General features: G+C 36.8%; 6 protein-coding genes and 1 long non-coding RNA gene across 8 annotated transcripts in view; 6 read left to right on the forward strand and 1 right to left on the reverse strand.

Annotated features, from left to right (window-relative positions):
• Positions 1-4988, forward strand: part of LOC110805956 (uncharacterized) — a 6396-nt gene extending 1408 nt beyond the window's left edge. The window contains exons 6-10 of one of the 2 annotated variants that reach the window (XM_022011588.2): positions 2198-2234; positions 2326-2382; positions 3722-3798; positions 3917-3990; positions 4611-4988. In XM_022011588.2, coding sequence (XP_021867280.1) covers positions 2198-2234; positions 2326-2382; positions 3722-3798; positions 3917-3990; positions 4611-4630 — 265 coding nt within the window. In that variant the 3' untranslated portion in view covers positions 4631-4988. The remainder of the gene's footprint in view (positions 1-2197; positions 2235-2325; positions 2383-3721; positions 3799-3916; positions 3991-4610) is intronic. The other variant, XM_056843065.1, reaches the window with a different exon arrangement.
• A 5937-nt stretch (positions 4989-10925) lies between these two features.
• Positions 10926-11507, forward strand: LOC130472211 (glycine-rich cell wall structural protein 2-like). The gene is made up of 2 exons (XM_056842712.1): positions 10926-11394; positions 11455-11507. The coding sequence occupies exons 1-2, from the start codon at positions 10926-10928 to the stop codon at positions 11505-11507; spliced, it is 522 nt and encodes a 173-aa protein (XP_056698690.1).
• A 5459-nt stretch (positions 11508-16966) lies between these two features.
• On the forward strand, positions 16967-25546 carry LOC110805945 (ubiquitin domain-containing protein DSK2b). Its single transcript, XM_022011577.2, has 8 exons — positions 16967-17365; positions 19373-20125; positions 21909-22117; positions 22197-22310; positions 23785-23843; positions 24566-24594; positions 24697-24786; positions 24897-25546. Exons 1-8 carry the CDS (start codon positions 17137-17139, stop codon positions 25043-25045), a joined length of 1632 nt encoding a protein of 543 aa, XP_021867269.1. The 5' UTR covers positions 16967-17136; the 3' UTR covers positions 25046-25546.
• Positions 25547-30489: 4943 nt separating this feature from the next.
• Positions 30490-32047, reverse strand: LOC110787891 (uncharacterized). Its single transcript, XM_021992530.2, has 2 exons — positions 31486-32047; positions 30490-30804 (listed from the first exon to the last, which is right to left on the reverse strand). The coding sequence occupies exons 1-2, from the start codon at positions 31571-31573 to the stop codon at positions 30494-30496; spliced, it is 399 nt and encodes a 132-aa protein (XP_021848222.2). The 5' UTR covers positions 31574-32047; the 3' UTR covers positions 30490-30493.
• Positions 32048-38815: 6768 nt separating this feature from the next.
• LOC110805951 (uncharacterized) lies at positions 38816-43861 on the forward strand. Its single transcript, XM_022011583.2, has 4 exons — positions 38816-38945; positions 40923-41732; positions 42070-42153; positions 43498-43861. Exons 2-4 carry the CDS (start codon positions 40985-40987, stop codon positions 43551-43553), a joined length of 888 nt encoding a protein of 295 aa, XP_021867275.1. The 5' UTR covers positions 38816-38945; positions 40923-40984; the 3' UTR covers positions 43554-43861.
• Positions 43862-44037: 176 nt separating this feature from the next.
• LOC110805964 (zinc finger protein ZAT3-like) lies at positions 44038-45697 on the forward strand. Its single transcript, XM_022011596.2, has one exon. It carries the CDS (start codon positions 44478-44480, stop codon positions 45486-45488), a length of 1011 nt encoding a protein of 336 aa, XP_021867288.1. The 5' UTR covers positions 44038-44477; the 3' UTR covers positions 45489-45697.
• Positions 45698-69815: 24118 nt separating this feature from the next.
• Positions 69816-71687, forward strand: part of LOC130472365 (uncharacterized) — a 1906-nt gene continuing 34 nt past the window's right edge. The window contains exons 1-4 of the long non-coding RNA XR_008932480.1: positions 69816-69845; positions 70168-70227; positions 71236-71413; positions 71637-71687. The exon at positions 71637-71687 is cut by the window's right edge and continues 34 nt beyond it. This is a non-coding gene — a long non-coding RNA (uncharacterized lncRNA). The remainder of the gene's footprint in view (positions 69846-70167; positions 70228-71235; positions 71414-71636) is intronic.

Consider the following 71687-nt stretch of genomic DNA (forward strand, 5'->3'; position numbering starts at 1 on the left):
AGATTTAAGGTGGTTCACTCTTCTGAGCTATATATTTGGAGATTGTATTACTTTTCAATGGAGAAAAAAATACAAGAGGAATTCTCAAAGTTGAGAAGATGAGTGTTTGGTGTGCTTTAGATCTAGGTTTTATCTCACATGTGGTTCTCTCTAGTGCAATAAAAAAGAACATGCTACAAGTGGTTATTTATAGTGCTAGATTCAAATAAGAATCAATGGATGAGATCAATCCATGTTAAAAGAGAAAAACGGAAGAAAATGACAAGTGTTCGGGAGAGCACACGCTGGCAGAACTTTTTCCCTTGAGTGTGCTTGGGAAAGCACAACTCCACTTGGGCAAGCAAGTTCTTATATTTACTGTTATGTGTGCCTCGAATTCTCCTTGAAGGATGTTTGGGTTATTAATTTATTATAGTGGAAGGAGTCGAAAGAATGACTTCAAATGGACATATCTCATGATCTACTCATTAAATTGATTGATTCAAGTTGGAGGTGAAAACTTGGTTCAATGGCTTTCCAACTCATGGTCCTAAGCTCATTTTGGATGAGAAACGAGGGAGTTATGACTATTTTACGAGAAGTTGTCCCGAAGCAGGAGAGGTTCGGCCGAACCTATTTGAAGTTCGACCAAACCTGCTGGAAGTTCGCCCAAACCCTTTAACGGTTCGACCGAACAAGAAAAGAGTCAGTAGCTAGGAGATTTTGGAGGTTCGTCCAAACCTGTTATAGGTTCGACCGAACCCTGTTGGTGGGCTGTTTTTCTTCTCCGCAGCTTCAATCGACGTGGCATTTTCTTGTCCCTTAGATTGTTTTGTCCCTTAAATACCAAATGTAATGAATTTTTCAGAATTAAGAGAGAGAAGTGTGAGTGAAACACAAGAGTGTTTAAACCCTAAATCTAAGAAAAACACTCTCTTCGACGTGGCCTTCTTGTCCCTCAGATTGTTTTGATGAATAACACTATAAATACCAAATGTAATGAGTTTTTCAGAATTAAGAGAGAGAAGTGTGAGTGAAACACAAGAGTGTTGAAACCCTAGATCTAAGCACACCAAAAATACTCTCTTCTTCACCTTTGAGAATTCCTCTTTATAATCCTTTCTCCGTTAACGAGTAATCCAAACCCTCCCCCATGGTGGTTGTAACTCATTTAAGAGTGAACCACCTTAAATCTTTGTGTATGTTTTAATTTCTTCATTTATTTTCTTCTCATTATTTCAACATCAAATTGTCATACAAATCAATATTCAAGCCCAAAAGGATCTTTCATTCATAACATTTACTTTAACTTCATTTCTTCCCGTATTGACCTTTTCTAACTTCTCTAACACTCCCTCATGGCTCCCTTTGATCACCAGTCTTCACACTACATTCCCAAAACATCCTTCAAGAAGATTCGAGACATACATATAACAGGCAAGTGTTTTGGAGTGTTTGTTGGTAGCATAAAGGAACAGGCAAGGGTTTTTTTCATTATAAGTATTTTTTTTTCAAATGGCTCGCTATAGAATGGCTAGCTTGGTCTTTGCGCTCACTAATACCCTGTTCTCCTTTTGTCACTAAAGAAACTAGGATTAGAATGAGAGAGATAAGTTAGCATTCCCTTGTTTTAATTTGACTGGATGTTTGACTTTTATGTGACTTGAATCCTTCCACGGCGTTTTTGGCTTTCCAATTTAACTGATATTTTATAACCATTGCAAGCTTCATAATTTTTTTTCTCATGCTTTGTCAGGCCTTCCTACGTCATCATTTTTTCTCAACATTAAATATGGGTCCTACAAGGACTTGTAGCTCTTGTTAACTGGTGTCCTGTCTTGTCGTTGATTTCAACTATTCACCTAAGAAGTGTCTGTTTTCATTTAGGCTAGAACCTCTTTGTGATTTCAGCATGAGACTGTAGCTTGGATATTACTGCTCTTGTTAACTTTTTGTAGAATTTTGTTCCCATTTTGTTCCTTTGTCATGTCTGTTGGGATAATTAGTGAACCAGTTGTGTGAAGAACTAGATTAATATGTGGAAAAACTTGGATGTTATGCTGCTATGTTCATTGCTTCCTGTAGTAATTTTTTTTTTTTTTTTGGGTATCATACTGCAGTCGTCTATTCTCTCCTTACCTTAATACGCGTATAAATAAGATCTCAAGACCTTGTGTAACATTTTTCTGAGCAACCTTCTGATGAAAATTTATTACAGGGACCGTGGATTTCTTCTCCATGATCAGGTTAATGAGGTAGCCTTCCTATCATTTCAAATGTTTTTCGGTCCTAAACAGAGGAATAAGTTTGGTAACTTTGTACAGTTAATGCTTGAATTCTTTTCAGGCACTAATGAAGCTTGGATTCTCACTTGATTCACCTGCCTTTTACACAGCATGTGAGGTAATGTTTCTATTTCATCTAGTTGTTGATATGGGAGACAAGGATCTATATCATGTTTCCTTCTACTTTTCCTTTTTTTTTTTTTGGGCAAACGTATTCACTTCATTAATGTTCAGAGTTGTTTCAGACTAATTTCTAAATATGAATGGAAAATATTTGTGTATGCAGCTCAAAAAGTAAGCTAACTTATAATCTCTTTACAAGCTAGCTTGAAAGCTTGCATAGCTTCCTCATAAAAGCTAGTTTATCCTTTTAGTCAAACCATGCCTTTAAGATGACTGATTTCTCAGTAGATTCAAATACAAATGATGTGTACTTCACTAGGTTCCCTTAGGCTTCCTTAACTAGCACTCCTCAAAATTCACTGGCCTATAGACTCTAAGGTACTGTAGATTTTCATGCAAAAGTAGTACCTTCCCTGGATGGCTGGAACTAGAAGTAGCGCCAGTGGCGGATCCAGGAATTTAGTAATGGGGGTACAGAATTAATTTTTTTTTCTGAACAAGAAAAAACCTAAGAAACTTTTGGGGGGAAAGTATATGAATCGTAATTCTCTCCATCAGTTTTTATCATTGATGTACTTACTTTTCAACATTGATTTATATATTTTGACTAGATGTTTAGAGTTGTAAAAATGAATTGTTAATCTACAACCGTTTATTGTGTTACTGATCCAATTTTTGGATAAATTTCCCAAATTGTTAGGTTAAACGCTTTTTGAATTAACGATTATACCTTTTATAAACAACTTTTTCATTTAGTTATTAAACATTTTCTACTATAGGTTACGAAATAAATATATACTTCGTACAATGTACTAGAATATTATATTCCATACACATAAGTAGGAATTTTTTTCATAAAAGTGAAACTTGTCTCAAAAAAAAAATATATATATACACAGGGAAGTAGGGAACGCGAGCCTTGGAGCAAGAATAGAGAAACCGCAAATAGAAAAAAATAATGCCGATAGTGGGAATCGAACCTTGAACCACCTTCACAACAAATAAGCCTGTTTCATAGCTTCCGCTACCACTGAGTCAACTGTCAATACATGGTTCTATTTTGCAACTATATATATAGCTTATGTTGTTTATTGTCAGATTTTTATTTTTTCTTCTTCTATTTTCTGTTGTGGATTCTAGGGAATGGGGGTACATCTGTACTCCTTGTACCCCCTAGATCCGCCACTGAGTAGCACCAAAGAAAACAAAAAAAAAACTCATTTTTAATCCCAGGTTCATAGAGATTTGCATAGTCGCCCGAGCAGTGTCTCATTCAGATTTCATGTAAACTTAATTTATTTCTTGACATTATGTTTTTCTTCCAACTTTCTCAGAGCTTTGATCAAAAGAAGAATGGGAAGTTCCGGTTAGATGCTTTTATATCTTTGTGTGTATTTCTACAATCTGCTCGGTAAGTGATTCTGCATGCAAGTCCTTCTGATTCAGCTGGGTTGACCACCTTGGCTTTTAACTTGTAGCTGTCTTTGTATTGACATTTGGCTTTGACTGCTTTTTCATTTTCGAAATAGGAATCTTTTCAACTCCTTTGATACAAATAAGCAAGGCAGAGTGACTCTTGATGTGAACCAATTTATTTACTGCAGTGAGTATTCTGTTTTTTTTATATCCTTGTGCCTTCTATATTGTTTGTTTCAAAAAAGAATATCAGAGGTTGTCTATGTTGTTCCATTTTCTTTGTATCAACCTGGTGCTGTGAGATGAAGCATAAAACTGAGAATAAAAGCCACTGGGAATATTGGACTGTGAGCTGTACATTTGTGGTTCTGAATTCTAAACTGCATGTTCTCTTGATCTCCTCCGATAAATATGCTGGTAGCTTCTTCTAGGTTGTGTTTGATTTCCAAGATATGACTTTTGTTAGGCTGAATATGGTTTTCCCAATGGAGGGAAGTATTTTCCTTTAATTTGAAGAAGGAATGTCGTATTTTCAGTACATGCTTTAATATCTTCCCTAGGTCCCTAACCCTCTCCCCTTCCTCTAGTATTCCTAACAGGGAACCAAACATACGGATTACTTCACAATAAATACAGAGTAATGAAGAGTGTAACAGTTTGAACATATATTTTCCCTTTATAGAAAATAAAAATATGTTCAAAAATATTTTCTTCCAAACAGAAAATTTCCATGGTTTTTTTCGTAGTTTTATTTTTCTCAACTAATCCAAATTTTTAAATCATCCCATTTCTCCTCCTTTATGACAGCTGCGAATTGTAGGTTATGAGATTTCAGTTTGATATCTAGCTCATTCTTTACCCCGGAAGATCATGGCGAAGCTGTAAAGTTCTACTGCTAATTTACTTCAAACAAGCAGCAGTTGCATGTAATGTAATACCAAATCGGGACAGAAGATTTAGGTTCTTGTATCAATAGTGTTATATCTTCTCCTTCTGGTTATGACTGCCATATTCTTCTCTTTTCCTAGTCTAAAGTCCGAATATTGTCAGTTTGTGTATCAATTGTATGCATCATAGTATTCTTAAGACAGGGAAATTCTTCATGAAATGTGTATTAGATTGATTGTTTGAATAATAGATTGAACAGCAAGAGAGAAATATAATTTGCATGTTTCTGTTCATAAATTTTGGGTTCTAAATTTTTTTCTAACTGCTATTTATTGCATCAGCCTGTGCTGCTTATAACATTTGTTTGAGCCTCGTTATCTTTCTTTACGGACAGTTCACTTTTCAATGTGTTAAGACTTGTCTTATTGAACATTAGGCCACATTTGATCTTGAGGTGCAAATCTACTCACTTGATTTTCTGCAATTGTGTACAGAATGCAAACAAACATCATTTTATGAACAAGCAAAATTCGTATCCATGGAAAATAATAGGCAGTTTAATTAGTAATTCTAACTTCTAAGGTCATGAACAATGTCATCAAACTAATGCAAAAACATCTCTTTTAAAAACAACACAGTCTCAAAAGTAAGCAACATCAAACTACTCTTAAGGCAAAAACATCTGTTTTAATTCTCTCTCAACGTAACCAACCACTTTTATTATAGAGATTTAAACAAGAATAGACGGTCTCTAACACTAAATTAAGGAGAGAAAACACAAAATCGAGTTGAAAGGACAAGAAATCAACTTGGACATGATATTTTCTGATCGATTTGCCATACTATTAATCCTACATTTTACACACATCAAACACAAACATGACACGACACGTTGTCGAGTTAAGTTCACGTTTGGGGATTCATGTTTGAGTTTTTTCACCGTTAAGGACCTTAACTTTTCCAGTGAGTTAACCACACCCTTAACTCAAGTGGTGGACCCCTAATTTAATAAAACCTGTGGATGTATAAAAAAGTTAATAATATTATTAAATAAACATGTGAATATTATTAAATGTTTACTAATTTTATCTTACCCAAGAAAATTAAGAGACTACTTAAATTATGTCGCTTAAATATTAGGATGAAATCCTTCAAGGATCATACGACGCACCGATGGCTACATACTTAAAATCTACAAACTTTTATATAAGGCGGTTTTACGCAAAAGACCACATCGGTGTCATATAAGTTAAATAATTGAACCAATTAGTTAAGCAGTTAACCAATGAAACCAATTAGTTGAGCAACAAAACTAATTAGTTAACCAATGAAACCAATTAGTTAAGCAATAAAAGTGATCTTTTCGATAAAGCGGTCTTACACAAAAGTTGTCGTTTAAAATCAGAACACAGATTACTTTTATTCATTCAGCAAATTACCTTTGTAAGTCCAACAGGAGTATCATAGGAATCATTTCAAGAATCTTAAAGAATTATGAAACTAGTTTGTTGGCAGAAAGGCCTAAAATTTGTAAATCCTATGACCCTCCCTTGTTTTACAGTTGATGAGTTCATCTTAGTAAAATACACAGAGAAATCCTAATTAATGAAAGAAAAATTCAATACGTACAATTTCCAATAAATAGTATACAACATAATCAAGATGATAATTCATGAACTTTAATAACTAATTAGCTGAAAATGCAGCATATTTCATTCAAAATTTTCTAAAAACTGAAAAACCCTCACTATACCACCAAAGAAAGTTGCTCAAAATTTAGCCAAAATACGGAGTAATTAGTAATCTGATACCCATGCCTTGTTTTTGTATCCAATCATCACCTGCTATTTCCTTCCCAATTTTGTAATCACATCTAACAATTTTCTTGAAGATAATTAGGGGCCACCATTTGAGTTAAGGGTGCGGCTATCACCGGAAAAGATAACGAGGTCCTTAGAGGTGAAAAAAAAACGTATGAGATCCTTAACGGTGAAAAAACTCAAACGTACATCCTCAAACTTGTGTGATTCATTTACACTTTATAACACAAGATTAGTTAAGATAATAAGACAGTGATTCGTTGGAAAATTTCATTCATAGCAATGATATGTACGTGACTACGTCTTGTGTATCTACTATTCTACTAGGTAGTGTTAGAGCTGTCAAAACATGTCATTGGGTCGTGTCGGATCGGTCGGATAATCTCGGATATCGGGTTATGATCGGGTCAGGTCATGTTACTTTGTCACTCGGGTTCGGTCAGGTTGGTTTCCGATCGGGTTATGCCGGGTATTTTCCCATTTCGGTTACAAGTGGGTTCGTGTCGAGTCATGTACGGTCGGGTTCAATATCGGTTTCGAGACTTTTATAGTCGGGTTTGAATCGTGTTTGTAGCAGGTAATCTCAGGTTTGGGTCAAGTTCGGTTGGATAATATTCTGGTCGGTTAAAATTCAGGATGACACGGGTTAAGATCGAGTCCAATTAATAACTATTTTTTGAATTGAGTTCGGGTCAGTATCGGGTCGGGTTCACTCTCGAACACGAGTTTGTAGCAGTTAGCTTTTTGTTTATTGAAATAATAACGTTAAGATGTTCAACAAGTTTCCATATTTCCGGATCAAGTAATAAAATTAATAATATAAACTTATGGTTGAAGTTACTATTTGATCGTGTCAATGGCAGGTCAAATTGTTAACATGTCGTGTAAAATCGTTTATCGAGTTGTCATAGATCGGGTCAATAACAAGTTTCATCGAGTTACAAACAGTTTGGGTTGGCATCGGGTCGGGTATTGAATCGGGTTCGGATCAGTGTCGGTCGGGTTAATTCGCTTATTTGGTCATATTCAGGCCGGGTATCGGGTTCGGATTTGGGTCATACAGTATCAGGTCAAAACCGGTTATTAGTTTTATCGGGTCGGGTACAGGTCGGATTACGAATTTCCTGTTTTAATAACAATTCTGATTTCGATCAATTACGAATCCGATCAGTTTAGGTTGGATTTTCAGGTCGGCTCAGTTTTTGACGGCTCTAGACATTGTACGTGTCGATGCAATGATTCAAGTCATAATGGTATGATTTTTCGATAGCAAGCGTGCCATCATATGCGGTAAAGTCAACCACATAAGGAAAAACCAAGTTTAAAAGCATTGCAAATTTGCAAGAGTGCCAGGAAATAAGGTAAAGTCAACCACGTAAAAATTAAAACCAAGTAAAATATGACAACCCACCTACATTAATTTTTTTAAAACTTTTTTTGGCAACAAATAAGCCACTTGCCGAGGTATGGTTCCATGGAAAAGAACAGAGAGTAACAACCCCTCTCCACTCAAAGTGGAGTAAATAGGAACGTTTGACAGAGAGTATTATGTGTTGGTTGAGTAACTCCGTCCGTCCCATAATATAGTACCCGTTTTAACGGGAATTAAGAAACTTGAAAAATAACATGATGAACTATTAATGTTATTGCGGAGTACTTTAGTAGAAAAGTACACAATTTATTTTATTTTTTAAACAAAAAGACAAAAACTAATAAATTTTGGGACCACATTTTCATGATAGAAACATCAATTATAGGACTACACTATTTTCTAGGTACAAACATTAAATATTGTACCACATTTTGGGACACCAAAAATGGAAAACAGGCACAACATTTTGGGACACCCAAAATGAAAAACATGCACTATATTATGAGACGGAGGGAGTATTAGCTATGACGAGCAATGAGAGACCTTTGGTTTGGCCAAGTGAGCCAAACCCGTGAAAATATAGTACGTTGTGCCCTCCTCTGAAGTTTGAGTATTATTGTTCGGATTTTTCATGAAATACCCCCGAATTTTGGCGTAATTCACCAAATGCCCCTCGACTTTCAGAAATTCACCAAATGCCCCTCACAAATGACTTAATACCCAAAATACCCTTACTAATGATGCGCCGTTAGTCCTCCGTTAACCTAATTTTCAAATTCACCAAATACCCCTATTTTAATACTTATTTCACCAAATACCCTTATTCAGAAACTTAATTCACCAAATACCAATAACTTAAAATTACTCATTTTGATGCTCAACGGCTAGTTTTTGTGTTTGAAAATTAGCCGTTGCTTATTGTTTGCTTATAAATACTCTTTTTCTGACGGTTTATTGTAGTTTTCCTATTATTTTGTTAATTTCATATCATTTTTGTCATGAGTTTTCTTTCAAAATCATCATCCACACCCAATGAGTCCACATATGTAAGAGTCCCAAATAAATTTTGTTATCATGGGAGAAAATTTGACATCCGAATATCTGATACAACACTCAATCTGAAGCTCCGGTACAACACTAAAACATAAAACACTCCTAAAAACACCTCAAAACGTCGCAACTCTTCAAGAAAATAGCTACTTCTTTTGTACCTTATTCTTTATGTGACCAATTAATTATATTTACCATGCAATCGGAAGGTATTCCTTTTTCAATATGGGAAATATCTTTAACATATGCAAACAGATTAAAAATAAAGCTCTTATTAATTTTATTCTAACGCATATGTTCCAGCTACCTCGGCTTCTATTGCTTCCATGCCACATATTTAACGTTAACTCCCTTTTGTCTCCTGTCTCTACTGCCTCCAAACATCTTTCTTCAATCTCCTAACTTTCTCTCAACCTTACAGTCGAGGCATAAAGGTTTTCCCACTTTTCTTTTGAGCTAGGTCCTATTGACATGGTCAGATTTATGGACAAATGTCTATTTTTGGATTTGAGGGAACAAGAAAAAAAAATGAAACTAAGGTATGTTCCAAAGCTCATGAACCAGTGAAAAAACATGAATCTTGGCACAAAGATTTGCCTCCAAACTCAAGATTTTCACATCATGAATCCAAGTTGAAATCGAGGTTGTGATAAAAATATATGTGTTATTGAACTTGATTTCTTAGTTTCTTTACCATTCGGACAATAAGAAAATTAAGGTGTTAGCTTTAGATTGAATTACTTCAGCTTCACTTACATAAGATCCCTTTGAAAATGGGGTTTTTTGGCCTTTTGCTCAGCTAAAGTGCATTGTCTTTACTGGATGAGGCCTGAACTTATTGGATCATAATTGAAACTTACTGAGTGTTGTATCGGAGCCTCAGATGGAAATTTCCTCCCATAATATTAGAAATTGTTTGGGACTCTTACATATGTGGATTCATGGGTGTGGATGATGATTTTGAAAGAAAACTCATGACAAAAATGATATGAAATTAACAAAACAATAGAAAAACTACAATAAATAGTCAGAAAAGGGGTTTTTATAAGCAAACAATAAGCAACGGCTAATTTTCAAACATAAAAACTAGCCGCTGAGCATCAAAATGGGTAATTTTAAGTTATGTGTATTTGGTGAATTAAGTTTCAGAATAGGGGTATTATATGAAATAAGTTATAAAATAGGGGTATTTGGTGAATTTAAAAATTAGGCTAACGGAGGACTAACGGCGCGTCATTAGTAAGGGTATTTTGGGTATTAAGTCATTTGTGAGGGGCATTTGGTGAATTTCTGAAAGTCGAGGGGCATTTGGTGAATTACGCCATAATTCGGGGGTATTTCATGAAAAATCCGATAATTGTTTGATGTATAATTCCTTATTACATTGTCTAATTCTTCTACAGTCCCTCTATAATTTGCTAGATCGTTCAAGATATGCCACGTACTAGTGCAGTGGCCGGTGATGGGGTGAAGATTTAGAATGCATACATAAAAATAAAAAGAATGTGAATGCATGCGTTTCTTTTCCGTTTGATAAGCAAGTGAATATATAGTGGGAAGAAACTTTATTGACAAGCATAGATTTATAAAACGTTAGTATGATTAAAGAAGAGCAAGAATTGAAGACAGAATATAGAGCACAATAGTTTTGCCAAGGAACAATGACCCACCGCCACACAATGCCACCAAAACCACTACGTACAATGAGACCCATACACATTACACACGTCCTTGTATGATTAAACCCCCACCTATATATCTTTAGAATGTACTAGAATGATGTTTGGCTTGCCCTATATATAAGCCTTTCACCTCTACATCTTTGGTTCATAACAAGCTAGCATTTGTGGTCATGCATCTTTAAACTCAAACACCACAATCCTTGAAATAATAACATACAAGAAAAGAGAAGTACGTACGTACACTAGCTACTTCATTGCTTCCCCGGCCGATCAACTAGAACCTTTTTAGTTATTGAGTTCAGTCTAAGAAATGGCCAATGCCAAGTTAATCGGAGCTATGTTGGTAGTTCTACTTCTAGTGGAGCTATGCATTGCAGTTAGGGTGCCAAGGGGCCTCAGAGGAAGTGACAGTGGAGGTCGAGGGGGAGGTGGTGGAGGTGGAAACAGAGGATCAGGATCCGGATATGGTTCTGGGTCTGGCTATGGTTCGGGATATGGGGCCTCAGGTGGTGAAGGGTATGGTAGTGGTGGCGGTGGAGGTGGAGGATCAGGGGGCGGAAGAGGGGGTTCAGGCTCAGGATATGGGTCTGGGTCTGGATATGGATCCGGCTATGGGTCAGGTGGAGGTCAAGGTGGTGGAGGTGGCGGAGGTAGAGGAGGTGGTGGTGGCGGAGGAGGGGGTCATGGCGGCTCTGGCTATGGCTCGGGTTATGGCAGCGGTAGTGGCTCCGGCTATGGAAGTGGGAGTGGTGGCATAGGTGGAGGTGGTGGTGGTGGAGGTGGTGGCGGTGGTGGTGGAGGTGGTCATGATGGTGGCTCTGGATATGGTTCCGGTTCAGGCTATGGTTCTGGTTATGGAGGTGGTTTCGATGGCGGATATAATTCACCATAAACATACTAGTTGTCACGTTACCAGTCATCCAGTGATTATGAAAGTAATTTATCATTATTTTGTTATATTTAGTGGTTCTAATTTTCTTAATAAATAGTTTTGTGCATGCATAAAAGTTTAGCTCATCATTTGACTTGATGTATACGTACTATTGGAGATATATAAGTGAGATATATATGTGCATGATATATAAATGCATATTATAGGATATAGTGCATTAATTTCATCAATAAAAAATTTATCTTTTTATTTATACGCTGTAAACATCTTAATTATAAGGGATTTTTCATGAAATGCCCCTGAGGTTTGTCTTAATGCACCAAATACCCCTTAAACTTTCCAGAATGCACCAAATACCCCTGAGGTTTAGTATAAATACACAAAATGTCCAAAATGACTATTTTCCGTTAACTCCGTTAAGTCCCCCGTTAACATTAATTATTTTTTTCCCTCTTTTTATTCCTTTTATCTTTTCTCTGTCTCTTTCTCTTTCTCTTTCCTTTTTCATGAACTTCACCAACAACCACCACCAAACCCCATTATTTCACCTGAACAGACAAGTTTTCTGCTATCCCCCCCTTCAAAGATTCAACTCAAACTCAAACAAACAAATTCCATTTTCCTCTCTCCTAAAATTCAGATCTACAACACAAACCCTTACAAAAAAATTGATCCCCAAATCAGCAATGGTGGATTCAAATAATCAGCAATCCTCGTTGCAATAATCGAGGGGAAACGCCGCAAATCGAGGAAAACGTCGCAAAATTGATCCCCATATCAGCAATGAGGGAAACCCCGACGACGAGGAAGGTGGAGCGGGGTTTGTGGCGGCGGCGGTGGGGTGAGTAACGTGGGGGAAGTGCGGGGGAAGGTGGGGGTTTGGTGGTGGGGGTTTGGGGGTTTGGTGGTGGCGGCAGTGGGGAGAACTGAGGAATTCAGTGGGGGAAGTGCGGGGGGGTGGTTTGGTGGTGGTGGTGGTGGCACTGAAAACACAGATTAATGAAGTGTTGTTGCTGATGTTGCTGTTATTCGGCAATAAAATGGGTTGTAAATCCACCATTGTTGTAGCTTGAGGAGAGAGAAAATGGTGGGTTTTTTTAGGAGGGATGAAGGAAAGTGATGGTGAGGAGAGAGAAAAGACCGACCAAGGGCAAGTTAATGAGATAGGGTTTTAGTTAGGGTTGATGATGGTGGAATAAGAAGAAAAAGAAGAAGATGATGACAATGATGATTGATGGCGTGAAGGAAGAAGAATGCCCAGAAATTGCGTGAAGAAGAAGAGCCCAGAAAAAAAATTGGGTTTTTTTTTTTTTTTTTTTTGATAACATTTTTTTTTAAATAACGGTAGTTAATTAAATTTTTGGGTTTAATTAATATAATTAAGTGTTAATATTAGAATTAGTAGAGAAATTAGTTGAGTAAGGGCAAAAAAGTAATTTTATGCTAACGGAGACTTAACAGAATGGACGGAAAATGCTCATTAAGGGCATTTTGTGTTATTGTTTTAAACCTCGGGGGTATTTGGTGCATTCTGGAAAGTTTAGGGGTATTTGGTGCATTAAGGCAAACCTCGGGGGCATTTCATGAAAAATCCGTAATTATAATGAGAGCACATCAATAACTAGTATTTTAAAAGGATAATCGTATATGATTAGTTTACACGTGTCACCCTACCATATTTTTGTAACTTTAACCTAATTTTGATTATATGGTGCTTTAATTTAACAATTGAATTAAAGCACCATATAATCTCCTACCGTTTCAAACCGGATCAGTCAAAAAGTCTATTAGTGAGGTTAAATTTTGAATTAATGCTACAGGAGAAGGGGAGAAGATTTGGGGATTGAATTAAATTGACATTGAAAATAATTAAGCTTGGAGAGTTAATGGGAAGGTGAAGAATGGGGAAGATGAAGTAGGGGACGGTAGCTTAGGCATAATCAAGTTGAGTATCGATCCTAATTTTTGGTAATCTCTCCGTCCCGTTTTTGTAATCCTGATTTTATTTTAAGCGTCTCAAAATTATAATCATGTTTCTATTTCTGGCCATTAAGTTTTCCACTTTGCCATGTACTATAATTAAAAATGCACTGAAATTCCCACACAACTTCTCCATGTACTATATTCCTTTATCCATGTATTATATTTCACTTTCTCATACAAATCAATGATCAATGTACTATATTCTAAATTTCTGTGTAGTATATTACACTTTTCTTAAAACCCGTGTTAGTCAAATAATACTATAAATATGGGATGGATGCAGTACAATTCTAGTAAATTAAAGAGACGACTGACGAGATTAGTAGTATACTACGTATAACTAATGACAATAAAGTAGAATAATGAATGACCATTATTTTTTTTATAACAAAAAATAAATAGAAAGATTAATAAGATGGAGACACGTGTCATTAAAATAGTATTGCTTATGTGTCATTGAAATGGTGATGATTATGCTTTTTAAGTACTAGGTATTGACTAGGTATTGATTTCTTAGAAATAGGCTGTGAATGTAGATTCACAAGTGATCATGGACATTAAATTAGAAAAAAGTCATAGACATTGATTTAGAATGACGTACTTTTAAAGAAAAACCATCAAACACAAATTAGTGGTAGTTTGAGAAAATAATTTCATAGGATAATTTGAGGGGTAAAAAATAAAGGAAAATTTGTAATTATTAATCCAATTTTTGCCCGATTTTCATTAATTAAGTCTACCTATGCGATAATTCTAAATAATTCAACTTTTATGACCCAACTACTATTATTAAGCCCAACAAGTTACTAACATGCTATAGGCGGTATTCACACTTACGTGGGCATATAACAATTTTTTTATTATTATTTTCTTTTTCCCCTTATTTTCTTTAATTGCTATTTTAATTTTCGTTTCTCTCTCCTCTGCGATTTTCTGCTTCATCTCTGCACTCCTCTCCATTATTTCTCTTCTACCTCTTCTCCACCATTGCCGATCCCTCGATCTCTCATATCTCTCCATTCGAAGTACATCAAAAATAATTAGCAATTGCTATGCTGAGGTAAAGCAATTGCCTGTTGAATCTCGATCTTCTTCAAATTCAAGGTTTTTTTTTTCTTTCTAAATTTTCAACAAGACCACAATTGAAGGAAATAATGCCCTTGGTCCAAGTATGCATATAATATTAAGTCTAATAAATGCGGTTCAGTATTAATTAACAAGTTAATAATTCAGTGAGATCAAGTGAGCTGAATGCCTAGCTAGAGGCCGCTTCAGTTCAAGTGGAATTAATTATATTAATCTACAGCATACTCTTGACTGAACCCGTAGGGTCACACAAATAGTACGTAAACGGATCAAGTATTTAATGGAATTAAATACTCCATCCATGGATATTCGGAATCGACGGATCTTGGTTTCAGTGGGAGCTGAGATCGTCACAAGCAAGAAATGAATACTCCGGAAACGATGATATTGCCGGAAACGGAAATATGGATCGTATCGGAAATATAAATATTATCCAAGTCGTAGATGTTGCCGGAAACGGAAACATGGTACGTATCGGAAAATATTATCGGAAATGGAAATATTGCTGGAATCGGAAATATTGCCGAAAACGGAAATATTGTCAGAATCGGAAATATTATCGGAATCGGAAAATAAATTCCGGAAACGGAAATATTAAATATTTGTTCGAAACGGAAATTAATTCCGGAATCGGAAATATTAAATATTGTTCGTATCGGAAATGAATTCCGGAAACGGGAATTTAATCGGAAGCGCATCGTACGAATTAGCATCGGACGAGGCTTGCTAGACGAAGGCCCAGCACGAAGCCAGGCCCACGCCCAGCAAGCCGAGCGCCCAACACGAAAGCCACAAGCCTCGCCAGGCCCAGCGCAAGGCCAGGCCCAGCAAGGCTGCTGGCGCGCGCGCTGAGCGCGCTCGTGGGCTGCGAGGCAGCGCTCATGCGTGTGGGCCGCAAGGCCTGCGCGGTGCGTGCTTCCCTCGTGGTCGTGCGACGCTCGTGTTCATAACGAATCCTAATCCTATCGGAATTCGTGCATTGATTAAATCCTAATCCTAAAAGATTAAATTTATTATTTAGAGTTCTAATAGGATTCTAATTAACAAATCCATATCCTTGTAGGATTATAATTCCTTTCCATAAACTCTATAAATAGGTGCTAGGGTCACCTATTTACATTGAGATTTGAAGTATTCAAAAGGTAAGATTTTCAAGCAAAAATCAGCCAAACACTTGCGACCCATATTAGCCGAAAATCCTAGAATCTTAAGGGCGATTCTAGTTGGTCAAGCTTAAGGCGGATCCGGACGTGCTGTGGACTATCTACGGAGGGACGACACTTGGAGTCCTAAAGACTTGTTCTTGTTCGGTTCGGGCGCAGCAAGGGAGGGCACGCTACAAAGTGTATGCATCTAAATTATGCTATATTATTATGTGTAAATAATATGTTTCCTGGCTTTATGGTTTTTCCGCATGATTTATGTTTATTCATATGTATCATAACCTAACAACAATAACCAACATCCCACAACATAAAAAAAAAACTATATTATTGCAACATCTCGTGTTTTTACGAACTGACCATCAAGGAAGCCCAAATTTCAAAATTTACCAAAAAAGGAACAAAACGCTAAGGTTCGTAAGTTCACCTTCAATTGTACGATTTTGGAGACGAAATTTGAATGCGCGTGGATGAAGTCACCTATTTCCACAAGAAAATCGCTGATGATGTCATGAACCAGTACAATTGTGGTTGAAACAACAGTAATGGAGGAGAGAGGAATTGAAACACGGTACAAAGAAGAGAAGGGTTAAGAGTTTTTTGAAAAAAAAAATGAAATCCTTGTTTAGGTGGCAAGTGATGATGATGTGTCCAATATTTTAGGAGGGAAACCAACTTTAGGTTGTCAACGTTTTTAACGTTGACTTTATAGCAGGTAACCGGTCATCCAGACTTAATAATAATAGTTGGGTCATAAAGGTTGGATTATTTAGAAATATCGCATATGTAGGCTTAATTAAAGAAAATCGGGCAAAGGTTGGATTAATAATTACAAATTTTCCTTGACTTTGTAGTAGGTAACCGGTCATCCAGGCTTAATAATAGTAGTTGGGTCATAAATGTTGGATTATTTAGAAATATCGCATAGGTAGGCTTAATTAAAGAAAACCGGGCAAAGGTTGGATTAATAATTATAAATTTTCCAAAAATAAAACGATACTAGTTATTTAAAATTTATATTTTTTATTTATTCTAAAAGTTTCAGTTATTAATTTATGCTAATTTCACTTCATCCTAATATTATGAATGTTGACAAAAAACACCCCCATTTGACATGTGGCAATTTTTCATTCGTTAAAACACATAACTCTAGCTCATCTCGGAATATTCGAAACCCAAATCAAACCCCAACTCTCTATTTTTCACAAACTATTAAATAATTAATTCCTCAAAATTAAAACAACAAATCATCATCCTTATTTTTACCAATTCTTCGCTTTCTCTCATAGAACTTCGTCTTCGCAAAATCCCCCCTTTCATCTATCTAGGGTTAGGGTTTTCTTCTCCTCAATCGACCGATCGCCAATTTTCCCCCTTTACAGACGACAGATATAGCCATGGGAGCTGAAGGTGATTCTAGCGACGCCGCATCTGTCGCCGCTGGCGAAGTTTCCGTTAATATTCGCTGTTCAAACGGCTCAAAATTTACCGTGAAAACGACGCTTGATTCTAACGTCGGCGACTTCAAATCTCTCGTTTCGCAAAACTGCGATGTTCCTGCCGATCAGCAGAGGTTGATCTACAAAGGTCGGATTCTCAAAGATGACCAAACCCTAGAAAGCTATGGTACGTTAATTTGTTTCGGTTTTCTATTTTGGTTGTGATTTTTGCAGAATTAGATGTGTTTTGTTGAGCTGATTTTGATTCTTATGATAATTTGTGAGATTGCATGATTGATAGATCTGTTTGATGCTGTAGCTGATTTTGTGAGAATTGGGTTGGTATTGGAGTTGATTTCCGTGTGTAATTCATAGTTTCATGGATATTGTTGTTTGGATGAATTGGATCTGATTATTATTTATTGGTCGGTGTTGAGTGGGGGATATGGTGATATTCGAGTAGATTTGGGGCTGCATTATGCAAATTTACCAGCTTCTGCCTTTATGTATAATGTATCATGTATGCATGTAATTAGATATTTAGCTTTAACATATGTGGCCTCGAAGCGGCATTGCGTTTTTCCTCGTCCGTTTTAAGGCTCAGTTAGCTTCTCGATTTTATATTGCATAGGTTATGAGATTGACCCTTGTACGTGCAATGTATCTTAAGTTTTTTTTTTTTTTTTTTTAAAATATTAGTGATTTATGCAATGTTCATATTTGTAATAGAAAAAATACTTTGTTGGCTTAACATATTTTGTGCTGTAATTTTTTTAATAGCAGTGATTCATGCAATAAAATCATCCTTATTATTACCCTTCCTTAGCTTCTCCCATGTTGATGCAAAAGAAACTCATTCATTTGGATGTTTATATCAATAACCTCTAAATCCACCCCCCCCACCCCCCGCGAAAGACCTCTCATTGTACACTGTGAATTATCCTCCCTCTAAGAAGTAAAAATCGCATCTTTACAGATTGTTCTTTGAGTGCATCACTTGTTAATTTTATGTTCCAGAAATTTGTTCCTTTCCCCCTTCGTCTACAACTGTTATTTTATAAAATTTGATTGAGGCATGGACGTAAGTACTGGATATGATTGTTTGTAGTACTATTTGAGCCTGTCCGAGGAATGTTCTTATGATGCACTTTTTTCCTTTTGGTTGCCAATTTCATGATTATTATCAAGTTACCAATAGGAGTTGAGGAAGGGTTAGATTCTTGGAGGTGATGAATGGTTCTCTTTTCTTGATATATACGGAGACATGCTAGTGGTTGTTATATCAGTTATATGTTCTTTTTTATTATGTAATGAGATGAAATGTTTTGTTTTCTACTGGATTGCAGCCTCACAACAATTATGGTTACATGACCACAGATGAAATAGTTACAAAAATGTTGATTTTCTTATTCTTAACATTGTCTATGTTTCGTGGCTCGTCTTTTCTCATAGAGATTTCCCAGGTGTGAGGAAGCATTTATCACCCAAAATTTGCTTATGATAATCTTTAGAAGTATATACCTTTAGGTCATATTTGTAAGACTTAAGTCTTCATCACTGAAATAAATGTTTAAGCATTGTTGGTTCATTACTTATCATAAAGCATTTATCTATATTGGAATTACAGTTGAAGAGGAAACTTGCGCCTAGGAAAATTAAATGTTTTTCTCTTTGGTCTTTGGGTGTGTGAGGTGTGACAGAAGGAGCTGCTCGAAGAAAAATCAATGTGGGTGAATCTTGAGTGATTTGACGTTTTTATGGTTTCAAAAGTGTAGATTAATGTTGTGCATATAGCTTGTCTATTATATGCTCTTTTGTTTTTCCTTTAATACTTTGGGTTACTCCTTATTTAGCATTTACGTTTTTTTTGAACCTGTAGTAATATTTTTCATGGTTGTTTTGGAAGGTTTTCATGATTGTTTTGGTTTTCAATCTCTCCATTACTTTCCATTTTTGATTTGGACGTTGTGGTTCAATTTTGAGTTTAGTAGTTGCTTTTTGTCCCTTGTTTTAATTTACTGTTATATTTTTTCTGGTATTTTTCTTTGTTTAGCACTGTATTATGATCTTCTTCTGTTAATTTTGTTTGGAATAATTTTTGAGTGTTTCAGCCTGCAGTTGTTTACAAGTTATTTCTTAAGCCTTGTGGTCCCTTGTACTTGGAAATGACCTTTCTTTTACTTGTTCTTTGAAGGTTTGCAAGCGGATCATACCATCCACATGGTTCGTGGTTTCTCTGCGTCCGCTGCTTCTTCTGGAACTACAAACCCTGCGGCTCCTGCTGCGGCTCCTGCTGCTTCTCCTGCTGCTGCCACTGGAGAAAGTGGGGGTTTAGGAGGTGCTGGCCTTGGGGCATCCTTATTTGGCCTGGGTGGGACTGGTGCGACTGGTGCTTCTGGTTTACTTGGAGCTGGAATTCCAGATTTAGAACAGATGCATCAGCAACTTAATCAGAACCCAAATATGATGAGAGAAATAATGAACATGCCTGCCATTCAGGGTCTGATGAATAATCCAGACCTTATGCGAAACATGATTATGAACAATCCTCAAATGCGTGACATCATTGACCGGAATCCAGAGCTAGGCCATATATTGAATGACCCTAGTATTCTTAGGCAGACCTTAGAAACTGCAAGGAATCCTGAGCTTATGCGTGAGATGATGCGGAACACTGACCGAGCTATGAGCAATATTGAATCTTCTCCTGAAGGTTTTAACATGCTCAGACGCATGTATGAGAATGTACAGGAACCTTTTCTGAATGCCACCACAATGGCTGGTGACACAGGAAATAATCCGAGCGCTAACCCATTTGCCGCTCTTTTGGGGGATCAGGCTGCTGGTGGTGGACAACAGAGAGAAGGAAATAACCCATCAACAACTGGATCTGAATCTGGAACTCCAAACACTAATCCACTGCCAAACCCCTGGAATGGTACTGGAGGTGAGTTTATCCAATTGCTCTTTTTCTCTTACTCCCTCCGTTCCATTATGTTCCTCACTTTTCCATTATGCACGATCTCCAATGCGCTGCTTTGACTATTAATAGTTTTAATTTCGCATTAGCAAAAATTATAAAAAATTGATTTTTAGAAAATTATATTGAAAAGAATCCAATGAGATCCCACAAGTTAATATATTTTTGGTTATGTATACTACTAATTACGGTCAAAGTTTTTAAACTTTGACCATATGAATAGAAAACATGAGCAACATTATTGCCTCCGTCCCTTTTTATTCTTTACGTATTATGTTTTGGGTGTCCCATTTTAATCTTTACGTTTGAACTATTTCCTTTTGTAGTATAACATAAATGCCCCTAATATTATATCAACAATTGAACCAAGTGATTATTTTAAATCAATTAAATTTATTGGGACATTTAATCTTTCACACTTTTCCATAGGGCATTAAAAATCTCACACTTTTCCAATATCAGATTTTGGATAAAAGTTAAAAACATTATGAATAAATGTAATTTGAATTGTTTAAATAAAAAAAGGGAACTTCACTCTACATTAGTTAATCGTAAAATCGCGTGTATGATACTAAACATAAAGAATAAAAAGGGGCGGAGGGAGTAGTATGTTTTGTTATTGCACGACCTCAATAACACAAGTTGTTTCTGTTGCATATGTAATTATGTACTGTTTAAAAGAAAGGGCACGAAAGGGGAATCGAGGATACTGTTTAACGAAGCTGAATTGAATGAAACTTATCTTTTCTACCTTCTTAGTTACAAAATACATGTTTCATATTTATAAATTAGTTCAGTATTTAAACTTAATAATACCATTATATATGAAAATTTCAGAGTCCCACACAATCTTCTCCAGTCATGTTAATATCTCAAATCAATCTTAAACTCGAGTCAAGCTCAAATGATTAAAAAAAGAACTAAATTAGTACTCAATTTTATTTTATTTTTTCACTTTTAAGAAACAAAAGATAGCTTTTAATTTTTTGGAGAATATTGAGTAAACTACTATTTATCTTGTGCAAATTCTTGAAAGTCTTTATACTTAAAAATTTGAAGTGGGGTTTTCTTTATTTTTTCCATTTTGGACATATTTGATGATGAAAGATTATATTCGTACTTCCCAATAGGCCAATACTAGTACTAACTTCACCGACACACTACAAGTGGGCTAGTATAAATAGCAAATGGGCTTAGTGAAGCCAAGCTTACAAAAAGTTACTCATTTTACTTGTCAGACTTTTTCTTTTAGAAGGCCTTTAGGGGGGTTTCATAGCCTCGCCTCTGAACTAACACACTAGTTGGTATAAGATTCATTACCCGTGCTTTCTTTCTGTTCTTTGATACACTCGTTTTGATGTAGCATGAAAAGGTGTAGTCTGTTTGGAAATTGGGCCTGAAGCAGGCCTGAGTTAACAGATATGTTTGTCTTGCCCATCTGTTTATGCAGTGTCACAGTCTCATCCACCTTTATAAGAATACGGAGAATGTTGTTACTTGTTAGATGCTTTGAAAGATTATTCTATTGTTGCAATGTCCAGATTTTACCGAAGACCTTACATAATAGTTGGGAAGGATTACATCATAATCCATCACTGTAGTATATGACAAGATTAATTATCTATTATATCGAGGAAGAACCATCTTTAAATCTCAGGCTGTTTTTATTTTTATCTAACTCAGTGTTATGATTTGTTTAGTTAATCGTGCATTCTCAATCTAACTATATTCTTTTATTTCTAATTTCTAGGAGGCGCACAGGCAAACAGTGCTCCCAGAGCAAACCCTTCTGGTGATGCAAGGTCACCTCCAATTGGTGGATTAGGTAGCCTTCCTGAGTTGAATAGCATGTTTGGTGGTGGACTTCCAGATGCATCAACGATGAATCAGATGATGCAAAATCCAGCAATCTCACAGATGATGCAGAGCATGCTATCCAACCCACAATATATGAATCAGGTGATTATTTCATTTATTTGAGGATGTAGATTGGAATATCACTTAAATCAGATTCCTAATTATCATCTGTTGTTTGTAGATTCTTAATATGAGTCCACAGCTGCGTGCTATGACTGATTCAAACCCTCAACTTCGAGAAATGATGCAAAATTCTGATGTTCTTCGTCAGTTGGCCTCTCCTGAGATGATGCAGGTAATATTTTGAATGGTTATGACTAATTTTATTGTCTTTTCTCTTGAACCTGTAATTAAGATATAGGTTTTTCAAAGAATAGTTTTGAAGGCCTTTTTTTATGTGGTGCTGGTGATCATTTGGTTTTAACTTAAAAATAACGTAATACCCCTGTTACCTCCACTCTTAATTGAACTAAAACAATTACCTTCTACACCCTATTCTGCTGCTGACGAATGTCCCTTGAACTCATTTCTTGTTAATAACTCACTTTCGCTTGACCCTTCTCGGCTCCTTCCGGTTGACAACCGCCATTGCCAGCCCCTCAGCATACCAAATGTCGTAGACTTATTGAAATGACTGCATCACCTGCAACTTACACCACTACTTCCTTGAGTTCCTTCTCCCACTGCGCCACCGGTCAACAAATTTTGGAATATTTTAGATTCCTGCGAGGGAGTGGGGAGGGAGGCTTGAGTTAGTTTGAGTTTTAAATCTAGATAAAGGAGTATAATTGGTCATCTCAAATTCCCTGGAACCAGCAGCATCGTAGGTAGTGTGGGTTGGTTGCCTAAGCTGGTGGTTGGAATTGGCTGGGGTTTCTGATTTTGATCTTCCAGCCAATTCTGGCCATGCAACAGTTGGTTCTATTGGTTTGGTAGTGTCAGATGGTAGTGATGTTAGAAGGGTGCTGGGGACAGGCAGTGGTGGTGTAATGGCTGGCAACGATTAAAGGATGTTGTTATGTAGCAGGAAAATAAAGGGGCAGTTAAATGTGGTGGCTGGTGGTGCTTGGATCGAGGTAGAGGAAGTATAGACGTTGGGGTTGTTTATATGGGGACTGGAGGGAAGGGGAGTTATAAAGTCGTTTCGTTGATTCCCCCCGCCCAACCCACAATTTAAATAGGCAATTGGACAGGATTGCTCTCCTTTTCTTTTCCATAAAAAAGCTTCAGCCCAAAAATAGAAGTTGATTCTATTTTGTGAATTAAGTTTTTCTTGTTAATTCTCTTTTAGGTTCCACTCTTTCTACAATTACTACTTCCTCCATTTCTTTTTATTTGCAACACTTTGACTTTCACTCTTGCGATGCATACTTGAACAATTAATATCTTCAAGTATCAATAAATAAATTATAATAGTTGATATTCGGAAAATATATACTATGACGGTCTAACAAGATCCAACGTGAATATGTTTTTCCTTAAGTATAGTATAAATGATCAAAGATAAACAAAGTAGAGTATGTGAGTAGTGTAAAAATCAAAGTGTTGCAAGGAAGAAGTAAAGGGTGAAGTATAAAAGCTCATCCACCTAGTGATGATAGAGCAGCCCAGGTAAAGAAGTTGTCATTTACTACTCTGCTAGGAGCCCCCCTCATAGTGGAGCTCTGCGTCTTGCGTACCTTTTCATTCTGTCTGTTTTAGTTATTGAATATTATTACTGTTCTATGCTCAATGGTTTGATATATCAGCTATGTCTTTCTCTTTTGCAGCAAATGCTAACTATGCAGCAGTCACTTCTATCAACAATGAACCGTCCCCAGTCGAACCAGTAAGTGGATGCTGAAACTGAAGTTGAATATTTTCTCTAGCGCTTTCTCTCTTCTATCCTCATTTTAGTTTTTTTGCTTTTTGTCTATGACGATACCTGCAGATAAAATGTATTCGGAATTTTGAGATGGGACCTGAATCTGGCTTAGTGTTTGAATTTTGTATTATCGTGGTCTGCAGTCTATATTTTGACCCCTGTTCCAAAAATGTGGCAACTTTTTTAATATGAAGTATATTTTTTTTATGACCCTATAGTTGCCAGTCTCCTCACTTACCCTCCCCCTCCCGGTTGTCTTCCCTTTATTTATCAAATTCTATTAACCATTCTTGTTGATCAGGTAGGTTGCGTATTGCCTTGTACCTTTCAGAACTCCAGTAGTTGTTTCACCCACGATAGGAATAGCTGCACATTGAATCCAGACACACTTGTCTGTGGGAATGTTTATCAAGCCATCATTGTGAAATTGTTAAGTTTGGTTTGTGATTTAAGGTTGTCCCATGCGTTTACTTGTTCCTGATGTGTTCTTGTATAGTGAGATGGATCAATTAAGTTATATCCAGTCATTGGATATGCATATGTTACTTTTATGTTTTTTTTTGTCCAGATTGGAATGTGTGAATGTGAGGGGAGTATGTGTCCATTGTGATGTTCAGAATTAAGTTTATGTATGATGATATCCCAATTTGTAACTATATTTTTCCTTTGTTCTCTTTTTCAAACAGAGATCCATCACCGAATGCTGGCGCTGCAGGTATATTGGGAATCTTCATCACGATTTTTGTGATTGTTTTAGTTTTCTTGGAACTCAGAGTGTAGTATGATATTTATTTTTTATTTTTTTTGCAAAATGCAGGAAATGCTAACAATATGGGTCTGGATATGCTGATGAATATGTTTGGTGGTCTTGGAGCAGGCGGTTTAACCACACCAGATAATCCAAATGGTTCGGGTTACTTTCCCACTTTTTTCAGGCGGCTACTGACAATTTATTGATTAAGCTTTGCTCATCAATATTGGCTTCTCCTCACTGATCATTCTCTATTTCATGTGCAGTACCACCTGAAGAACTTTATGCAACTCAATTGACACAACTTCAAGAAATGGGTTTTTTTGATGCACAAGAGAATATAAGTGCTTTGCAAGCTACTCGGGGTAATGTTAATGCTGCAGTGGAGCGACTTTTGGGAAATATGGGTCAGTGATGTGTTGGAGGATTTCCTTTTGGAATACAGTTTTACTCGATACAGTCTTTTGTGGATTTCCTAAAGATTGGTAAAAACCCGGATTAGTGCACTAAAAAAGACGGAAAAACACAAGCTCGAAAACTGAGAATACATTTCGGGCCTGTGAATAAGCAAAAGAAAGTACACAATGTGGTAGGAGTTAAGTTATGACTTCTGGATATAGTCTCGTATCTCAGCTCAACATTAGACTCTTCACTCTTCTGCCCCCTTCTTCCCCTCGCCACTGTCCTTGAAACTTATGTACATACACAATTTGAATTTATTGTCTCTGGAATGTTTGATTTGATTTTTCTTTATGTATTGTTCCTTTCAATTCATAAGCGGGATGCAGTTTTCAGATACCTCTAGTTAATCAGGGACTTGTTCGCTGATGAGAAACAGCTTCAGCCTTTGGAGAATTATCAGTGTTTTCAACATCTTGTGTTATGAGAAAAGAACTCATGATATTGTTTGTGTTCAGTTCTTTTGATTGTTAGGTAGTTCTGTGTATCAGGGCTTAGTTAAGGAATTTGACCATAGTTACTTGAATGTTCTCTAACCACAAAAAGTTAACCACAGCCAACGTTTCCCGTAAGTGGGCTGAAAATTATTTAGACCCATCTGTATCCTTGACCCTTAGTCACGTGTATATATCTCTCTTCCTTCTCCTTTTCTACCTCGTTTTCCATTAATTTGATACATTTCTTACTTTAACACCCTTTATTTTACAACCTTGATTTAGGGTCAATATACGTTCTTTTACATACTCTAGCAACTGTTTTCTCAATAAGGGGTTTGCTATCAGTATAACTCAGCTTCTTTGTAGGAGTGCATATGAGAGTTGGGTTGACTGCCCTAACTATGGCGAAATTTTTTTAAAAAATTGTTACAATTAATTGATATTATTGTTTTTAGTAGTACAATAAATTAAATATTAATAATTTAATATTTTGGAATATAAATTAACTACATTGATATCACGAGTAAATAGGTCTGGAGGTCCCTAAACTTTGCCAAAAGGAGCAGTTAGGTCCCTCAAGTTTCAAAAGGAGCATTTAGGTCTCTGCGTTTGGATGGAAAACGCTGCTTTTTGTTTTCCGTCACTAACGGCCGTTAAAATTCAATTAAATTAAAAGGAAACTAAATAAAAGGCACTAAACGACAAAAAAACAGTTACATTTACCATTTACCAATAATTAAATAAAGGGGAATTCATTTCAGTTAGCTTTTTACAAAAATATAGCCGTTGAGGCTCTCAAAAAACAGAGTATTTAACATTTCATGCACAACAAAACAACAATAAAACACTTAAAAAATAAAATTCTTTCTTCTCCATCTTCTGCTCTGTGTTTTTTCTCTGTTGCTCCACCATAGCTGACTCTTCTCAACAAAAAGGTATTTTTCTGCCTTTTTTTTAAAATCTTAAGTTAGCTTATTTTAACAATAATTAAACATATTTAGGAAATAATTATTAAAACGTAATTTATTTGCAGAATGATGAACAGGGCTATCTCTTTGTTCAACAATGGTGATAATGAACACCCTAAGAGGTGCTACTGTGGATTCACAGTATCCATTCAAAAGGCATGGACAAAAGAAAATCCTGGAAGGAGGTTCATTGCTTGTCCAGATTATGATGTTGAAACAAACAGAAGGGGTTGCATTTTTTTTAGATGGATTGATGAACAAGAACCAACAACTTGGCAAACAATTGTCATACCAGGGTTAATGCAAGATAAACAAAGCCTTGCTGCTGAAGTTGATAGTTTTAGGAAAAAACTTAGTGAAGCTAACAATTATGCAAGGAAGAGGGAGGCAGACTATGTGATGAGCAAGATGAGAAGACCTATTAGTGTGAAATGTGAAGTGTGGGTTGTAATCCTAGTGGTTCTGTTTTTTTTTATCTGGTTTGTTTTAAGTTAAGTGGGTTAAGTGGGTAGGTAAAATGTAATGATCTGCACTAATGAAATGTAATGAAGACTTTAAATTCAATAAAATCTAACCTCATGGTCTTTTTTCTAATCTTCTAGCCATTGCAAGATCCTGCAATGCTTGGCTTGATATTGTGTGTCCTTGACTTGGTTGAGTCTGTGACAATGGGAAGTCATGTGCAGGGAAGGAGTAGATGGTTTGCTCACCCCCATGATCAGAATAGAAAGCTGCAGGAGGTCTTTGCCTCTGTGGTGTGGGGAAGTGTTGTGATATAGGCTGCATTAATTAAAACAAATTAGGAACAAGTTGGCTTCAGTACAGTAAAGTAACATGTAAGAAAGAATTTGAGTATATTGAATGACTTACAGTAGCTATTCTTTGATACCCATTTGGGTAGGTATAAATACCCACACCCCTATTGTGCATTGGTATAGCTGAACTGGTTCTTGGGTGTTGTTGCTGTGGTGTGGTCTGCTCTGCAGTAGCATGATTGTTGCTGTGTTGTTGTTCCTTAGGGGCATTCTTGCAACCCCTTTTGTTGTGGCCTATCACACCACATAAGCTGCATTTCATAGAACAACCTGTTCTCTTCAGCTTACCAGATGCAGTTACGTCTCCAACACCATATCTCCTCTTTGTTTTAGGTCTTCCATTGACCTTTTTCACCTTTGGAGCCACAACAATGCTATCAGAAGTAGGCCACTCTTGAGGACCATTTAAAGGCTCTAACAAAAATTCATATGCCTTCATGTAGGTCTGTTTGCAGAAATATGCATTGACATATTGTTCTGGGTGGTCTACTTTATTCCATATAGCAACAATTGCATGTTTGCATGGAATCCCACTCACCTGCCATGCATTGCAACTGCAAGTATGTTGGTTCAGATCCACCACATACTTAACCTGTGTTTCACCTTCTCTTACTCCATAGCAAAACCCACCATCCCAGTATGCATTCCAACCCCTAGCCCAAATTTTGTGTTTTTCTAACTGAATTTGGATCCTAGGACACAACATTATCTCCTTTTTCCCAATGAAATCTCTTTTCTTATGCAGTCTTTCCATCAAACCGTCTCTGATATCTTCCAACATGGTAATAATAGGCTTGTGCCTTGCACTCAAGATGTATGCATTAAACACCTCACTCATGTTGTTGTCTACACTGTCACAACAAGATAATGGAGTGTAGAATGCCCTACACCATTTCTTGTAGTTCCTTTTCAGTAGGTCTTCAGCAGCTTCATGTGAAATACCCCTCATTACTTCAATGTTTTCATTGAAGTGATTTACTGTGTTGCTTTTTGCAATAGTCCAGAATTGTTTTCTGTACTCTAAACCACCTCCAAACACTCCCCTAAAGTTACAGTACACATGCCTTGCACACACCCTACTTTCAGCTTGTGGAAACACATTGACACAGCAGCAAGTAAACCCTTTTGTTGGTCAGACATGAATGTGTACCCTGCTCCTTCACTAGTGCCTAAATCAGTAGCTAGAAGTTCTAGAAACCAACTCCATGTGTCAGTGCTCTCAACCTCACAAACAGCCCAAGCCAAAGGGAACATTTGATTGTTTCCATCCCTCCCTACTGCTACTAACAATTGACCCCCAAATGGTACCTTTAAGAAACATCCATCAAGTGATATGAAAGGTCTGCATCCTGCCAAGAACCCTTTCCTAAGTGCCTCAAAACACAAATACAGTCTGTCAAACACATTTGCATCCAACTTCAACTTCACTGTGTTCCCTGGATTGCTTCTTAGTATCTCAGCTGCATACCTTGGGAGTAATGCATACTGCTCTTTGTATTCACCAACAATGAGTGCTTGACCCCTTCTCCTAGCCCTGGCAGCCTTGTCTTTGCTCACCCTTATACCCTTTTCTAACCAAATGGTTTCCTGAATATCTTGCACTCTCATGTAAGGGTTAACCTTAAACAGATTCTGGTAGTGTTCTGCAATCCAATGTGAAGTCATCTTCTTAATGATAGGTGTCCTACCACAAGTGTGCTCACTGACAAATGTTTTCACTGTAAATGACCTTCTTCCTCTCTCCCATGAAGCCCAAATTCTCCATTTACAACCTTTATCTTTGTGCTCACACTCTGCACAAACCCTAGTGGAATCATTTTTAGAAAATGGAATGTTTCTTCCTTTATCAATTGAATAATCTATGATTGCTTTCCTAAATGTCTTTGGATTCTCAAACTGTTGCCCAACATAAAAAGTGGCTTCCCTCTCTTCAGTTTCAGTGTTGTTTTGCTTCTGTTTCCCTCTCCCCCTCTTATGGTGTTGTGGTGCAACTAAGTAACCAACATCATCCTCATCTTCTGACTCACTAGGGCTGTCTAAGTCACTGTATCCATCAAAGTCATCCCCCAAATTCAGACCACCTTCTACTTTACTTTCTGCTAGTTTTTTCAGCATTACTAACTCCTCCAAATAAGCCTTTTCCCTTCTCATATCATCAGATATCTTAGACCTAGCAGTGGCTAACTCATCATCATCTTCATCTGTACCCTCTGAATCATAATCAATTTCAGGTTGAGGCACATTTTGAGGTTGAATTTGAGGTTCAGGTTGAGGTTCAGGTTGAGTTTCAGTTTGTTTGGGTGGGAGTACTGTAAAAGGTGGTTCCACATAATCAGAATTTAAGTCAACCACATCAGTATTCAACAACTCAAGGAAGCTACCTCTCCCTCCTCCCCCTCCTTCACTCCTGTTTAGGTTAAAGTTGTAGGTGGGTTTGATTTTATGTTCAATGTATATATGAATGCTTTTGTATTCAAAGAGTAAAGCTAAGAAAGGGTCACAAGTACTACTATCAAAACCTAAAAACCTAACCCCATTCTTGAATTCTTTCCTAGGGTCCCAGAAATGTACTTTCTCTATATCATTATAACCTAAACTATCCACTAATTCCTTAACATATTTGCCATCTGCATTCTCATGGATGTAATCAAAGACATCCACCCTCCCCCCACTATAAACCATATCACCTTGCACAACCCATTCACCACCATGATGCACATATATGCAAGGGTTCAAAGTCAAATCATCAACATCTGATCAAAGTTAAAACAATATCAATTAAAAAAAAAAACTTTAAGAAATCAAACCAAACCAAATCTTGAATAACAACACAAGAGATAACAAAAGGTTAAAGTTGCATTCATTCATTCATCATGATCATGTCAGTTGCATTTACAAAAGGGTAGGCTTCAACCCTAACATTTCAAACCTCAATCCACTATTGAGGGAGAAGCCTACAGTTAGATATAAACTACTGTCATAGCAGTGACAAATACCAAAAACCAACATTTGTCACATTCACAAAAACCTACTTGCAATGACAGTAGTAATGTAATTGTCCTTGAAAATAAAAAATAAAAAAAGCTATAAACAAGCTGGATCATCATAAGCTTGACAAAAGAGGGGCCACCACCAGCGCCACCACCACCCACCCCTGCATGGCCTCCACCACCACCACCACCAGCTACTCCTCCTCCTTGAAAAGGAGGGGGAAGCCGTCAAAGTAGACGGTCATGTCCTTGTCCATCCAGGCGTGGAAGTCACGGCCATCATTGTCAATGATGTCCATGATCACCCACTCCCGCAGCCACGCGCGGTAGCATCCTTGAGGGTAGTGGTATGGGAGGCGGTACCGCAACTTAGCCCACCTACGCCACTGCTTGCATACCATCTGCACAGCAGCCTGCCCCTCCCAGTCCAGCTTGGTGAAGATCTGGGTGATGAGGATGTCTTGATGATGGCAAAGGGGGTGTGCCTCCCTTAAAGCAAGGTCTCCTAAAGTCAAAGTAACGGCCAAAGTCAATAAAACAGTAAGTAAACCCTAATTATTATACGGAATCTAGATTAAAATACTTCTAAATTAAGAAACAATAGTTTAAATAAACACCATTTTCAAGAACATGCAAGCATCAATTCGAATTAATCAAACTCTGTTTTTTATTTAAGTGAATCAAAAACAGTAAGTGAAACCCTAATTACTACAAAATCTAGTTTAAATTAATTCCAAATTAGGCAACAATTGTATAATTTAACATATTAAACACCATTTTCAAGAACATGCAAGCATCAATTCGAATTAATCAAACTTTGTTTTTTATTTAAGTGAATCAAAAACAGTAAGTGAAACCCTAATTACTACAAAATCTAGTTTAAATTAATTCCAAATTAGGCAACAATTGTATAATTTAACATATTAAACACCATTTTCAAGAACATGCAAGCATCAATTCGAATTAAATATTGGAAAGTAAAAACGGACGAAACCCTAATTCCAACTTCAATTGATAAATTATGCGAAATCAGCCCACGATTGTTTAAATTAACATATAAAACACCACAATCAAGATAATGCATGCACCAATTTTGGGAAAAAGTTACTTAACAAAAAAGCCCTAATTTATCATGGCTCAACTGCAAACATTTATTGAAAAAAACCGACAAATTGAATGAAAATACCTTCGTCCCATCTGGAAATTCTTGTTCTCTTGGGGGTGCGACATTCCCACTTATCAGCAGTCCTCTTTCCTGATACGCAAGAACCCATTTTTGCAGAAAACTCAGAGTAATAACTTCAAATTCTCTTAAGTGTTTGAGTGAGTAAATGGCAAAAAGACAACTGAGAGTGAAAATGGGGGGGGGGGGGGACCATATAAATAGGAAGTGAAAAGGGGGGAAATAGGGTTGGGAACAGTAAAAAATTACCGCCAAAACATTATTAGGAAGGAACCAGAAAAAACGAGAGAAGTTGGAAGGTTTCCACGTGTACACATTGAAAAAGTAAGTTGAAACCTCTAAGTAATTGGAAAAGGCTTATTTTCATCAAAATCATCTGTTTTCAATCATTAATCTACGTGTATATTAATTCTCCTTTTATTTTAATAATTTTTAATATTATTATATTCATTTTAACGGCCGTTAGTGACGGAAAACAAAAAGCAGCGTTTTCCATCCATTTTGAGGGACCTAAATGCTCCTTTTGAAACTTGAGGGACCTAACTGCTCCTTTTGGCAAAGTTTAGGGACCTTCAGTACAGTTTACTCTTGATATCACTGTACATGTTCCAATAATAATAATAATAATAATAATATATATATATATATACAGTTTTTCCTTTTATAATCTACTACAATTGTTGTCCAAGGGGTCGAGTATTTGACCCAAGACAAGTTACCAAGATACATGACATAAAACCATTGTTTATCATGGGAAAAAAGTCATCATCCCTCTCTCTCTCTGCTCTCTCTGCTCACTTTCTCACTCATCTTTTTCATTTTTTCCATTAGCCAAAAAAAAATCCCCCATCCCTCTCTTATCCATGAACAAAAGAAAAATTTTCCAGCTCTATTTCTCTACCCCTACTTCTCTCTCCAACAACAACAATAATAATAATAACAACAAAAGAATTAGAAAATGAGTAATTACGTTTTTGGTACATATAAATGTAAATAAGCAAATTAGAGAGAGAAATGGGAAAAAAAAATTGTGTTAAATTATATCAAAGTGGATGTCTATTTGTAGTTCTTGAACTTTTATGAATGAGGGTAATTTTATTTTATTTTTTTATGAATCAGAAATATAAACAAATTCCCGTTGAAAACCAATCGTTACATGATTTTTTTATGTCATGTCACATGGCGTATTTAGATTGGGTGAATTTCCCCACTCAAAATCTAAAAAATCCCAATGCCAAGGGGATTTTTGGTTTTGCACTCCCCAAATGCAAAATTTATCCAACCATTAATACTCTAATTTTAGCTTTTCCCCCTTATTTCCCCAAGTGCAAAATACAATACACATGGTCAACAATGCTCTAAAGATGTCAACATTGAGCAAAATTTTGCAGGTCAAAGTTGTAGTTGACAACACAAGCATGTGAACGATGCTTATGCTCTTATAGGCTTATAGCCAATGAACATGTCCAAACTCGAATAATTTGTGACATTATAAAAACTTGTCAATTTATTTAGAATAACTTTGATACGAAAAGGCACATAATAAAAAAAATCTCTTTCTAAAAATTTTCTCTGACTTCTCTCTTCACCCACCGCCTTCCTCCACTGCCTAGGTTTGCAGTGTTCCTCACCGGCGATCGGTGATACATCACTTTACCACCCTCGCCGATGAGAGTTTTGTGTTAATTTATTCGTTTTCCTTGTTTTCTTCTTTCTATTCGCTTTCTTGGCCGATCGATGCTCTCGAAGGTTTTCAAGTTTGGTTTCACCTACCGTAGTCAGCGGCCAATTGTTTTCGTCGGTAGCTAGTTTTAATCGGCTTTGGTGTTGATTGGGTGTTTCTCAACGGTGTTTCGGAGTTCTATTCGGAGTTCTGAGTTTCAATTCCCCACCGGATGTGGTGGTTTTGGGGTTTATTGGGCCGATTATCTTCGTCGTCGTTATCCTCCGGTCCTTGAGTTTGGTGATCATCGACTGTCAGGGGTATTTGTGGTCATCTTCTTCTTGCCGGTTTCAATAAAAGGTGTAAGTCATGTGTAATCTAGTTTTAGTTTCATGATGTTTTATTTGTGTATTTTTTCGTTTGGTTTGCTTGGGCTTATGGTTGGTTTGGAAGAGGGTCAGAATATTGATTTTATACACACTTTTGAGGGTTTTGGTGGGTGTATAGGTTGGTTGGTGATTTAGGGTTGCTTGAGTTCAAATTGCCCAGTTAGTAGTGTTTGTACTATGTTATGTTGGCTTGGTTTGATCTGGATTAGTTGGTCATCTTGGGGGATGGTTGGTTTGTGGATTTGGGTGAGTCAAGGGGTCATGCTGGTTTCTTGGGGTTTGCAGGAGAAAGTTTCACCTTGCTTTAAGGTGTTTGATTAGGGTGCTGGACCTCTCCTACATGGGGGAGGAAATTCAGTGTAGTTTAGTTCCTAAGGATGTTAGATTTCAGTATCCTTTAGGAGTAATCTGATGGAAGAATTGGTCTCTGATTTTATTCGGGGGAGGGGATTTTCGTTTGCGTACGGGGTTGTTATTCATGTTTTGTTCATTGTTAGTTTGTTGGTGGTGATTTTGTCAAACATCGTTGTTAATCGATCTATTGAAGGAGGTTCCTCAGCTTTATCTGGGGCAAGCAATGTCCTCCAGTTTCTTGCTACCTTCTTTGAAGGAGGTGCGAGAAGAGGGCCCGCATTTAAATATAAGGTTTCTCACGGTAGAGTCACCAAGGAAAGTGTCTCTCCGAGTAGTGGTTTGAGTCTTCTAGGCGGTTGTGTCGTTCTACCTCTAGGAAAAGACTGGTGTTGTGTGTCTGTGTGTGTTGTTCAACATTTTGCATTCTCCGTCAGGGATTTTCTTCACTTCTCAACATCTTCCATCACCAAAGAGCTTCTTCGCCTCTGCAATATAAAGACCTCTTTGCTGGTGTCATTCTCCAACCATAGTCAAATTCACCCATCCCTTATAATGTTTGTGATGTGGGTTCAAGTTCTAGCTCTGGCTAGGTTCAGACCCACGTGGTTTTCCAAGTTCCGAGCTACTATTTTAAGTCAAGGCTTTTCCTCAGGCTTGGGTATCGGCCATCTCTGTTCCCTGTCTTCTGTGTGTACCCAAAGCCCAAATAGTTATGTTTTTGGCCCAACTCAATTATGGTTTTAAGGAAACACAAAGTTTCAAAATGAAACTAGTTTGGTTTCCTGGAATGGGACGCACGAGCAGAGGGGCAAGAAACAGGGGGAAAAAAGGAGGAGAGGAGGAAGGGAGACTGGGATGGCTGGCTTGGTGGTTGTCAGAGGTGGTAGGCGGTGGTGGTGTTGGGCGGCTGCAGCAGTGGTGGTTGAGCAATGGTGGTGGTTCGAATCATATAAACACAAGGGTGAGATTTTCAGTTTTGGGTAATTGATTTTCAGTTTTGGTTGGGAAATTGGTGCAAATTTGTTTCTGATTATAAGGTGAAGTAGAGTGAAGAAGAAGGAGAATTGCTTGGGGTTTAAGGAGTGAATGTGGACTGAATTAAGGGAAGGAAGGAAGGAATTCCTTCCTGTTTTGTACGTGAAGAGCAAGGGAGGAGGAGAAATGGAATCTTGCTATTCCAAGGGCAATTTCGTAATTTCACAATAATAGGGCAAAATTCAGAAATTGTTGTAATTTTAAGAAATTTATAAAAATAGAAAAGTTTAACTAAATAAATTCTTTGTATAATATCTTAAACGAAAAATAAATGAATTTTCGTTTATAAATTTATCGTTTTAAAATAAATCGTAAAAATGATTAAAATAACGAAATTCGATTATTCATAATTATTTAAAATGAAATCAAGCTAATAAATATTTTTAATTTTAATAAATCAAGTTTAAAAGTTTCGGGGTATTACACAAACACTTTAATAATTAAAATAAAATCTAAAATAAAATTTAATCCAAAATCAAACACTAATTTAAAATAAAATACAATCCGAAATCAAACACTAATTCAATATTAGAGCTCCATGTAGGAAATCTAGTAATGGTTTCACCCAATGAAAAATAAGATTTCAAAATTATTTATGAATTAAAAAAGTCGAGTGCCACGTAGATAAATAATTAGGTGCCACGCAGATATTTTTATTAATTAATTACTAGTACTACGTATATACAATTCCAACCAAAATCAACCACACTAATAATTAAAACAATAAATCTAATATGAAATTCAATCCAAAATCCTAATCTAATATATAAATTATAGCAGTTGGTATATGTAAGAGTTTTATTTTAACTTAGCAATTTTAGAATCCGTGCATCACACGCGCTAAAGTCTAGTATATTTATATAAAGGAGAGTTCATTTTTTGGAGAGCACATGTAGGATTTCCATGTTATCAAATACTAATATTATTTCAGATTTATTAAAAAAAATATTAAAAAATAGATAAATAAAGACCCGGTAAAAGATAATAAGAGGTAAATTTTGTTAGGAAGTAAAAAAGATACGGAGTACATAAATATTCAGTAAAAGATAATAAGAGAAAAAGATATTTATCTCATTTAAAAAATAAAATAGAATTACAAATGTTATCAAATCGATCATATGATAAGTTATGTATTGTCATTAAAAGTCTACACATTCCCTCAAAAAAAAAGAAAAAAATAAATAAATAAAAGTCTACACATATTTAGTTTTCATATAAATTCATTTGCGTATAATCAACCCATTTGCACAAATCAATGTCGTTCATTTATCTTCTTCATGTTGGAACCATTCTCACGTATTTAGCTCCCCCCCCCCCCCCCCCCCCCCCAGTTTTAGTTCCTGCAATATTATTCAAGTATGTAAGCTGTAACTTTTTTTTTTGGATTTTTAGTGATTAATCTCTTCCATAATTGTTCTGCTTTATATGTACATGTACATATAGTATTTGATTTGTTTACAACCTTTGGCTTAGAGAATGAAAGGTAGTCATAGTAGACTCGCACTGTCATACGCATTGTCATTGATTATAAAAACAATCATTGTTTTAATTAACGGTAGTCATTGTATTTTTTATTTTGTTTTGACATAGGCATACTAAAAGAAACTATAAAGCACACAAGTTCTTCCTACAATCGTTAGCAATATAATGAGCTTGTTGAACCAGATCCTTATCAACTTTGAGGATGGTGCAATAGTTGAAAAGTATCCCCAAACTTTTGATGTCTTTGATTATCCATTGGATAGAAATGTCGGTCGCTGAGTCGTGGTGAAGTGTCGCTACTAGGTTTTTGGAGTCAGTATATATCTAGATGGTGCGCAATCCTTGTTTATGGCCCATGCATCGTAGTGCCCCCAAACAAGCTATTGCTTCTGCATGCCCTGCTAGTTCTCCAAATGGCCCTTAAAATTGCCACAAAGTGTTGATAGTAGGAAATGGATGGTACATGATTTTATTTGTCAAGAAAGTAGATCATGGAAGGCTTGTTTGGTTCGTGAACGTTTTGAATGGAATAGTGCTGCGAAAATTTTGGCAATGGAACTGACGAAACATGAAGATGAGGGCTTCTTGTACTGGGGTCATCATAGGAAGGGGAAGTACACAGTTAAGACTGGTTACACCTTCTTACTTAATCTAGAAAATGCCACACAAAACACACAACCTTCGATGGACCATAATTTCTATAACCTAATATGGTATTTAAAGCTTTCCCCAAAATGAAAACTTTTCTTATGGAAACTCTCCCATGATGCAATAGCCTCCAAGAGCAACCTTTGTGCAAGAAAAGTACCTATGGGGATTGCATGCATGCGACTATTGTGGTGGACCGAAGGAGAATACTCAGCACATTTTCCGATTTTGCTCTTTAGCAAAATATGCCTGGAAAAATAGTTCTTTGGCCATTAGAAATGGATGAATCTACTCCTTTACGACACTGGATTCTTAGATATATCCGACTTTTCCATAGCACGGATGGAAGTGGAAGTGATAGAACGGTAGTCATTGTAGACTCGCATTGTCATACGCTTAAAGTTAAAAAATGAATCTTACAAAAAAAAGAAAAATTAAACTTAATCCGTACATCGCACAGGCTTTAAATATAGTCTAATCTAAATACGGAGTAGGAAATATTTTTGACCCCGATAGACTATACGGAGTATTTTTTGTAAGCAAGTTTATTATCATTTTCAATTTGAGCATTTAACCAAATATCAAGTTCTTAAATAACTCCTGTCAAAAAAGTTCTTGAATTGCCAACATTTGTTTTTTCGGATTTTTCATGAAATACCCCCGAATTATGGCGTAATTCACCAAATGCCCCTCGACTTTCAGAAATTCACCAAATGCCCCTCACAAATGACTTAATACCCAAAATACCCTAGTTTGACAATGCTAATTGGTTCATGAGCTTTGGAACATACCTTAGTTTCATTTTTTTTCTTGTTCCCTCAAATCCAAAAATAGACATTTGTCCATAAATCTGACCATGTCAATAGGACCTAGCTCAAAAGAAAAGTGGGAAAACCTTTATGCCTCGACTGTAAGGTTGAGAGAAAGTTAGGAGATTGAAGAAAGATGTTTAGAGGCAGTAGAGACAGGAGACAAAAGGGAGTTAACGTTAAATATGTGGCATGGAAGCAATAGAAGCCAAGGTAGCTGGAACATATGCGTTAGAATAAAATTAATAAGAGCTTTATTTTTAATCTGTTTGCATATGTTAAAGATATTTCCCATATTGAAAAAGGAATACCTTCCGATTGCGTGGTAAATATAATTAATTGGTCACATAAAGAATAAGGTACAAAAGAAGTAGCTATTTTCTTGAAGAGTTGCGACGTTTTGAGGTGTTTTTAGGAGTGTTTTCTGTTTTAGTGTTGTACCGGAGCTTCAGATTGAGTGTTGTATCAGATATTCGGATGTCAAAGTTTCTCCCATGATAACAAAATTTATTTGGGACTCTTACATATGTGGACTCATTGGGTGTGGATGATGATTTTGAAAGAAAACTCATGACAAAAATGATATGAAATTAACAAAATAATAGGAAAACTACAATAAACAGTCAGAAAAAGAGTATTTATAAGCAAACAATAAGCAACGGCTAATTTTCAAACACAAAAACTAGCCGTTGAGCATCAAAATGAGTAATTTTAAGTTATTGGTATTTGGTGAATTAAGTTTCTGAATAAGGGTATTTGGTGAAATAAGTATTAAAATAGGGGTATTTGGTGAATTTGAAAATTAGGTTAACGGAGGACTAACGGCGCATCATTAGTAAGGGTATTTTAGGTATTAAGTCATTTGTGAGGGGCATTTGGTGAATTACTGAAAGTCGAGGGGCATTTGGTGAATTACGCCAAAATTCGGGGGTATTTCATGAAAAATCCGTTGTTTTTTTTGTTTTCTTTTTGTTCCTTCGAGCAACCTCAAATTATTGTACTCTGACTGTGGTACATCTCTAATTAACGTCCCTTTCTCTCGCTCTCCAGAGCTCCTCAATATTCCGAGTCTTCGATGCTTAGGTTTGTTTCTCTTTCCCCTCTATCTTAATTTGGATACTTGTTCTTCATGTTTTTGGATTCTTTTATGGCCATTAATGAACTCAACCGACCCCTTTCCTTAAATGTTGTAATTTCAATGGGGTTTCTCTCGTAATCTTAGTATATAGAAGGGTGTTCTTTTAAGTAGCTTCGATTTAGCGTTCTGGATAGGCATTGTTTTGGCGAATTTGGTTGGATTTTAGCTGCTTTTTATTCCTTTTTTGGCAATATTGCTGAGATGGGCTTTTGGGTGTTTGATTAATTTTTCAATTTAATGAATATCTCTTTCTATACTTGGAATTAATCTGTGAAAGATGGAGTTATTTGATTTTTAAGGTTTGCCCTTATGTTACCGAGGCATGAAACCAAGCTCAATTGTTGTTTTGTTTTATGCTATTCATTTAGCCCATCAGAGAAGTCCATTTGAAAGATAATTTTAGGGCTTGCATGTTTCATTGTCGAAGATTGCTATTTCTGGTACCAAAAAACTATTAATTTGGGTGAGTTTTTTGTGGAAAAGATGACTTTTCGTTTTGTAAAGTCTTCACTGTGTAATTTTTGGCTCCATGAAGTTGTATCGTTTTGTTGTGCATTAAGGGTTTCATGCCGGTCAAAGACATACTCTTGATGTAACTGAAATCGAGCTTTCAAATATGCGGGTGAAATTCACCTATACAACTTGAAAGTTGCAAGCTTATCTGATTTCGAATATACAAGTGATATTGGATTTGTTTTGGAAATGAATTTGAGGAAATAGGCATATGTCTATTTATTGTTTATGTTATGGGTTTATAGTTTTAGGTGGTTTCTAAATGGAGTCGGAGAAAGGAGCGTTTAACGAGAAGTATAGCTTTTGCGGATGAAATTGAATCTAAATCATGCAGAGTTAATTGTGTGAGCTTCAGCCTTACTTGAATTTTTGGGGTTTTTATTTGGTCATAGAAGTCTTAATATTTTTAATCTTAAGGGCCTTGCAGTTGTTAAGATATGTAGAGTCTTACATGAAAAAGGGAAATGTTCATACTTAGGAGTGACTCTGCAGATCTAGAAGATGAAAAGAGTATGTATTGAGGCTTGAAACTTATACAGGCATGAAGATTCTTTCCCCTTTTGTTGGTTTCTTGGAAGTGTGATAGGATATCTTGGATTCGTTTGCTTGAATTACATGCTTTCTAACATAAGTTATTTTATGTAACTCTAGGTTTTGAATATTTGTGTGTGTATGTGTGTGCGTGCGTGTTAGTGTGAAAAGATGACTGGGATCAGTCATTTTTGCACAAGTGTTTTAGTAATATGCTGTCGCCTTGTCGGTTGTTTATCCATTTCTTGACAGAAAGCTGAAGCCTAAGTGAAACTCATTGTCATATACTCTGGAGTATGTGTTATCTGCCTTGCTTGAAAAGCACCCATTTGGTTTTCAGTTTTTCTCATAACCTTCTTTTTAGTTTGCCAGCAAAAACTTTGTTATCATGTTCTTATTAAAGATGGACTATAACGCAAGCATATGACTCCACAGTCTCTCACTTAAAACCCTTTAGCTATAAGAAGCATTCAAATGGCTCTTGTAATAGAAATTAAACTCTCTATCCTCACCAAATGAAGTCCATCTATCCCTGGAATACCTAAATTTCTAGATTAGTCCTTCATATTCTGTTCAATAAGTGGCACGAGTTAAGTTAAATTTATTGGTTAAGCATCAACTGTGGATTGTGTGGAGATGCCTCCAAGTGCTGTTTCAGGGAAAAAAAAGAAAAGTGATGATTTATATTCCTATACTTCTAAACTTTTGTTCTTGATATTTAGAAGCGTTTTTCTTCAAACTGAAAAAAGAAAGATATGCTTCGTATATAGAGAACCGAGTAGAAACATATTTTGAAAATACTTTTAAAGCTGCTGAATTTTCTGTAAGTACGTCATGCCTAGTTGATATGAAATTTACAATTAACTTGCTTTCTGCAGGCTTGTATTTTTTGGTGGTGTGTTGCATGTAAACCTCTTGTCCATGAGCTGAATTACTTGAAATGGCACAGCAAGAAGTAGATTCCAAAGTTGGTGAATCTGAGTTAGGTAATAGTGAAGCAGGCCTGTCGGGTCAGGAAAAACAAGTCCCAGTACCTGTAAAGAAGACACCACTCAGAGACCTTCAGAGTGAAAATAATATCGTAGCGCAGAAGGGCCCTAGTAATCCCCTTGTTTTAAAGGAAGTTGTTACCACAGAGGCTGTGAAGGTGTCAGGTGTTAAACGTCCTTCTCCAGGATCTCCAATGAGTCCTCCTCAGCAATCTTCTAGTAACAATGGAGCAAACGGTCATCTTGTGTATGTTCGTCGAAAGTCTGAAGCTGATACTGGTAAAATCAGTAACATTGAGGTTATAGCTGACAATGCTAATTCTCCTGAGTCAAGTCAGCTTGGACATCAAGAAGATGGGATTCGACCAAAGTCTTCGATTCATGAATCCCAAAAGTCTGTGATTAATGAGTCCCAGAAGTCAATGATTAATGAACCCCAGATGCGTCCTCTACCTGCATATGCACCAATTCCCGGCTCTTTTATGAGTATTCCTTCTGGGAAACCTTCCATCCCCCTTCCGCTCAGGAATTCCAATACAAAAACTGGCCTTGAGGAACTTACGACTCAGGCAGTTCCATCTGCTATCACTTCGCCGGCAGAAGGAAGAATCAAAAAGCAGAATTGGGAGGAGAGATATATTCAACTGCAGATGTATCTGAAGAAGTTAGACCAATCAAGTCTGGAGGACCATCTTCAATGTATGCTCATTATTATATTCATTTCACCGTATTTTATTTATATAAAGACCAGGCCATTTGCTAACTACTTTGATGATGATATAATATGCTTACCAAACATTTCCATAACATTTAAAGGGGATTGTTTCCATTTATATTGAAGTAAAATTATGATAATTATAAAATGTTTTCATGAATCCTATCAGGGCTGTGTAAATGAATTAAGCAAAAATGTAAAATAGCAGAAAAGAATAAATAAGCTAAGAGGTACAATGTTTTTCCTGATATTAAACCCTTATTGTATCTGTCTGACACAAACATATATTTCTCCTGGTTTAACCTTTTGCTGTCTTGTCAGTTCTTCGTTCCCTTTCAGCTGTAGAACTTAGCAGACATGCTGTTGAATTGGAAAAGCAAGCAATCCAGCTTTCTCTGGAACAAGGTAAACCGTCTTCCCACTTATATCTCGTCTCTTGGTGCAATGGACATGTTCAGTTTACTTGCAAGGCATACTTTACAAATCTTTAAGTATGTCATCCACGTTGCTTCAGCTTTTCACAAATTCATAGAAGAAAACAAGCAATGGTAACGATGACATCAAGTAAATGATATCAACATGGTCTACAAGGATTAAATAGTTATTAATGTTGACCTAGTTTAGAGCGCATACACTATCAAACAGTATCAAGTGCCTTATTTATTTATGATGAGATTCTAGCCCCTCTATTATCATTCTCTCTGTGTGTATATTCTGTAATTCTCCATTCTAGGAATATGGATGTTGTGCTTTTGTGCATATGCGCTGGCGAGAAGCGCTCTTAAGGCTGGTAATGGATCAGTAACCAATGTATGTTTTGGATGTGGACCTACTTCATTTACTTCTGTATTCATTAAGTGCATACCTGAACCTGACTACCTGTGGGGTAGATTCATCTAACATTAAAATTTATCTAGTTTGGAAGAGCTGTTCACCCTGGCCTTCTGCACATGAATCGTGTTCTTCTTGCTTTTGCTGAAATTTGTTTTCTTAGGTTCAGTCCCATATCATAATGTAATATTACTTGAATGCTAGACTATAAATTGACACAATAGATCAAGTCAAAATGGTTAAGTAAACTGTTTGAATTAGCAAATTGGTTTTTGGATTATATATGATGGGTCCCTTTACATGCAAGATTTTGTCAGAAGCTTGTTGGTTTGAACTTCATTATCCTGGTGATTATTGAGGCACTTAACTTTCTCCCTGTATCAGAAATTAAGAACCGTGGCAGGTCCACAGAAAACTGGTTCCTCTACTTGTTGGAAATCACAATCAAGGAGTTTGTTCTTTATAACTTATTTCTAGCGTGATAGAATTTGAAAACATAAGATGCAACCCCTTCCATGCAACAGTGCTTAATGATAATATCCTTTCATGTATATGCTGTCTACACTCTGCAGCATTGTCTATTTATTCTCAGGTGAATGGGGGGGTTGGGGAGAGTTTGATGCTGTCTTTTATTATCCAATTCTAAGGAATGGAGTTATCACTTCATAAAAGTCTACTACTCTACTTGACTTTTAAATTCAACTCCCTATAGGAATATAACATTTACTAAATGTTAATGCAGAAAATATGTATTGCAATAACTTAGTTTCTGGCTGCTTACAAGAACAGCTTAATGGGAATATGATCATTTAGGTGTATAACTGTATATGTATGTATGGATGTAGGTATGTTAAACGTAGAAATGAATGTAAGGATAGTTTGGTCATTGTACTTAATTGGTTAAACATTTCATCTCAGGGAAAGAGCTGCAACGCGTCAAAGCTTTGAATGTGATGGGAAAATCATTGAATTGAAGACTCCCAATGGATCACAGAGTTAACACAGGCCGGCCTGTATAATCATTGTGTACATGTACCTGCAGTTAGCCGTCAGTCAGATCATTGTTTCAGCCTCCTACGAGAATTTGTGCTAATTAAAACCTAAAGGTGTTGTCTCATTAACACCTGTAAGTCTGTAACCTTCCTAATATTAAGTCTGTAACCTAGCTAATATTAAGTTAGTTTTCTTCATTTTCATTTGTCTAGTCCTCATCCTCATGTTACTTTAATGAATAACCATCTATCTACTTGTATTTTCAAAATGCAATATTTCCGCTCTCTCATTTTCCTTTGTTTGGTTTGTAAACAGGTCAAAATTAAAATATTTTCCATTTGTTTTAAAGGAAATTCACCAATCCTAACAAACTCCCAATTGAAAATGAAGAATTTTCATATCCGATTCCATTGAAATCTCAAAATCAGAATTATGATCAAAATGATTTCTTATGGGTTTAAACTATCAAATTAAACTAGTTTTACAAGTTATTTTAACAGGTGAAATCCGTAGAAAATTCTCCTAAATGTTTTTTCTATTATCTGATTTGTATTTTTTTTAAAATATAAATAATAAATAAATTTTCCAATTTTAAAATTTAAATAAATAAATTATCCAAACCAAAACAACAGTTTTAAAAAATAAAATAAATAAAATAAATAAATAAACCGAAGTAACTGTAAATGGATTGAGGCAAATAACCGTCAAGCCGCCACAATAACCCACTCTTCTCCCTACATAACCCACTCACCCCTCCCACTTCCAATTTTTCCACTCTTCTTCTTCTTCTTCTTCTTCTTCTTCTTCTTCTTCATCGCCCTCCTCTATTCAATTCCAACTCCCATCTTTTCAGTTATTTTCCGACAGCATTTAACCCCTCTTCCAAATTACACATTCCCCCTTCCATGGACGATACTCCTCTTCCACCACCACTGCCACTACCGCAGTCGCAACTGCAAATTCAACCGCACCCGCAACTGCAACCAGTACCTCTCTCGGTGGCTCCTCCCATTCAAATTCCTTACGTTCACAATCACCAAAATATACAACTTCCTTTCCTTCCTCCCACCACGCCAACCTCCTCCTCCTCCCCAACTGCCTCCCTCCGAAAGAAACGCCGCTCTAAACTCCTCCGCATTGACACTGCCACTGCGGCCCCCAAGAAACCTGAGCCCTCGACCACAGAGATCACTCCACCATGCACTGAGTGTGGGAAAACGTTTTGGTCCTGGAAGGCTCTCTTTGGTCATATGCGCTGCCACCCTGAACGTCAGTGGCGTGGCATTAACCCCCCACCACACCTCCGTCAGCGCCCTACACCTCCTCCTACCCCTAGCACCACTGATGACCGAGAGGTCGCTGCTAGCCTCCTCTTGCTCGCCGCTGGCCCCACATCTCCTGACTTCGCAACAACCTCCATGGCTAGGTTTGAGTGCTCTAGTTGCAAGAAGACTTTTGGGTCTCACCAGGCGCTTGGTGGCCACCGCGCCAGCCATAAGAATGTCAAGGGATGCTTTGCCATCACCAAGGATTCCACCGATCACGTTGAGGATGATCACTTCATGACCATGCAAAGTGGTCCGAGTCATGACGAAGGGATTGGGCTGAGCCTATCTTTGGGCTTGGGGTTAGGCTTAGGAGTGGGTCACAACATTCACAAGTGTGGGGTTTGTTTGAAGGTCTTTCCTACTGGGCAGGCCTTGGGTGGACATATGAGGTGTCACTGGGAAAAGAGTGAGGATCAACCATCGCCATCACCATTGTCTTTTGGGCTTTCTATTGGGTCAGATTCAAGGCCCATTAAGCCCCAAAGTGGTATCGATCTTAACCTGCCCGCTCAACATCTTGTGGATGCTTCTTCTTCCTCTGTTGGTTCTTCTAATAATATGCAATTAGAGCTGAGCTTAGCAATATAATAATAATAAGGTGTGTTATTATTGATTGTTGTAATACTAATTAATTAATGACTTACTTGTCACATCTTCTTCAAGTGTGTGAAAGACTAACTATTTTTACTGTGTGGTGTGTGTTTCATGAAAACATATATAAACTCATTGTTTTAGGTTTGGGTTCATGTAATATTTCATTTGACACAACGCTTCAATCATCATAATATTATTACTCACTTCTACTATGATTACAAGTTTTCGCTCTAATTATGTTGTTGATTCCTTCTATTATGAATATCTATAGGGTCCCCTGTCCGAAAATAGTTGTCACACTGATAGTGCTAGCATGACCAATTGGTTGTCAATTGTTATTGGTAATGGTGTGATCGACCTTTTTATTTAATATTTGTTTTTAGTCTTAAAATTTTTGTTGCTACTGATTCTCAAATTGTTTCCTTGTTAAGCTGTGACTGAGAATTACTAATGGCATTTCTGTGTTTAACTTGTTGATTAGGTTTTCCTACGATCATAAGTTTAAATGGCTAATCGATTCTTTTTGTTGATCTTAAGACCCTTACCTTAATAACTGCTCAAATATGTTAGTTTGTCATAACTGAAAGGATATCCTTGACAAGAATCAAAATCCTTAATTTGTCTAAAAATCTCACTATCCTTTTTGGTGTGTCTCTTTGAGATTGCCCCGTTCCTAAAATGATAAGCTTTTCTACTTTCTCTCTCTATCTCTCTCAAAATAAAATTACTTTATCAATCCATGTGTATAATTTGTGTCCAAATTTTAATAAAACGAACAATACTTTATGGAGCAATAAAAAAGGGGCGGAGGGAGTATCTAACAAACTCATGAGGCAACCCTATGGTCGACTAGTCATATTGACAATTATCATCAAACTACTAAAAAAGAATACAACTCTAATGTAGTTTTACTTGACCGAAGATTCTATGTTGGTGAGCCGGAGATACTCCTATCGCCCTATCTGGATCAGCGAGTAAGAATACGGACATTTTTAGACGGAGATTCTCTCATATGATGCTGATTGTTGTCTTGCTTATCAACAATTTGGATCATGGTAGCATTTTAAGTACACACCAAAAGATAAATGGGCTTGATTTGCCAATTCCTGTGGACCTTGGCCCAAGCAGTTATAATTGATTTAACTAAATATTTTAGACTGCACACTTTTAACACTCACTAGGATTAGTCCCTTTTAACTTTTAAGTACTGTCCTATGCTCCTGTGTAAAATATACTCCGTATTACTACGTAATTAATTGAAAACAAGTTAAATGTACGGAGTATCCCCTTTTTTCAGAGCAATCATAACCGTTAAAGCAGCTGTTATTGCTCTGAGTGGGCTAGTTGTATGGGAAGTCCTACCAACCCTACCGACAAGTCGGTAGGACAACTCATATCACAAACAAAGATACAACTATAAGCAAGGCAGGCCAGGACCGCATTCGGTATTTGGGCCTGGCTAATCTCAGTCGGCATTTCCCTGTCAGCACCTACCAGACAAATCCCAGAAAGAGGGTCCGGGACCGAAGGGTAATAATCCGTATCCTCCGTACAATAGACCCGTCTATAAATATGGACCCCATTCAATGCCAAAGGTACGTAATTCAACCCAATCACTCTTACAAGCATTTATTACAGAGCTATCAACGTAATCTGACTTGGGCATCAGAGGGGTAATTCTCGGATCACCCCCGAGACAAGTTAACCACTCTATTGTGCAGGATACAATCGACAACGAACATCAGAGACAAGTCAACCCTACCCCGTTACAAGTCCGCAACCGGAACAGTAAAGTCGGAATAATGTTAAATTAGATTTCCATTTTACAATTCCTTAAAGCATGAGAAAGATAAGTGACCATTATTATTTATGGTATATTTATGAAATACTATATTTAGAAAAATTAGAGATGTTATTGTATGAAAGCTACAGATCCAGTAACCAGGACCACATTACTCTTTGTTCATTTGGAGTAATCATTACTAAAATTTCATTTATGGCTTACGTTGGAACGGCAAGTTTATATAGTTCCATCTAGACCTGTTAAAAATCGACTCAGTTTGAGTCCTCACCTGAAAATATTGGCTCATAAATAAAATTTTGTGACCTGTAACCCGGTTCTATCCAAACCTGAACAATCCGAAAAATAAATAAGGGGTTAAAACCCAACCGAACCTGTTTTTCACCCGACTAATTGAAAATCGACTTGTTTATAGTAGTAAATGAGATTATAAGAAATTTATGCACAATAAACACATTGTTATTATTATTGGGTGTAATATGATTTTGATTTGAATTATTCGCCATTTTTATAGTAAATTTGACTAAATATAACTTGATTATGAAAATTTGTTAATTTGTGCACATGTTTTGTATAGTTATTACACAATTAATGAAAATATAATACGCGTTTTAAAATATCTCAACCCGTTGGGTTGACCCAAACCAAATATTTTGGGTCGATCTAGAATAAACAATTGTAAACCCGAACCGAAAAATGACCGCCTCGAATTAACCCGAACCCAAAAGCAATTTTTTATGATCCAATTTGACCGATCCGTTTGACGGGTCTAGTACTTCCCCCTATTGAAGAAAATGCGAAGTAGTTTTTTTATTACCTCGTATTTTTTTTCAACCCTTAAAAATACGAGGTCGGGTTAGAATTTAAAATTTAGTTAATATTGCTTTACGATATATGTCATGTTCTCTTCACCTTGTCATTATTACTTATTGGATCAGATCTTATTAAATCAGACCAGACCAGACCAAACCATACCATCAACATTCAGATCAGACCAGACCAGACCAGACGAGAAACATTCAGATCAGACCAGACCACACCAGACCAGCAACATTCAGGCCAGGCCAGACCAGACCAGACCAGCAACATTCAAACCAGACTAGACCAGACCGGACCAGGGATTTTTAATTATTTATTATTATTACTTTATTTATAATTTTAATTATAATTACAATAATAATAATAATTATTATTATTATTATAAATTTATAATTTATAATTAAGTATTATTATAAATTTATAATTTATAATTAAGTATTATAATAAATTAGTAATTAATAGTTATAATTATATAATTCTTATTATTATTAATTATTAATTAATAATAAATATGTATTAATTAATAGTTACCAATTTTTTATTAATAATTAATAAATAATAATTATTAGTTATTCATTATTAAAATTTAGGTATTAGTTAATTTTTATGAAGTACTCCGTAGTCATTAATTATTAAAAATTAATTTTTAATTTTTAATTATTAAATAATTAATTATTTTATTATTAATTATTTTATTATTTATTATTTATTATTGATTATTGATTATTTATTATTGATTATTTATTATTTATTATTTATTATTTATTATTTATTATTTATTATTTATTATTTATTATTTATTATTTATTATTTATTATTTATTATTTATTATTTATTATTTATTATTTATTATTTATTATTCATTACTTATTATTCATTACTTATTACTTTTTATTTATTATTTATTATTTACTACTTCCTCCATTCTTTATTAAATGACACAATTTTTTTGTCACGTTTGCCAATGCAATATTTCAACCATTAATACCTTTTATTATCAATGGTTAAAAATTATAAAAGTTTGATATTATAAATCTATAGGATGAGACGATTATAACAAGACCCCACATGACTATATTTTTTATTAAGTATAAATCACAATTGATGGTCAAAGTATATTATATGAACACAAATTCTTATCTACAAAGGTTGTACAATAAATAGTGTACACCAAAGTAAAAGTTAACTCAAAATGTTATAAAGTTAAGCTTATATATGTAAAAGTTATCTATTTTTAGTGATAATTTTTTTTCATTTCAGTAAAACATATTTTTTCAAAACCACTAATAATGTATAATATTAATCATTTAACCATTTTTATGAACTTTTTTTTTACTAGTATAAAAGTTAATCAAAACTAGGTTAAAGTTACAAAAAAATGGATAAAAGTTATCTTGGTGTACAATAAAATTATTGTACACCTTGTGTGCGCAAGACCTTTTGTTATATGAATAGTGCCAAAAGTACAATTGTGTCATTTAATAAAGAATGGAGGAAGTATTTACTACTTATTACTTATTACTTTAAACCAGACCAGACAAACAAAATGAAAAATCGATCAAACCAGACCAGACCAGGCCAGACAAAGAGAACATAGCCATAGTGTTAGTTATGAAAGACAATAAGTCCATTGTAGAGAAGGGTGTATATGAAGAGAAGGGAGTATATATGAAGGCAAGCTACGGAGTAATTGAGAAAGATTTGTTTGACAATTGACACCACCATCGTGATTCGTCACCTACCAACAAAGGGGATTTTGAAGGGAGATTTTATTGTTTAATGCATGCATGGATATTTTATGACATTGATCTTTCGAACAAAAGCTTAGAGATCAATCAAAGAAAACAAAAAGCATTTATACAATATACTTTCTTGTATACTTTCAAATATGAAGAAAGATATGAGTCCCTCATCTCGAGAGTAACACCTAAATACTCCCCCCGTCCCTTAATACTCGCACCGGTTTGACCGGTGTAGAGTTTAAGATACTTGAATTGACTTATTAATTTAATACTCCCTCCGTCCCGGAATACTTGCACTACTTTCCTTATAAAGCCGTCCCGGACTACTTGCACCGTTTCTATAAATGGTAAAATTTTACTAATATTATATCAACTACCCCATTCACATGTCACTTTGTGGTCCCATGCACCCTCCCTCCTACCTCCTTTAAAAAGTTGACACATATCCTTATCTATATTAAAAAATACTCCCACTATCAACTACCATCTAATTAAATAATAAGTCAATTAATTTGTATTAAACTCTGTGTCGGTCAAACCGGTTCAAGTATTCCGGGACGAATGGAGTATATGTTAGTTGATAGTGGGGTATTTTTTTTAATATAGTTAGTGGGAAATGGGTAAGGAATGGGGAATGGTGAGTGGGGGTGTGAATTTTTAAATGATTTTTTTGTAGGGAGTGAGGGTGTAGGTGGGATAGTGGTAGTGGTAAGTGTGAGAAATAATATAATATTGATAAAATTCTATTTATAGAAGCGGTGCAAGTATTAAGGGACGACACGAAAAGGAAAGCGGTGCGAGTATTAAGGGACGGAGGGAGTAATGATCAATATGTTTTACGTGTATAAATTTATGTATATATATGATCGATGTGACTAATATATTGTTACTAGTGCACAGTGGCGGAGCCAAGTAGGTGCATGGGGTGTCCACCGACCCCACAAAAAAAGTTGGAAAAAAAAAAACTTATAGTTGAAAGTTAAGAGACCTGTTATTATATAGAACCGATGTCTTAGGTTATACTTAAAAACACCAGCTCCGCACGTCAGAAATCGGGTATACAATAGAGATTACCCTAAGAGACCATCCTATAGAAACAGATGGTCTCTTAGAGTTCTGAACGGAGAATTCTAAAAGACCAGTCTTTATAAACAATTGGTCTCTTAGAATTTTGAATTTAGTCGCCCACTCCCTTAAATTAAGTTATTCTTTTCAGTTTCACCCCACAAATGAAAACGGTAGTGAATAATTATAATAATTTTGTACGATAATAATATTAATATTGATTAATTTTAGGACGATACATTTTTTTTAGTAATATATTGTGTGTTGTGGAAGATCACCGGACACAACACTCTAAAAATCCTGGGAACGCCACTGCCGACACCCCAAAAAAAAAATTCTGGCTCCGCCACTGCTAGTGCAACAACTCTAATTTTTATCTTTTATTATTCTCCACTTAAAAGGAAAAAAAGTCTTTCAAGGACATCAATAATTCAACTCCTCTTTATTTCACTATCTCCTTCGTAAGGCTTAAAATCGTTCTATCTATTCAAAAAAAAAAGGTTGCATATATACTTAATTAAGTCATTTTGACCTTCTCAAATATCACCATATGTAGGATTCATACTTTATATTGCAATCAGAGTTACTTTTGGTATGAATGGTTCATAAGAGAAAGAGGAATTCGAGTATTTGGTTCCCTAGCTCGTCCAACTTATAGACACGAGACATGAGATCCATACTTACCATCAGACTTCATCTCTAGGAATGTTTAATTTCTCACAAAGTATATACTACCTCTGTTCCTAAAAGTTCTTTACGCTTTCCGTTTTAGTCCGTTCCTGAAAGTTTTTTACACTCTATTTTATTTCAATTTTACTCTCATTTGGCCCACCATAATATACACACTCACAATACTTTAATATTAATTTTCATCCACTTACATTGTTGGACAATTTATAGCCACTTATTTTCCATTTGTTACCCTACCATCACATGTTCACCACAATTCCTTAATTACCGTGCAAATAGTAAGCGCAAAGATCATTTAGGAACCGAGGTAGTACAACTTTGCAATTAAATACGAGGCTGTTAAGATATGTTAAGATATTAGATATTATTCTGTGAATATTCTGTAGAGTCCTAACTATGGTATGTTACCTAATGTGTACCTAGGGTTTAGGTAACTGAGTTGTACTATATATACGTGTGTGATTAATGAGAATGATACGGGATTACACAATATTTGACATGGTATCAAGAGCCTAGGTTAAAAACCCTAGAATTTTTTTTTCCGCATGAGTTTGAGAGAGTTTGAGAACAGCGAATTCCTTCGCTTGTTGAGTACTGAGTTCTTAGGAGTTACAAATTCCTAGGGTATAACAATGGGTAACGAAGGGGAGCCACCACAAAAGACGATTGCCGCCGTCGTCGACCTAGACTACTATCTCGGGTCAGGTGACGGCCCCGGTATTGTCATCACCCCTGTAAAACTTAGAGGAGCGTCGAACTACGATGAGTGGGCCAAAGCGGTTCGTCGCTCGATGATTTCAAAATTCAAATTTGGTTTCCTTGATTGGTTTGTGAAGGAGCCCATTACGGACGAGACGAAGATGAAACATTGGATTGCGGTCAATTCGATGGTGGTGTCTTGGATCACAAACACCATTGACGAGAGTTTGCGTTCGAATCTGGAGGACTTTGATATTGCTCACGAGTTGTGGAGTCATTTGAGGACGCGGTACTGCGTCGTGTCGGGCACTAGGGTCTGCCATATTAAGATGGCTCTGAGTGGTTGCAAGCAGGGCACGTCTGAGGGCGTCATGGAGTACTATGGACGCTTGTCGAAGGTATGGAAGGAGTACGTACAATATGCACGAGTTCTCAGGTGTATATGTGCGGGTTGCACGTGTAATATAGCGAAGCAGGTGGGGGACATTCATGATGAAGATCGTCTGCACTATTTCCTAATTGGTCTGGATGATCACTATGAAGCCATTCGTGCACAACTGTTAGCACGATCGCCGTTGCCAGGCCTCGACGAGGCGTACCAGACGGTTATGAATACCGAGACCATGTGCGCCAGGGCTGCGAGAGGTCCGGAGAGTGTCATGGCGTTCAAGGTCGAGACTAAGGCTCGGTCGAGGTCGGGAGATGCGAGTGGCAGATTTTGTGGTCATTGCAACCGTGAGGGCCATGAAGAAGAAACTTGTTATCAGCTGATTGGATTTCCTGAATGGTGGGATGAGAAGAAACGAGGTGGAAGAGGGCCTGGTCGAGGAGGCAGGACGTCGATTAGAGGAGGCAGAGGAGCTCGTGGGGCAGCGTCGTCGACCAGTGGTGTCGCTCGTGCCAATGCCGTAAGCAATGCCACAGGAGGGGCGACATCCACTGTGACGAGTGGAGACGGATCGCAGGATGCAGTGACGACAGCCAATCATGAGCTTGTTGGTGTGACGAAGGAGCAAGTCCAGCAAATTGTTGACATCTTGTCACGACCTTCAAACAAGTTGCAAGGTAATCTTGATTTACGATGGATTGTTGACAGTGGGGCATCACGTCATGTGACGGGTGATATTTCAATCCTGAGAAATATCAAAAAATCAAGAAATCAACAGGTTGTGTTGCTAGACGGTCAACCTGCAAATTCAAATCAATATGGTTCGGTGGTCTTGGAGGATGGTTTCGTGCTCGATAATGTTCTATTTGTGCCTAAATTGAACTGCAATTTAATTTCTGTAACTTAATTAAGTGACGAATTACATTGTACTGCTCAATTTACTAACAAAATGTGTGTTCTTCAGGACCGCTCGACGAGGATGGTGATTGGCGTAGGTGATCGACAGGAAGGACTATATTTTTTCCGTGGGGCTCCAAGGGTTCGTGTGCTAGCAGTGGAGTGTGTGGTCGACTTGTGGCATCAACGGATGGGGCATCCGTCGGAAAAAGTGCTGCAGTTACTTCCTCATGTGAGTCATAAGATTAGGAAGAATAAAACAATTTGTGATGTATGTCCGCGGGCGAGACAATGTAGGGAGAGTTTTCCAGTTAGCGTTAGTCGTGCTAGTCGCACATTTGAATTGGTTCATCTTGATTTATGGGGACCCTACAAGACCCCCTCGTCTTGTGGGGCAAAGTATTTTTTTTCCATTGTTGACGATTATTCTAGAGGTGTTTGGATTTATTTACTGAGTAATAAAATGGAAGTTGAATCGACATTTCTTAATTTTGTTGCCATGATTAAGTGTCAGTTTAATCGATCCCTTAGAGTAGTACGCAGTGATAATGGTACTGAATTCAATTGCTTAAAACATTATTTTCGTCAACATGGGATTCTGTTTGAGTCGTCGTGTGTTGGGACGCCTCAACAAAATGGGAGAGTCGAGAGAAAACACCAACACATTTTGAATGTTGGGAGGGCGTTACGTTTTCAAGGAAATCTTCCAATAAAATTTTGGGGGGAATGTGTTTTGGCCGCCTGTTACTTGATAAACTGTACACCTACCCCGATCCTTGACAATAAAACACCTTATGAGATGTTGTTTGGTAAACCACCATCGTATGTGCCTATCCGCGTGTTTGGGTGTCTGTGTTATGCATATAATCTACGGTGCAAAGGGGATAAGTTTGAGTCTCGGAGTCGCAGATGTGTGTTTCTGGGTTATCCGTTTGGCAGGAAGGGATGGCAACTTTATGATCTAGAGACACATGAGTTCTTCGTCTCACGGGATGTCAAGTTTCATGAAGGGACGTTTCCTTTCGTAGATGCATCGGATGTGTTGCCACTGGTGCATGATGGTGATGGGGGGTTTGACCATTGGAGTTTGGATGAGAATGGGACTACGGGTCCTGAGAACGTGTCGTCGCCTGCAGGTGATACTGATGGGGTGTCGTCGCCTACAGGTGATACTGAGGGAGTGTTGTCACATCCGGGTGATGATGAGGGGGTGTTGTTGACCAATGGCGACGACAGGGGAGTGTCGTCGCCTGTGATGGAGGAACAACAACATGAAACACCTAGTCGAGTGGATTCAGACGTCGTCTCCTCACCGACAGGTGAAGAGGAGACGGCGGGTAGTGACGAGAGTGAGACAAGGCAGTGTGTGGAGGATACGGAGTTAGGAAGGGGGAAGCGTGCGAAGTTTCCGTCGACAAAGCTGAAAGACTGTGTGATACATACAATACGGGAAAAATATAATACTTCCAAAAAAACACCTACGACGTCATCACTCTCAGGTACTCCTTATCCTATCACATATTTTGTTAATTATGAGCGTTTTTCGTCAAAACACAGGCATTATATAGCAGCATTGCAAGAAGGGCAAGTTCCTAAGAGTTTTAAACAAGCGATGCAACATGAGGGGTGGCGTCAGGCAATGGCTGCTGAAATCGACGCATTGGAGGAACAGGGGACATGGACGTTGGAAAATTTGCCGGAAGGGAAGAAAGCACTGGGGAGTAAATGGGTGTATACTGAGAAGCGTGATGAGGATGAGAATTTGTTGAGACTGAAGGCTCGATTGGTATGTTTAGGGAATCATCAGGAGGAAGGGTTGGATTATAATGAGACATTCTCTCCCGTCGCGAAGATGGCGACAGTCCGAACTTTTCTAGCTGTCGCAGCTGTCAAACAGTGGGACGTGCATCAGATGGACGTACACAATGCGTTCTTGCACGGTGACTTGGAGGAAGAGATCTATATGAAGATTCCTCCTGGATTCCAGAAGAATCACTTTGACAAGGTGTGTCGAATGAGAAAGTCGTTGTATGGGTTGAAACAAGCACCTAGATGTTGGTTCCAGAAGTTGTCGACAGCATTGACACACTATGGCTTTCGACAGTCGCTGTCCGATTATTCGCTCTTTACTCTGTCTAAAGGTACGTTGCAGCTGAGTGTGCTCATTTATGTGGACGACATGATTATCGCAGGCAATAACAAGTTTGCGCTTGAGAGTTTTAAGGCATACTTGAATGAGTGTTTTAAAATGAAAGACCTCGGGGCTCTGAAGTACTTCCTTGGGTTAGAGGTGGCACGAAGTAGTCAAGGGCTCTGAAGTACTTCTTACTTGACATATCAATTCCTAGAGGGAGTTCGAACTTGTGACATATTGTACTCCCCAGTCTTAACTATTAGGTCACGACTTTATCTATATAATACTCTCAATTTGAGTATACAAATAATTATTTATTTTTTAAACCTTTTCTGATCTACACTTGTATTTGGATAACGATTAAGGAGGTAATTGGACAGTTCTTATTAAATATGTTACTACGGAGTGATTATTTTTCTGATGATCGAGATCAACTTTTTGAAAAGTACCGTATTATTTTAAATCTTTAATATGTACTCCCATAACATCAACTCAAGAGGGGAGGAAAAAAAATGTCTCCCAATATGAGATGTTAGTTCGATGCTTACATTCCGGCATGTTCATATTGAACTTGTCAATACCAAAAATAAGATTCTAAAAGATTCTAATCTGTTTATTAAAATGTTCTCCTCCTCTTCCACTATCAACAACCAATTAGTTTATTAACTTTAACAAATCTATTAAATTAAACCTCGGATTATTACTCTTGGTTGTCAAAAGAAGTGACATTTTTATGTTACTCTTACCAATGTTATTTGAATAATTTGGCAGCCCAATTGTCGGGTTTAACTTTAATTAATCAGTTTTATTAGTCCATATATAATAAGTTTAATTAATTGTTTAAATTAGTTCTCATTATTGTCAACATTATTGGTTCTCCAATCTACAATTAACTTACGTGTGGCCACTACTTTCCAATTTGAATAATAAACTACTCCACCTGAAATGATGATGCAAGCATGTATCTTGTATCTGAATCTTCCTGGGATTCTATTATTTTCCCTTTTTAATTTTATTGTAATTTGTGTAGTTTCCACTCCAATGAGAGTTGAACATCTAGCAAACTATCGAGGTCTTCAATGGTAAACAAGTTTTATTAATTACGTAGTAATTGTCAAATATGGAGGAAAAGGCCAAAAAAATAGGAAAATAACAAATGGGTGATCAAAAGGGAATTAATTAGAAATGGAGATATATAATGCTAGTTTGCAAATTATTATAAGCCTAGTTGTTAATTATAAATTTTATCATTCACATATTTTTTTGATTGAGATGAACAATCAAAACTAGAAGTACATAATTGTACACTTATAATATTTCGAATGTCGTAAGTGATGATGTTTTTATCTGATAATAATTCAACACCTGACTTCAGGCTAAACAGTTTATAATATATAACTAAATAATTTTTTAATTGATGAGATCTAATTTCGGGATACTAGATGAACATAAAAAAGTTAAGTGATAATATAAACCATGTAGGACTGTATTATATATTGTGTTTTATCTTTAAAGAAATGTATAAAATAATAAAGCCACCATTAGGCAAGATGTTACTATTCAAATTTCAGACTACTCATCATTTAATTGGCTTGTGGTGGTGAAGTTGATCACTTATTGAGACATTGATTTGTCCGTTGCAATTTTAAAATAAAGCCACCACTTAGGGTTAAATATTATTGTAAAGATCGATGATGTTAATCTGAATAAGTTTGCTAAGCTACTCCGTAATTGTTTTTAATTAAGTTTCAAACTAAGTTCGATTCTCTGGTAAAGTGCATGTATGTATGTTTATCATTAAATGACCGAATCTATTAAAGACTAAAAACCTATATATTCTATTTATGACTCAAAATCAAAGTACGAGTAGATCTATTGCCACTGTATTCCAGCTACAACTCATTCATAAATTAACATGTAGTTGCAACATAACATACTACACAACTATTAAACGGATACATAATAGGAAACATAAGATATAATATTACGTTGAAGTGGTACTTTACTTAACTAATTAAAATGAATACGTGTTTCCAGTACAATAAATATGTAATTTTGATGAAAAAATTGAAACCCTTATTAGATTAAGATTTCTCTTGTTATATGAAATCGTTATTAATGAATTATTTTACTTTAAAAAATCAAATCAAAACAAGTAGTTTGTACCCAAATTCAAACACACAACAAGAATAACATTTTTTATAAACAAAAATATATAACAATTAACAAGTGTTGGACGAATATTTTGCAAGACAATAAGTAACCCCTTAGATGACACTTACACTTGTATGAGATTCAACTAATTATGCGGTAAAGTATTAGCACAAAAATACTAATCTTGAAATATGAATTCAAAGGTTATTCATAACTGGTTAGTTTACAAAAAAGAAGAAAAGTTACACCACTAATCACATGATATATGTCAGTAATTCCACGTATATATTAATAAAAAGCCATTAAAGTTGTTTTAGTTTAAACATTGACATTAGTACTTTAACCACCATTATAATCATGGATATATGCCATTCTAATGTTCACTTTGTTCCATTGAAATTGCTTTAAGAGTTGTAGCATTGTACTAGTTGGGAGAAATCGAAGAAATGGTATCTTTAAATACTAAATAATTACACAAGGAATCTTTCGTTAAAAATATAAAACTCCAAATTGGTATCTTCGACTTGCTCTATGATTGGTTGGTGGTCGTAGTTTATTAATAAATCTTAACATTTTTAATTATTATTTAAGCTATATAATTGAGGTTTGACTTCACAATTATTGTTTTATTTTCACCAAGAAAGCAATTTTAGGTAAGTTAGGGACTTAGGGTTGGCAGGTAGCGTGTGCACACTTCATCGTAATACGACGACGTATGTACCATTTTATTATTTGAATAATGCAAGTAACTGAAGCATAGGTATTAATTATTCAATAAAGAAATATAGTACTCCGTAACATAATACAAACAATAAACTAAAATTTATATTACTACTTCTCTAATTATCTTACGTATTCACGTATTAAGTTCTTTCTATAGCTAGTAGGACATACACGATTCACGAATACACTTTTCTTGGTAAATTTAGATGTTGATACCCAACATCTAAAATCAATAATATCAATGACGTACATCATTAGAGGAAGTAAATTATTTTTTTAATATCCACTCTATTGGTAAGACTAATTAAGATGGAGTTAGCTCGCTTTAATAATCAATCTTTATTTTTATTTGATCAGATAACTATTCATCTTTGTTTTGTATAAAATATTCGGATTTTTCATGAAATGCCCCTGAGGTTTGACTTAATGCACCAAATACCCCTAAACTTTTCAGAATGCACCAAATACCTCCGAGGTTTAAAATAATAACACAAAATGCCCTTAATGAGCATTTTCCGTCCATTCCGTTAAATCTCCGTTAGCGTGAATTTACTTTTTTGTCCTTACTCAACCATTTTCTCTACTAATCCTAATATTAACCCTTAATTATATTAATTAAACCAAAAAAATTAATTAACTATTATTATTAAAAACAATCCAAAACTTTTGTTGGCTTTTCTTCTTCCCTTCACGCCATTAATCGTCATCATCTCCTTCTTTTTGTTCTTCTTCCACCATCATCATCCCCAATTAAAACCTATCATTTTGCCCTTGGTCGGTCCTTTCTCTCCCTCACCGTCACTTTCCTTCAATTCCTTCATCCCACCCGAATTAAAACCCACCATTTTCTCTCTCCTCAAGCTGCAACAATGGTGGATTTACAACCCATTACAATTATGGCTGGTAGTTGATCAGAAGGTAGACATTGAAGACGAAGACTAACACCGTTAAGATTATTGCGACGAGCAGCAATGCTAGATTGAAATCCCCTAATTAATTTTGTAATTTTTTTTTAAAAAAAAAAGAAAACTCTTTCTTTTCCTTTTCTTTTCTACCTCTTCTTTACTTCCCCGCAGGAACCCACTAGCCCCATTAAACTCTCCTACCCAAATCTAGAAACAAGAACTTTAGAGAAGAAAGTGCAAAGGTATTGAAGATTTGAAGGCTCCATCGCATCCATGAACGATGTATCACTCTCAATTCTTGATTTTCTCTTTCTCTCTCATCTCATTCTGTTTTCTCTCCCCTCAATCTCCACTTTCTCTCCCTAAAGTCGGGGAAATCGAAGAAATTGAAGTAATTGGTGACAAAGTGAGATTTTGGGTTACATTGTGAATTGATTTTCTGGTTAAATTCTGATTTATATTTTGAAGAAATTGGGGATTGAAGATTTTTGGTAAATTACTTTGCCCCAGTGGTTTGTGTTGGGTGGTGATTGAAGAGGTGGTGTTCAGCTGGGAGATTAAAATGGTTGAACCCCGGAGATTGACTGAGAAGAATTAGAAAGGGTTTGAGGAGTTGGAGAAAGAAACTGACATCAGGGATTCAATAATTCAAGGCAGTAGATGTAGTTTGATCGGGAGAGGCATTGGGGGTGGGGATTTTAAAAAAGCTCAAGGATTATGAAGGTGAAATAATGGGGTTAACAATGAAGATTGAAAAAGGAAAGAGAAAGAGAAAGAGACTGAGAAAGATAAAGGGAAAAAAGGGGGAATAAAAAAAATGTTAACAGAAAAGTTAACAGAATGGACGGAAAATGCTCATCAAGGGCATTTTGTGTTATTGTTTTAAACCTCGGGGGTATTTGGTGCATTCTGGAAAGTTTAGGGGTATTTGGTACATTAAGGCAAACCTCGGGGGCATTTCATGAAAAATCCCTAAAATATTTAATTGGGGGTAACATATAAGTCTTACATTTAAATATTTAATACATGATAACTTATCTAAGCTAGTTTCAATTAGCTTAGAAACCTAAGCTACTACTATGTATTACACTACAAGAATTTGTATCTTTAACGACAACCTAATTACGACGGGTCGAAAATCCCGTCGCAAAAGCCTTTTGCGACGGGGCTAACAACCAAACAATGACGGGAATAACCGTCGCAAATGTCTTTTACGACGGGTTTACGACGAATTTACGACGGGATTTTATATTAACGACGGCCCCCTTTTATGACGGGTTCGCGACAGGAAATCCCGTCGTTAATCAACGATTATTGGCCTTTCGCGACGGGATTTTCCGTCGTTAATAGTACAATTTCGTGTAGTGTTAATTACTCGTATAGTCGTATACATCCAATCAAGGGTATCTAAATCGTGATTCTACTATAAATCGGAATGGCCTGTCAAAATCGGATCGTAAAATCGAATCGTAAAATCGTAAGATTCTACAAACTTTACGGAAATGACGTTCTATAATCAAATGTGAAAATTCTTTATCCATTTTTTAATAAATGACACTAAAAATTAAACTATTTAGTTAATTTTTCATTTAATATGTGATAAATGATATTCTAGCTTGTTTACGATATTTTATAGAACGCAAAAACATTCATGATACAACATATGAACAATACAAGATGACACACTTCCAAACAAAGGCTATACTCGTCTATGAACAACGTGAAGGTCATTAATGGAGGAGACAACACGAAATTGATGAAAAAATTAATGGATTTTGCAAATTGTTATGGAGGAGTGAGATTGTGACAGAAAACGAGAGGAAGGAGTACGTGAGAGAAAGGAGTGAGAGTGTGTAGAGTGTGAAAATGAGGGCTAGGGTAAACAAATGAGTTCATAGGGTTAACATATGGATGATAGATTATGAGTCTGGCCCAAAGTTGACTAAAAAGCACCTACAAACAAAATCGGTAGAATCATGCTAAATCGTACGATTCTACGATTCTACCGATTTTGTACGATTCTATGAGCGCTTTTTTTTAATTCCGATTCTAGATATTGCTGAATTGAAAATTCAAAAATAGTTACTGTTGAATTGAAAATCGAAAATTAGTTATTGCTGAATTGAAAATTCAAAAATCTGAACAGTTTAAAGGTGGCACTTTTTTAGAAAAGTATCACCTTTGGTACAGTCAAAGGTGGCACTTTCTCAAAGAAGTGCCACCTTTTCTAATCAAATGTGACACTTTTGAAGTGCTACATTTTTAAATCATCAAGTGTGCCACCCTAATATGTGACACCCTAAAATTTCCACCTATACCCCCATTTTAAGTGGCACACTTGACCATTTTTCTACTAGTATAGGTACGATTTAGATCTTTTGCCGAGTGGGATCGTAAAAATGTACGATTTAGCGATTTAAATTGCGATTTTAATAACCTTGCATCCAACCATAGTAGTGCTTCCTCGAAGATGAGGGAGACCTTAGCTATGGTGTGAACCGCTTTATTACAAGAACGTTTAACATAAATAAAATCACAAACATCAAATAAACTTGCAAAATCACGAGCATCATTCACAAGCACTTATACTGTCGTATTATCTTTCCCCTTTCCCTTGAGCAGGCTGATCAAAGTGAGGCAGTCTGACACGAACTCAGTGGCTCGATATCCTGCATCAAAAGCATACCTCGTCCCAAATAGAGTAGCTCCATCTTCGGCTTGAAGAGATGGTATTACCCCCTTCGTGTTGCACCCTGCTGTCATAACTACATCTCCAATGACATCCCTCACCACCATCCCCATTCCCACGATGCTCCCATTTAGCGTTGCATCAGTATTAACCTTCCACCTCCCATTACTTGGTGGCCTCCAAACCTTCCCTCCCACACTCATTTGCGTCCCCTGCTCGCTCTCTCGTTCATCTCCACATTCATACTCCCCCAGCAGCCTCATGGTTTTGTCACACATAATACGATGGTCAATTTTCTTCTCACACACCCATATATTGCGCATGTTCCATACCTGCCATATGACCATCATGGTTATTTCCCATGCCCCTCTCAAGTGTGCAGGATTTAGCCACTAGCTCACACCACTCCTTAAACTCCCCCTCCCATTCACTTACCTCGACACGTGCAAGTGACAATCTCCATAATGTGCAAGCCTCACTGCACATCACAATCATATGCATCGTTGTTTGAGACCCATCTCTGCATCTGTAGCACCTGTGGTTCACCTTTATCCCCCTCTTCGGCAAATTATCCATGGTTGGCAGCCCCTCCCTCACCGCACGCCAAACTAAATTCTTCACCTTTGGGGATACATTGGCATTCCTGATTAGCTTTCAAATCCTTTGGGTGTTGTTGGGTGGGGATGAGACAACATCGCCACTCCTAGACATCATTTCTCTATGGTACGCGCTCCTGACAGTGAACTCTCTGTTCTTTGTAAAGTTCCATGACAAGAAATCTTCTTGGTCACCGGTGGCACAATGGACCAGTTGGATCACCTTCACATCCTCTTCAGTAAGGTTCTCGCTGAGAGCTAGTACATTCCGACCCACACCATCCTCTCCTTTCCACTCCTCTACATTACTGCAAGTTGTAGCATCATCAGGAGGCGCTGATTGTAACCGACCTCCTAGTAACGTGGGCACCCAGACGTTCCTCCAGAACTGAACCTTACGACCTTTCCCAATAATCCATGTTGACCCCTCCTTCACCAGTGCTCGAGCTGAGATAATTGATCGCCATGTGAAACTCGATGTTGGGCCTACTTTTGCGTCCCATATAGTGCCTCTAGGAAAGTATTTTCCCTCATAAATTTTGTGAGTAGACACGAGTCGCCACAATTTTTTTGCAAGAAGTGCCATATTGAATGAGCTAAGATCACGCAGACCCGCACCCCTGCCTCCTTAGCTTTGCAAAGCTTTCCCTAACTTATCATAGCTAATTTATGTTCATGTCCTTTTTGCCCCCACCAGAAGTTACGACACATCAAATTCATATTATTTATTACACTATCCAAGAGCTTGAAGCACATCACAACATATGTGGGGATAGCCTGGGACAGATTTTAGGAGTACCTCTGGTCCTACGTTCGGTAGATACCTTTCTTTCCACCCTTTATCTTCTTCCATAATTGGTCCTGTATAATCTGGAAAACAACTTTCTCCGACCTTCCAATGTACATTGGAAGTCCAAGATATTTTCCGTGCTCTTTCACCACCGTAATGTTAAACTCCAGCTGAAGGGTATTCTGCGTATTCAAACTGACATTCCGGCTGAATGAGACTTTTGATTGTTTCCAAATTAATTTGCTGGCCCGGAGCTATATCATAAGACAAAAGAATATCCAGGATTGCATCTTCTTTCTCATTGTTAGGGGTGTTCATGGGTGGTTAACCGTCTCGAAACTTGATTCGGTTCGGTAACCGAAAACTTCGGTTCGGCGTTTTCATGAACCGTAACCGTACCGTTTAAACGGTTAACCGCGGTTTCGATACGGTTACCCGGTTAACCATAAACCACTATTCAATTTTTTATTTTTATTTTTGATCGCATTTATCGTATTATTTTTTACAAAAATAACATTTTTAAATAAAAAATAAAGTCAAACAAAAATAAGGCCAAACAACATCTAAAACTACACAAGTTTATCAAGTTCAAACCAAATTACAAAGTCACTCGTTGTTTCAAGAATGGACTAATGGACTAATGAGCTAATGAATATTCAAATCTGCTGACTAGTAATGGTTAAATTAAAAAATGCAGCTAAAAACATACAGTAGTCCGTATGTGTGTAGTGTGTACCATTCACAATGGTCCATTAATTGTTAATGTAACTTAGTAAGTACACTAAATTGGGCTAGCATTGCACAAACAAATTATTTTTTTACTAAATAATACTTTTCCGGTACAGTATAATTTTGTGACACCTCCAACTAAATTAAATTGAATAATTGTATAAACAAATAAATTTTGGTTTTTACGGTTAACCGTTTTGTCAAAAATGGTAACCGCAACCGACCCGTTTAACCGTTAATTTTTCCGGTTTGGTTACCTTAACCGTTTATGTTATTTTTTCGGTTCGGTTAACCGTCCATTTAGTCCAATTTTTTTTGTTTTCGGTACGGTTCGCGGTTATGTTTTTTTATGAACGCCCCTACTCATTGCTAACTCTTGTGAATAAGATATTATCATCTGCAAAAAATAGGTGAGAAATAGCAGGAACATTTCTAGCAATTTTAACACCATGTATTATATTTCTCGCCTCTATGTCTCTAAGGAGTGTTGAGAAGCCTTTTGCGCATACTAAGAACAAGAATGGGGAGATAGGGTCACCCCGTCGTAGGCCTCTCGTATGAATGATATGAGATGAGGGAAACCCACTGAATAATATACAATACGAGAAGGAAGATATGCATCTCATGATTAACTCCACAAAACCCTCATTGCATCACAATTTTAGCATCATGCATCTAACAAAATCCCACACCAGTCTATTGTATGCCTTACTCATGTCCAACTTCATCGCCATGTAGCCCTTTTCCCCTTTCGTTCTTCTTTCGTAGATATTGGAACATTTCATGAGCAACCAAGACATTATCTGTGATCAACCGCCCCGGGATGAATGCATTTTGGGTTTCACTTATCACACTACCCAATGTAGCTTTGAGACGATTGGGGAGTACCTTCGAGACAAGTTTGTAAAGGACGTTACACAAACTAATCGGATAGTAATATTTTGTCGACTCACAAACTTTCTTTTTTGGTAACAAGACAATGTGGGTGTGGTCCACAATCACCCATTTTGGAGGAGGATATTAGGGGCGTGGCTTGGCCACTGTTAGTCCCTCCGCAGGTGTTGTTGTTTCTTTAGTTTAGGTCTTTAGCTTGTTTTGGTTTATTTCTCTTTGGATTTATTCCTCCTATGAATAAAAAAAATAAAACAATCTCCCAATTCCTAGGAAGTCATATTTCACATCATTTTTCGACGAGCTAGAGTGTAGAGAAATCTCCCATATGGTAGCCAATTTTTTCTATTACGTTGTTCCCAATAAGTCTCTTCTCCACACTCCAGCTCATTGATTTCAACATCAGCCCGAATTTCATTTATTATATTCGGTGTTGGGTCTATTGTCATGAGTATCTTAATGCGTTCCCTTCTGTTTGAAATCTCCTTCATAAAATCCACCGACTTCAAGCTGCTCCACTTCCTCAAATTTCCTGCACAAACAGCAAGCTTTCCCTGTACCTCAACATTAATACAATCATTCCACGACTCTATTACAATATTACCACATTCATCCGCTAGAACCTAAATCCACGCCTCTTCTTCTTACTTTTTTCCACTGTAACTTGTTCATGGATTGCTATTTTAATTGGCAAGTAATCAGATTTTCTTCTCAGTAGATGCTCAACTGCCGAGCATGGATCGAGGTTAAGTCACGAGTCATAAACCAATGTCCGGTCCAGCCTCTCTTGGATGTTCTCACCATCCTCACGGTTGTTGGTCCATGTATAGGGGAAACCCTCTACATGTAAGTCTCGTAGCCCACAGTTCTGGACCACCCACTGAAAGCCAGCTATGTCACGTTGGCTTGGTGGGTTACCGCCTATTTTGTCGTCGAATTTAAGGTTGCAGTTTAAGTCTCCAATGCATAACCGTGGCTCCACATTACCACTACCAAGCCCATCCATCATCCTCCATGTCTCCTTCTTCATTGCCTCACCCGGGTAGCCACAAATACCGGTCAGTCCATACCGGTCTCCACTGTGTTAACCTGCTAGGTGAGACCATAAAGTCCATATGCAGGGACGAAGCACGGAGTGTGATCTCAATCGTGTCATCCTAGAACAAGGCCATCCCCCACTACGGTGCCTCCCTTTCCCTCGCAATCAACACACAAGAAACTACTATAGTTCACCTTTCTCCTTATACTCTCCCACTCCTTACCTTTTTAACTTTGTGTCCGAGAGGAAGACAAAATTGGGGTTTTCATTTCGTAAAACGTCCTTAAGCGCATTTTATGCTCGAGAGATCCCCAACCATCGGCAGTTCCAAGAAAGGTGTATCATTGTTGTTCGCGGGGTTGCGACGCAACCTCCGCTACTTCATTGTTAACCCAACTGATAGATCCATCTCTGCTCTTGTTTTATTTGTTCCAGCCTCTTCCAAAGTGATGTCTTGTTCATTAATTTCAAGGAAAATTTCGTAATTACTACCTTTTAAATAACCAACTTTTGTAATTACTACCTTATGTAAATTTTATTTTATTTTACTACCTTAAACTTCCCATAATTTATTGTTTACTACCTCTTAACAGTTTCCATCCAAAATTCCGTCACATGGGGCCCACTAACGGCTAGTTTAGGATTTCCCTCCTTATATTGTTTCAATCTTCCACGATTTTCTTCATCTTAACCCCAAAATTTTCCCTGAAATTTCCAATCCATTTCAATACTTCAATTAGGTTAGGGGTTTTACTTTAATTTGTTACTCGTTCGTTTATGTGCTCAAACCAAAGAAAATTCTGCTCAATACAGGTATCAATTTTATGTTTTTGTTCTTTAATTAGGGTTTAAATCCAATTTGGGGGTTTTTGTTCTTCAAATGAATTAACAAAATTAGGTTACTACTATTCGAATTGATAACATAATTAACGAGAATTAATGTAAATTGTAGGAAAAATGGCTCCTCCTTCTCCTTTATCAAAGCAAAAATGTTATTGTGGACTCCCTGTTGCGCGTTTAACTTCGTGGACAAGAGAGAATCCTAGGCGAAAATTTATAGCTTGCCAAAGGTATGATCCAGTTACAGAAACAAGGGGATGCAAGAAATTTGAGTGGCTGGATGAGGAAGATTGTGTTGATTGGCAAAGGAATGTCACGAATGCTTTGTTATTGGATAAGAAGTTGCTAAAAGTGGAAGTGAATGCATTGAAGAGTGAAGTTGAGATTTGAGTGGGCAAAGAAGGTGCCTGTTGAATGAAAGTGACAATCTGAAGCTCAAGTGTAAGGCTCTTATGTCTGAAGTGAACAAATTGAAGGAGGGGAACCACAACACACTTGGGAAGCTCAACCACATTGCCATTGTTGCTGCTGTGTTGTGTATGGTATTTGTAATGTTTTTCAAAGCTTAGAGAAGAACTAAACTAAATGTGGAAGGTGTTATTGTATCAGTTTATGGATAGTTGACTCATTTTGTATTTTGAATCATTAATGAAATGAAATGGGATCCCTTTTATGTTACTCGTTGTCTTTGATTAACGACAAATTCGTTTTTCGTGTCGTGTCTTTATTTTGTGAAAACCCCGTGTCGTGTCTATTTTTTAAGACTCGAAAATGGTATGGAAACTTAAACGAGTGTTGACATGGGTACGAAAACTTAAAGGAGTATTGAAACGGGTACGAAAACTTAAAGGAGTATTGGAACGGGTACGGAAACTTAAAGGAGTATTGGAACGGGTACGGAAACTTAAACGAGTATTGCAAGTTCCCTCTTATTTCTGTTTAGTAGTGGAATAAGGACCAAGAAATTAAGAACAAAACCAAATAACGAGCTCAATGAATAACAAAAGTCACTGGTTCTTGCATTTCTAGTTTGAAGGATGTTTGAAGGACAACACAACACAAGCTAATTTGTTCAATACACAACATCAGATTACTTGTTCCATCAGAAATACATATCTAACAACACAAAATAGAATGCTAATGGGCTAAACATTAAGATGTAGTGCTTCTCTTCAATGCCATCTTGGATCTTGTTTGAACTTGGGATGGAGCAGCTGAGGTACTAGCTGTGGGAACATTAGCTGATGTACTAGCTGTAGGCACATTAGATGAGGTTTGGCTCAATATTGTTTGCCTCTGTGATGTTGATCTCTGTAATGGTGGTTTGTTAGCAATGCTGTTAGGAGGAGTGATTGAACCTTGAATCTGCAGTAATTGGATAAGATTTGCTAAGCACAACATGAACAAAACAAATATTGTAGTGCAAAATTACAAAAGAGAAGGCAACAAAACTTACATTGTGTTCAAGCTTAGACCACTTTTTCTTTCTCTGCTCCACAACCCATTCATTGTTCAGAGGAGGCCTCCCACCTTTGTTTTTGGGAGCTGAAGCTGAACTTGTCTCTACAGCTCCATTTTTGCACTTTCTTTTGTTATGCCCAAACTGACCACAATTCCCACATTTATTTTGCCTTTTGGCTCTATCAGGATGTGGTACCTTCTGCTTCTTGCTCTTTCCATTGCCCTCTCCCTCTCCCTTTTCCTTCTTCCTTTTGGTTGATTTTGGTCTTCCTGGCATAACCCTAACTGCAGGTGGGAGTGGTTGTGGCAGGTCAGAAGTATCCCAGTGCTTTGGGCCAGGCATACCCTTCACTGGAAGTGCATAAGCTTGCATATATGTATCCTTGCTGTAAGCAGTATGCACATAATCAAGTGGATTTGCTCTTTTATCCAGCAGACTTGCATATGCATGGACACATGGGATACCAGTTAGATCCCATTTGTAACATGTGCAAGTTCTTTCATCCAAGTTTACCAAAACTTGGTCCCCCCCTAGCTGAACCTCATATTCATTGTCTCTGGATGCTTGTACTATGCATGCTCTAACTGAATTCTCCATCCCCTCAAACACCTGATTCACATAAGGCATAACAGGTCCCACTAGTGGAAAAAATCTTATTTGCATCCCCGCATTTGCCACGCCATTCTGAACATGTGACGCAAATGACAAATTTTAGCATAAAATTTAGTCATTTGCGTCGCAGCTTTGTTAAACTGCGAGGCAAATGGCTCTAGGATGCCCCCCAGAGTCATTTGCGTCGCAGATTAGTAAAACTGCGACGCAATTTACTCAATCAAGTGCGTCGCATATTTACTAATATGCGAGGCAAATGACTCTAGGAGCATCCTAGAGTCATTTGCCTCGCATATTAGTAAATATGCGACGCACTGTGTCATTATTGATTTTTTTTTCCCTTAATTTTCCGCTCACGCTTAATTGCTTAATTTCAAGCTTCATTCTGACTTAGGTTTTGCTCGACAAACAACAACACTACTTCACTCCCAAACAAAACAAACAACAACACTGCTTCACCGCGCGGCTTCACCCTGTTTACTGCCGCCTTCCGTCGTCGCCGCGCCTTCCGTCGTTGCTGCGCCGTTCCGTCGCTGCTTCACTGCTTCACTGCTTCGGTACTTCACTGCTTCACTGATTCCTGCCCTGCTCCCTTTTTACAGCCGCCGCCCACGCCGCCCACTCAACCACGGCACGGTAGCCGCCCACTCAGCCGCCCTTGTTCATTGTCGTCTCTCCTCTCTTAGGTATTGAATTTTAGTTTTGATATTTATTGAATTTTAATTGCGCATTTTAATTTTAATTGTGGACATTATAATTGAATTTTAATTATGCATTATAATTGAATTTTAATGGTTGATAATATTTGTTGAATTTTAATTGGGTACATTTTAGGATTTAGGCTTGGCACTGTGTCTCATACCGGTTTTTCCCATAGCAAAGCCTTCTGTTTTCGTCCCTTAACTCTAATTCTCTATTTTTTCTGTTTTCTGCGAATTAATTTCAGTTCTTATTTTCTGGGTTTTCTTTATTTTAACTGTTAATAAGTTTTTCCCCCCTTATTTCCAGGTGTTGAATTTGAGAGGGGAGAAGCTCGAGCTTAGCCTTATTGACATTGCAGAAAAGGAGGTGAGTTTATGGTGTTTTATTCAAATTTATCTTCCTTTTTTTTTTTCTTTTTCAAATTGATGTTTGATTGCCAAAGTCAAGTGATGAGAAGGCTAGCTGTTAGAGCTGCTGAGAGGTATTCTTGATTTATTGAATTTATTTTTGGTGTATAGAGCTCCACCAAGGGCAATTATGTAGACGGAATTGGATCCCAAGCACCCTCCACGACTCTTAATTTTGACTAATTAAGCTACTACTCCAGTAGACATTCACAAGTTATTTGATAAATATTCTTTGATTCCAATTGATTAAAAATATGTTGAAATTTGCCAAAACCAACTGGGGTTTGGCTATTATTTTTTTGGGGTCTGGCTATGATTCATAGATATTCTTTCTGTTACTCTTATGATGTTGGTAGCATAAATCTCACGGGAATTAGTTTTTAGACCAATGCAAATTGGGAATAAATTTTTGTTTTAGCCATTTCTTTGGAAATTGGTCCTCTTTAGTCATTGTGATTTTCCTGATTAAATAGAGGTTAATTTTAGAAGAAATCGCCTGAAATTGGATGATAATGTATCTGTTAGATGGAGTGTACGTTCATGACTCCTCTTTGGTCATCACTGTCATTGTCTTTTTTGTATAGAGCTTTTTCTGTTTTGCCTAGGAAGTGTCTTCTAGGGAGATTGATTGGTTAGTAAAATTGAGAAGGTAAGCTTTGCCGGGTTCTTCTTGTTTCTTTTTTGATGTTCAATTGAGTGCGAGGTATGCAACCAGTCATTGATGTTCCCTCTTTGTGTCCAGAAAATTTTGCCTTGAATTCGAATATCCTATGCCACCTGAACTGTATTTAACCTTTTAAGTAGTATCACTATCAAGTAAAAGTAGGTACATTTGACTTATTAGATTGTTAACATAAATCACAGAGGTTATGCGTTTGAAATATCTCAGGTTTACTTTGGTTAAATCTAGACATTATTATCTACAACAACAATAACACCAGCTAATAGGGTCGTATTCATACTGCAGTGCAGGCTCTTGTTTTCCGCCACTCTCATTTTGCCGTTATGATGAATATGACAACATTATTCCATTCAAGGGTACTCAACATATAGAATGTCAGTTAATGTCCAATGGTACTATGTTATCCCACCTAAAGAACGTGAAGGTGGAACTATCATCAGATATGGATCATATGATTGTTACGGTATGAACTGTAAGGTCTTCTGGTTTTTTTTATTTTTGTGTTGGACTTGCTTTGTTTAGTTCTCAGCCTGATATGCAGCCCTTCCTCAACATTCCTTGTCAAGGTGTTTTGACATTGTAGTAGTGAATTGTGTCTTCATCTTTTTCACAATAGAAGTTTCCATGTTCTCTTTTTTTTAAAATTTGGCCTCTGATTTTACTACTTTGGTTTATTTTTGTGTCAGTTTTTCCTGGACCTCTTCAGGCTGTTCATTTTTCATCATCAGAATCAGGCA

The sequence above is a fragment of the Spinacia oleracea genome, chromosome 4, assembly GCF_020520425.1.
Source record: "Spinacia oleracea cultivar Varoflay chromosome 4, BTI_SOV_V1, whole genome shotgun sequence".
Taxonomy (NCBI): domain Eukaryota; kingdom Viridiplantae; phylum Streptophyta; class Magnoliopsida; order Caryophyllales; family Amaranthaceae; genus Spinacia; species Spinacia oleracea.

Excerpts from the sequence above, each read along its gene's own strand:
- LOC130472211 (XM_056842712.1), top strand. The coding sequence starts at position 10,926 with ATGGCCAATGCCAAGTTAATCGGAGCTATGTTGGTAGTTCTACTTCTA. Across the intron at positions 11,395-11,454 it reads TGGAGGTGGTGGTGGTGGAG|GCTATGGTTCTGGTTATGGA; the intron begins GTGGTGGCGGTG and ends GTTCCGGTTCAG.
- LOC110805945 (XM_022011577.2), top strand. The coding sequence starts at position 17,137 with ATGGGAGCTGAAGGTGATTCTAGCGACGCCGCATCTGTCGCCGCTGGC. Across the intron at positions 22,118-22,196 it reads ACCCACAATATATGAATCAG|ATTCTTAATATGAGTCCACA; the intron begins GTGATTATTTCA and ends TGTTGTTTGTAG. Across the intron at positions 22,311-23,784 it reads CCTCTCCTGAGATGATGCAG|CAAATGCTAACTATGCAGCA; the intron begins GTAATATTTTGA and ends TCTCTTTTGCAG.
- LOC110787891 (XM_021992530.2), bottom strand. The coding sequence starts at position 31,573 with ATGGGTTCTTGCGTATCAGGAAAGAGGACTGCTGATAAGTGGGAATGT. Across the intron at positions 30,805-31,485 it reads AATTTCCAGATGGGACGAAG|GAGACCTTGCTTTAAGGGAG; the intron begins GTATTTTCATTC and ends CTTTGACTTTAG.
- LOC110805951 (XM_022011583.2), top strand. The coding sequence starts at position 40,985 with ATGGCACAGCAAGAAGTAGATTCCAAAGTTGGTGAATCTGAGTTAGGT. Across the intron at positions 41,733-42,069 it reads TCTGGAGGACCATCTTCAAT|TTCTTCGTTCCCTTTCAGCT; the intron begins GTATGCTCATTA and ends CTGTCTTGTCAG. Across the intron at positions 42,154-43,497 it reads CCAGCTTTCTCTGGAACAAG|GGAAAGAGCTGCAACGCGTC; the intron begins GTAAACCGTCTT and ends ATTTCATCTCAG.
- LOC110805964 (XM_022011596.2), top strand. The coding sequence starts at position 44,478 with ATGGACGATACTCCTCTTCCACCACCACTGCCACTACCGCAGTCGCAA.